The sequence below is a fragment of the Pecten maximus genome, chromosome 11 (assembly GCF_902652985.1).
Source record: "Pecten maximus chromosome 11, xPecMax1.1, whole genome shotgun sequence".
Lineage (NCBI taxonomy): Eukaryota > Metazoa > Mollusca > Bivalvia > Pectinida > Pectinidae > Pecten > Pecten maximus.
This window is the reverse complement of record NC_047025.1, coordinates 43,172,313-43,244,401: the sequence shown is the minus strand read 5'-3', so window position 1 is coordinate 43,244,401 and position 72,089 is coordinate 43,172,313. Positions and strand designations below refer to the sequence as shown.

The 72,089-nt window shown below is 36.9% G+C and overlaps 1 protein-coding gene across 1 annotated transcript; it reads left to right on the top strand.

Annotated features, from left to right (window-relative positions):
- Positions 1 to 38,546: 38,546 nt before the first annotated feature.
- Positions 38,547 to 67,087, top strand: LOC117338225 (fatty acid 2-hydroxylase-like). The gene is made up of 6 exons (XM_033899488.1): positions 38,547 to 38,848; positions 56,657 to 56,755; positions 59,242 to 59,494; positions 63,899 to 64,065; positions 64,432 to 64,681; positions 65,267 to 67,087. Exons 1-6 carry the CDS (start codon positions 38,600 to 38,602, stop codon positions 65,326 to 65,328), a joined length of 1,080 nt encoding a protein of 359 aa, XP_033755379.1. The 5' UTR covers positions 38,547 to 38,599; the 3' UTR covers positions 65,329 to 67,087.
- Positions 67,088 to 72,089: the final 5,002 nt, after the last annotated feature.

Genomic DNA, 72,089 nt, shown 5'->3' with positions numbered 1-72,089 from the left:
TGATACCCACACTAGTTACTTTGTATGATGATACCCACACTAGTTACTTTGTATGATGATACCCACACTAGTTACTTTGTATGATGATACCCACACTAGTTACTTTGTATGATGATACCCACACTAGTTACTTTGTATGATGATACCCACACTAGTTACTTTGTATGATGATACCCACACTAGTTACTTTGTATGATGATACCCACACTAGTTACTTTGTATGATGATACCCACACTAGTTACTTTGTATGATGATACCCACACTAGTTACACTTTGTATGATGATACCCACACTAGTTACTTTGTATGATGATACCCACACTAGGTACTTTGTATGATGATACCCACACTAGTTACTTTGTATGATGATACCCACACTAGTTACTTTGTATGATGATACCCACACTAGTTACTTTGTATGATGATACCCACACTAGTTACTTTGTATGATGATACCCACACTAGTTACACTTTGTATGATGATACCCACACTAGTTACTTTGTATGATGATACCCACACTAGTTACTTTGTATGATGATACCCACACTAGTTACTTTGTATGATGATACCCACACTAGTTACTTTGTATGATGATACCCACACTAGTTACTTGTATGATGATACCCACACTAGTTACTTTGTATGATGATACCCACACTAGTTACTTTGTATGATGATACCCACACTAGTTACTTTGTATGATGATACCCACACTAGTTACTTTGTATGATGATACCACACTAGTTACTTGTATGATGATACCCACACTAGTTACTATGTATGATGATACCCACACTAGTTACACTTTGTATGATGATACCCACACTAGTTACACTTTGTATGATGATACCCACACTAGTTACTTTGTATGATGATACCCACACTAGTTACTTTGTATGATGATACCCACACTAGTTACTTTGTATGATGATACCCACGCTAATTACTTTGTATGATGATACCCACACTAGTTACTATGTATGATGATACCCACACTAGTTACACTTTGTATGATGATACCCACACCAGTTACTTTGTATGATGATACCCACACTAGTTACTTTGTATGATGATACCCACACTAGTTACACTTTGTATGATGATACCCACACTAGTTACTTTGTATGATGATACCCACACTAGTTACTTTGTATGATGATACCCACACTAGTTACACTATGTATGATGATACCCACACTAGTTACTTTGGATGATGATACCCACACTAGTTACACTTTGTATGATGATACCCACACTAGTTACTTTGTATGATGATACCCACACTAGTTACTTTGTATGATGATACCCACACTAGTTACTTTGTATGATGATACCCACACTAGTTACTTTGTATGATGATACCCACACTAGTTACTTTGTATGATGATACCCACACTAGTTACTTTGTATGATGATACCCACACTAGTTACTTTGTATGATGATACCCACACTAGTTACTTTGTATGATGATACCCACACTAGTTACTTTGTATGATGATACCCACACTAGTTACTTTGTATGATGATACCCACACTAGTTACTTTGTATGATGATACCCACACTAGTTACTTTGTATGATGATACCCACACTAGTTACTTTGTATGATGATACCCACACTAGTTACTTTGTATGATGATACCCACACTAGTTACTTTGTATGATGATACCCACACTAGTTACTTTGTATGATGATACCCACACTAGTTACTTTGTATGATGATACCCACACTAGTTACTTTGTATGATGATACCCACACTAGTTACTTTGTATGATGATACCCACACTAGTTACTTTGTATGATGATACCCACACTAGGTACACTTTGTATGATGATACCCACACTAGTTACTTTGTATAATGATACCCACACTAGTTACTTTGTATGATGATACCCACACTAGTTACTTTGTATAATGATACCCACACTAGTTACTTTGTATGATGATACCCACACTAGTTACTTTGTATGATGATACCCACACTAGTTACTTTGTATGATGATACCCACACTAGTTACTTTGTATGATGATACCCACACTAGTTACTTTGTATGATGATACCCACACTAGTTACTTTGTATGATGATACCCACACTAGTTACTTTGTATGATGATACCCACACTAGTTACTTTGTATGATGATACCCACACTAGTTACTTTGTATGATGATACCCACACTAGTTACAATGAATGATGATACCCACACTAGTTACTTTGTATAATGATACCCACACTAGTTACTTTGTATGATGATACCCACACTAGTTACTATGTATGATGATACCCACACTAGTTACTTTGTATGATGATACCCACACTAGTTACACTTTGTATGATGATACCCACACTAGTTACTTTGTATAATGATACCCACACTAGTTACTTTGTATGATGATACCCACACTAGTTACTTTGTATGATGATACCCACACTAGTTACTTTGTATGATGATACCCACACTAGTTACTATGTATGATGATACCCACACTAGTTACTTTGTATGGTGATACCCACACTAGTTACTTTGTATGATGATACCCACACTAGTTACACTTTGTATGGTGATACCCACACTAGTTACTTTGTATGATGATACCCACACTAGTTACTTTGTATGATGATACCCACACTAGTTACTTTGTATGATGATACCCACACTAGTTACTTTGTATGATGATACCCACACTAGTTACTTTGTATGATGATACCCACACTAGTTACACTTTGTATGATACCCACACTAGTTACTTTGTATAATGATACCCACACTAGTTACTTTGTATGATGATACCCACACTAGTTACAATTTGTATGATGATACCCACACTAGTTACTTTGTATGATGATACCCACACTAGTTACTATGTATGATGATACCCACACTAGTTACACTTTGTATGATGATACCCACACTAGTTACAATTTGTATGATGATACCCACACTAGTTACTTTGTATGATGATACCCACACTAGTTACTTTGTATGATGATACCCACACTAGTTACACTGTATGATGATACCCACACTAGTTACTTTGTATGATGATACCCACACTAGTTACTTTGTATGATGATACCCACACTAGTTACTTTGTATGATGATACCCACACTAGTTACTTTGTATGATGATACCCACACTAGTTACTTTGTATGATGATACCCACACTAGTTACTTTGTATGATGATACCCACACTAGTAACTTTGTATGATGATACCCACACTAGTTACTTTGTATGATGATACCCACACTAGTTACTTTGTATGATGATACCCACACTAGTTACTATGTATGATGATACCCACACTAGCTACACTTTGTATGATGATACCCACACTAGTTACACTTTGTATGATGATACCCACACTAGTTACTTTGTATGATGATACCCACACTAGTTACTTTGTATGATGATACCCACACTAGTTACTTTGTATGATGATACCCACGCTAATTACTTTGTATGATGATACCCACACTAGTTACTATGTATGATGATACCCACACTAGTTACACTTTGTATGATGATACCCACACCAGTTACTTTGTATGATGATACCCACACTAGTTACTTTGTATGATGATACCCACACTAGTTACACTTTGTATGATGATACCCACACTAGTTACTTTGTATGATGATACCCACACTAGTTACTTTGTATGATGATACCCACACTAGTTACACTATGTATGATGATACCCACACTAGTTACTTTGTATGATGATACCCACACTAGTTACACTTTGTATGATGATACCCACACTAGTTACTTTGTATGATGATACCCACACTAGTTACTTTGTATGATGATACCCACACTAGTTACTTTGTATGATGATACCCACACTAGTTACTTTGTATGATGATACCCACACTAGTTACTTTGTATGATGATACCCACACTAGTTACTTTGTATGATGATACCCACACTAGTTACTTTGTATAATGATACCCACACTAGTTACACTTTGTATGATGATACCCACACTAGTTACTTTGTATGATGATACCCACACTAGTTACTTTGTATGATGATACCCACACTAGTTACTTTGTATGATGATACCCACACTAGTTACTTTGTATGATGATACCCACACTAGTTACTTTGTATGATGATACCCACACTAGTTACTTTGTATGATGATACCCACACTAGTTACTTTGTATGATGATACCCACACTAGTTACTTTGTATGATGATACCCACACTAGTTACTATTGTATGATGATACCCACACTAGTTACTTTGTATGATGATACCCACACTAGTTACTTTGTATGATGATACCCACACTAGTTACTTTGTATGATGATACCCACACTAGTTACACTTTGTATGATGATACCCACACTAGTTACTTTGTATGATGATACCCACACTAGTTACTTTGTATGATGATACCCACACTAGTTACTTTGTATGATGATACCCACACTAGTTACACTTTGTATGATGATACCCACACTAGTTACTTTGTATGATGATACCCACACTAGTTACTTTGTATGATGATACCCACACTAGTTACTTTGTATGATGATACCCACACTAGTTACTTTGTATGATGATACCCACACTAGCTACACTTTGTATGATGATACCCACACTAGTTACTTTGTATGATGATACCCACACTAGTTACTTTGTATGATGATACCCACACTAGTTACTTTGTATGATGATACCCCCACTAGTTACTATGTATGATGATACCCACACTAGTTACTTTGTATGATGATACCCACACTAGTTACTTTGTATGATGATACCCACACTAGTTACTTTGTATGATACCCACACTAGTTACTTTGTATAATGATACCCACACTAGGTACTTTGTATGATGATACCCACACTAGTTACTTTGTATGATGATACCCACACTAGTTACTTTGTATGATGATACCCACACTAGTTACTTTGTATGATGATACCCACACTAGTTACTTTGTATGAAGATACCCACACTAGTTACTTTGTATGATGATACCCACACTAGTTACTTTGTATGATACCCACACTAGTTACTTTGTATGATGATACCCCCACTAGTTACTATGTATGATGATACCCACACTAGTTACTTTGTATGATGATACCCACACTAGTTACTTTGTATGATGATACCCACACTAGTTACTTTGTATGATACCCACACTAGTTACTTTGTATAATGATACCCACACTAGGTACTTTGTATGATGATACCCACACTAGTTACTTTGTATGATGATACCCACACTAGTTACTTTGTATGATGATACCCACACTAGTTACTTTGTATGATGATACCCACACTAGTTACTTTGTATGAAGATACCCACACTAGTTACTTTGTATGATGATACCCACACTAGTTACTTTGTATGATGATACCCACACTAGTTATTTTGTATGATGATACCCACACTAGTTACTATGTATGATGATACCCACACTAGTTACTTTGTATGATGATACCCACACTAGTTACTTTGTATGATGATACCCACACTAGTTACTTTGTATAATGATACCCACACTAGTTACTTTGTATGATGATACCCACACTAGTTACTATGTATGATGATACCCACACTAGTTACTTTGTATGATGATACCCACACTAGTTACACTTTGTATGATGATACCCACACTAGTTACTTTGTATAATGATACCCACACTAGTTACTTTGTATGATGATACCCACACTAGTTACTTTGTATGATGATACCCACACTAGTTACTTTGTATGATGATACCCACACTAGTTACTATGTATGATGATACCCACACTAGTTACTTTGTATGGTGATACCCACACTAGTTACTTTGTATGATGATACCCACACTAGTTACACTTTGTATGGCGATACCCACACTAGTTACTTTGTATGATGATACCCACACTAGTTACTTTGTATGATGATACCCACACTAGTTACTTTGTATGATGATACCCACACTAGTTACTTTGTATGATGATACCCACACTAGTTACTTTGTATGATGATACCCACACTAGTTACTTTGTATGATGATACCCACACTAGTTACACTTTGTATGATACCCACACTAGTTACTATGTATGATGATACCCACACTAGTTACTTTGTATGATGATACCCACACTAGTTACTTTGTATGATGATACCCACACTAGTTACAATTTGTATGATGATACCCACACTAGTTACTTTGTATGATGATACCCACACTAGTTACTTTGTATGATGATACCCACACTAGTTACTTTGTATGATGATACCCACACTAGGTACTTTGTATGATGATACCCACACTAGTTACTTTGTATGATGATACCCACACTAGTTACTTTGTATGATGATACCCACACTAGTTACTTTGTATGATGATACCCACACTAGTAACTTTGTATGATGATACCCACACTAGTTACTTTGTATGATGATACCCACACTAGTTACTTTGTATGATGATACCCACACTAGTTACTATGTATGATGATACCCACACTAGCTACACTTTGTATGATGATACCCACACTAGTTACACTTTGTATGATGATACCCACACTAGTTACTTTGTATGATGATACCCACACTAGTTACTTTGTATGATGATACCCACACTAGTTACACTTTGTATGATGATACCCACACTAGTTACTTTGTATGATGATACCCACACTAGTTACTTTGTATGATGATATCCACACTAGTTACTTTGTATGATGATACCCACACTAGTTACTTTGTATGATGACACCCACACTAGTTACTTTGTATGATGATACCCACACTAGTTACTTTGTATGATGATACCCACACTAGTTACTTTGTATGATGATACCCACACTAGTTACACTATGTATGATGATACCCACACTAGTTACTTTGTATGATGATACCCACACTAGTTACTTTGTATGATGATACCCACACTAGTTACACTTTGTATGATGATACCCACACTAGTTACTTTGTATGATGATACCCACACTAGTTACTTTGTATGATGATACCCACACTATTTACTTTGTATGATGATACCCACACTAGTTACTTTGTATGATGATACCCACACTAGTTACTTTGTATGATGATACCCACACTAGTTACTTTGTATGATGATACTAACACTAGTTACTTTGTATGATGATACCCACACTAGGTACTTTGTATGATGATACCCCCACTAGTTACTTTGTATGATGATACCCACACTAGTTACTTTGTATGATGATACCCACACTAGTTACTTTGTATGATGATACCCACACTAGTTACTTTGTATGATGATACCCACACTAGTTACTTCGTTTGATCATACCCACAATAGTTACTTTGTATGATGATACCCCCACTAGTTACTTTGTATGATGATACCCACACTAGTTACTTTGCATGATGATACCCACACTAGGTACTTTGTATGATGATACCCCCTCTAGTTACTTTGTATGATGATACCCCCACTAGTTACTTTGTATGATGATACCCACACTAGTTACTTTGTATAATGATACCCACACTAGTTACTTTGTATGATGATACCCACACTAGTTACTTTGTATGATGATACCCACACTAGTTACTATGTATGATGATACCCCCACTAGTTACTTTGTATGATGATACCCACACTAGTTACACTTTGTATGATGATACCCACACTAGTTACTTTGTATGATGATACCCACACTAGTTACTCTGTATGATGATACCCACACTAGTTACTTTGTTACTGTATAATGATACCCACACTAGTTACTTTGTATGATGATACCCACACTAGTTACTTTGTATGATGATACCCACACTAGTTACTTTGTATGATGATACCCACACTAGTTACTTTGTATGATGATACCCACACTAGTTACTTTGTATGATGATACCCACACTAGTTACTTTGTATGATGATACCCACACTAGTTATTTTGTATGATGATACCCACACTAGTTACTTTGTATGATGATACCCACACTAGTTACTATGTATGATGATACCAACACTAGTTACTTTGTATGATGATACCCACACTAGTTACTTTGTATGATGATACCAACACTAGGTACTTTGTATGATGATAGCCACACTAGTTACTTTGTATGATGATACCCACACTAGTTACACTTTGTATGATGATACCCACACTAGTTATACTTTGTATGATGATACCCACACTAGTTACTTTGTATGATGATACCCACACTAGTTACAATTTGTATGATGATACCAACACTAGTTACTTTGTATGATGATACCCACACTAGTTACTATGTATGATGATACCCACACTAGTTACTTTGTATGGTGATACCCACACTAGTTACTTTGTATGATGATACCCACACTAGTTACACTTTGTATGATGATACCCACACTAGTTATACTTTGTATGATGATACCCACACTAGTTACTTTGTATGATGATACCCACACTAGTTACAATTTGTATGATGATACCAACACTAGTTACTTTGTATGATGATACCCACACTAGTTACTATGTATGATGATACCCACACTAGTTACTTTGTATGATGATACCCACACTAGTTATACTTTGTATGATGATACCCACACTAGTTACTTTGTATGATGATACCCACACTAGTTACAATTTGTATGATGATACCAACACTAGTTACTTTGTATGATGATACCCACACTAGTTACTATGTATGATGATACCCACACCAGTTACTTTGTATGGTGATACCCACACTAGTTACTTTGTATGATGATACCCACACTAGTTACTTTGTATGATGATACCCACACTAGTTACTTTGTATGATGATACCCACACTAGTTACTTTGTATGATGATACCCACACTAGTTACTTTGTATGATGATACCCACACTAGTTACTTTGTATGATGATACCCACACTAGTTACTTTATATGATGATACTAACACTAGTTACTTTGTATGATGATACCCACACTAGTTACTTTGTATGATGATACCCACACTAGTTACTTTGTATGATGATACCCACACTAGTTACTTTGTATGATGATACCCACACTAGTTACTTTGTATGATGATACCCACACTAGTTATACTTTGTATGATGATACCCACACTAGTTACTATGTATGATGATACCCACACTAGGTACTTTGTATGATGATACCCACACTAGTTACTTTGTATGATGATACCCACACTGGTTACTTTGTATGATGATACCCACACTAGTTACTTTGTATGATACCCACACTAGTTACTTTGTATGATGATACCCACACTAGTTATACTTTGTATGATGATACCCACACTGGTTACTTTGTATGATGATACCCACACTGGTTACTTTGTATGATGATACCCACACTAGTTACTTTGTATGATGATACCCACACTAGTTACTTTGTATGATGATACCCACACTAGTTACTTTGTATGATGATACCCACACTAGTTACTTTGTATGATGATACCCACACTAGTTACACTTTGTATGATGATACCCACACTAGTTACTTTGTATGATGATACCCACACTAGTTACACTTTGTATGATGATACCCACACTAGTTACTTTGTATGATGATACCCACACTAGTTACTTTGTATGATGATACCCACACTAGTTACTTTGTATGATGATACCCACACTGGTTACTTTGTATGATGATACCCACACTAGTTACTTTGTATGATGATACCCACACTAGTTACTTTGTATGATGATACCCACACTAGTTACTTTGTATGATGATACCCACACTAGTTACTTTGTATGATGATACCCACACTAGTTATACTTTGTATGATGATACCCACACTAGTTACTTTGTATGATGATACCCACACTAGTTACACTTTGTATGATGATACCCACACTAGTTACTTTGTATGATGATACCCACACTAGTTACTTTGTATGATGATACCCACACTAGTTACTTTGTATGATGATACCCACACTAGTTACTTTGTATGATGATACCCACACTAGTTACTTTGTATGATGATACCCACACTAGTTACTTTGTATGATGATACCCACAATAGTTACTTTGTATGATGATACCCACACTAGTTATACTTTGTATGATGATACCCACACTAGTTACTATGTATGATGATACCCACACTAGGTACTTTGTATGATGATACCCACACTAGTTACTTTGTACGATGATACCCACACTAGTTACTTTGTATGATGATACCCACACTAGTTACTATGTATGATGATACCCACACTAGTTACTTTGTATGATGATACCCACACTAGTTACTTTGTATGATGATACCCACACTAGTTACTTTGTATGATGATACCCACACTAGTTACTTTGTATGATGATACCCACACTAGTTACTTTGTATGATGATACCCACACTAGTTACTTTGTATGATGATACCCACACTAGTTACTTTGTATGATGATACCCACACTAGTTACTTTGTATGATGATACCCACACTGGTTACTTTGTATGATGATACCCACACTAGTTACTTTGTATGATGATACCCACACTAGTTACTTTGTATGATGATACCCACACTAGTTACTTTGTATGATGATACCCACACTAGTTACTTTGTGTGATGATACCCACACTAGTTACTTTGTATGATGATACCCACACTAGTTATACTTTGTATGATGATACCCACACTAGTTACTATGTATGATGATACCCACACTAGGTACTTTGTATGATGATACCCACACTAGTTACTTTGTACGATGATACCCACACTAGTTACTTTGTATGATGATACCCACACTAGTTACTTTGTATGATGATACCCACACTAGTTACTTTGTATGATGATACCCACACTAGTTACTTTGTATGATGATACCCACACTAGTTACTTTGTATGATGATACCCACACTAGTTACTTTGTATGATGATACCCACACTAGTTACTTTGTATGATGATACCCACACTAGTTACTTTGCATGATGATACCCACACTAGTTACTTTGTATGATGATACCCACACTAGTTACTTTGTATGATGATACCCACACTAGTTACTTTGTATGATGATACTAACACTAGTTACTTTGTATGATGATACCCACACTAGTTACTTTGTATGATGATACCCACACTAGTTACTTTGTATGATGATACCCACACTAGTTACTTTGTATGATGATACCCACACTAGTTACTTTGTATGATGATACCCACACTAGTTATACTTTGTATGATGATACCCACACTAGTTACTATGTATGATGATACCCACACTAGGTACTTTGTATGATGATACCCACACTAGTTACTTTGTATGATGATACCCACACTGGTTACTTTGTATGATGATACCCACACTAGTTACTTTGTATGATACCCACACTAGTTACTTTGTATGATGATACCCACACTAGTTATACTTTGTATGATGATACCCACACTAGTTACTTTGTATGATGATACCCACACTAGTTACACTTTGTATGATGATACCCACACTAGTTACTTTGTATGATGATACCCACACTAGTTACTTTGTATGATGATACCCACACTAGTTACTTTGTATGATGATACCCACACTAGTTACTTTGTATGATGATACCCACACTAGTTACTTTGTATGATGATACCCACACTAGTTACTTTGTATGATGATACCCACAATAGTTACTTTGTATGATGATACCCACACTAGTTATACTTTGTATGATGATACCCACACTAGTTACTATGTATGATGATACCCACACTAGGTACTTTGTATGATGATACCCACACTAGTTACTTTGTACGATGATACCCACACTAGTTACTTTGTATGATGATACCCACACTAGTTACTATGTATGATGATACCCACACTAGTTACTTTGTATGATGATACCCACACTAGTTACTTTGTATGATGATACCCACACTAGTTACTTTGTATGATGATACCCACACTAGTTACTTTGTATGATGATACCCACACTAGTTACTTTGTATGATGATACCCACACTAGTTACTTTGTATGATGATACCCACACTAGTTACTTTGTATGATGATACCCACACTAGTTACTTTGTATGATGATACCCACACTGGTTACTTTGTATGATGATACCCACACTAGTTACTTTGTATGATGATACCCACACTAGTTACTTTGTATGATGATACCCACACTAGTTACTTTGTATGATGATACCCACACTAGTTACTTTGTGTGATGATACCCACACTAGTTACTTTGTATGATGATACCCACACTAGTTATACTTTGTATGATGATACCCACACTAGTTACTATGTATGATGATACCCACACTAGGTACTTTGTATGATGATACCCACACTAGTTACTTGTACGATGATACCCACACTAGTTACTTTGTATGATGATACCCACACTAGTTACTTTGTATGATGATACCCACACTAGTTACTTTGTATGATGATACCCACACTAGTTACTTTGTATGATGATACCCACACTAGTTACTTTGTATGATGATACCCACACTAGTTACTTTGTATGATGATACCCACACTAGTTACTTTGTATGATGATACCCACACTAGTTACTTTGCATGATGATACCCACACTAGTTACTTTGTATGATGATACCCACACTAGTTACTTTGTATGATGATACCCACACTAGTTACTTTGTATGATGATACTAACACTAGTTACTTTGTATGATGATACCCACACTAGTTACTTTGTATGATGATACCCACACTAGTTACTTTGTATGATGATACCCACACTAGTTACTTTGTATGATGATACCCACACTAGTTACTTTGTATGATGATACCCACACTAGTTATACTTTGTATGATGATACCCACACTAGTTACTATGTATGATGATACCCACACTAGGTACTTTGTATGATGATACCCACACTAGTTACTTTGTATGATGATACCCACACTGGTTACTTTGTATGATGATACCCACACTAGTTACTTTGTATGATACCCACACTAGTTACTTTGTATGATGATACCCACACTAGTTATACTTTGTATGATGATACCCACACTGGTTACTTTGTATGATGATACCCACACTGGTTACTTTGTATGATACCCACACTAGTTACTTTGTATGATGATACCAACACTAGTTACTATGTATGATGATACCCACACTAGTTACTTTGTATGATGATACCCACACTAGTTATACTTTGTATGATGATACCCACACTAGTTACTATGTATGATGATACCCACACTAGGTACTTTGTATGATGATACCCACACTAGTTACTTTGTATGATGATACCCACACTAGTTACTTTGTATGATGATACCCACACTAGTTATACTTTGTATGATGATACCCACACTAGTTACTATGTATGATGATACCCACACTAGGTACTTTGTATGATGATACCCACACTAGTTACACTTTGTATGATGATACCCACACTAGTTACTTTGTATGATGATACCCACACTAGTTACTTTGTATGATGATACCCACACTAGTTACTTTGTATGATGATACCCACACTAGTTACTTTGTATGATGATACCCACACTAGTTACTTTGTATGATGATACCCACACTAGTTACTTTGTATGATGATACCCACACTAGTTACTTTGTATGATGATACCCACACTAGTTACACTTTGTATGATGATACCCACACTAGTTACTTTGTATGATGATACCCACACTAGTTACTTTGTATGATGATACCCACACTAGTTACTTTGTATGATGATACCCACACTAGTTACACTTTGTATGATGATACCCACACTAGTTACTTTGTATGATGATACCCACACTAGTTACTTTGTATGATGATACCCACACTAGTTACTTTGTATGATGATACCCACACTAGTTACTTTGTATAATGATACCCCCACTAGTTACTTTGTATGATGATACCCACACTAGTTACTTTGTATGATGATACCCACACTAGTTACACTTTGTATGATGATACCCACACTAGTTACTATGTATGATGATACCCACACTAGTTACTTTGTATGATGATACCCACACTAGTTACTTTGTATGATGATACCCACACTAGTTACTTTGTATGATGATACCCACACTAGTTACTTTGTATGATGATACCCACACTAGTTACTTTGTATGATGATACCCACACTAGTTACTTTGTATGATGATACTAACACTAGTTACTTTGTATGATGATACCCGCGCTAGTTACTTTGTATGATGATACTAACACTAGTTACTTTGTATGATGATACCCACACTAGTTACTTTGTATGATGATACCCACACTAGTTACTTTGTATGATGATACCCACACTAGTTACTTTGTATGATGATACCCACACTAGTTACTTTGTATGATGATACCCACACTAGTTACTTGGTATGATGATACCCACACTAGTTACTATGTATGATGATACCCACACTAGTTACTTTGTATGATGATACCCACACTAGTTACTTTGTATGATACCCACACTAGTTACTTTGTATGATGATACCCACACTAGTTACACTTTGTATGATGATACCCACACTAGTTACTTTGTATGATACCCACACTAGTTACTATGTATGATGATACCCACACTAGTTACTTTGTATGATGACACCCACACTAGTTACTTTGTATGATGATACCCACACTAGTTACCTTGTATGATGATACACACACTAGTTACTTTGTATGATACCCACACTAGTTACACTTTGTATGATGATACCCACACTAGTTACTTTGTATGATGACACCCACACTAGTTACTTTGTATGATGATACCCACACTAGTTACTCTGTATGATGATACCCACACTAGTTACACTTTCTATGATGATACCCACACTAGTTACTTTGTATGATGACACCCACACTAGTTACTTTGTATGATGATACCCACACTAGTTACTTTGTATGATGATACCCACACTAGTTACTTTGTATGATGATACCCACACTAGTTACTTTGTATGATGACACCCACACTAGTTACTTTGTATGATGATACCCACACTAGTTACTTTGTATGATGATACCCACACTAGTTACTTTGTATGATGATACCCACACTAGTTACTTTGTATGATGATACCCACACTAGGTACTTTGTATGATGATACCCACACTAGTTACTTTGTATGATGATACCCACACTAGTTACTTTGTATGATGATACCCACACTAGTTACTATGTATGATGATACCCACACTAGTTACTTTGTATGATGATACCCACACTAGTTACTTTGTATGATGATACCCACACTAGTTACTTTGTATGATGATACCCACACTAGTTACTTTATATGATGATACCCACACTAGTTACTTTGTATGATGATACCCACACTAGTTACTTTGTATGATGATACCCCCACTAGTTACTTTGTATGATGATACCCACACTAGTTACTTTGTATGATGATACTAACACTAGTTACTTTGTATGATGATACCCACACTAGTTACTTTGTATGATGATACCCACACTAGTTACTTTGTATGATGATACCCACACTAGTTACTTTGTATGATGATACCCACACTAGTTACTTTGTATGATGATACCCACACTAGTTACTTTGTATGATGATACCCACACTAGTTACTTTGTATGATGATACCCACACTAGTTACTATGTATGATGATACCCACACTAGTTACACTTTGTATGATGATACCCACACTAGTTACACTTTGTATGATGATACCCACACTAGTTACTTTGTATGATGATACCCACACTAGTTACACTTTGTATGATGATACCCACACTAGTTACTTTGTATGATGATACCCACACTAGTTACTTTGTATGATGATACCCACACTAGTTACTATGTATGATGATACCCACACTAGTTACTTTGTATGATGATACCCACACTAGATACTTTGTATGATGATACCCACACTAGTTACTTTGTATGATACCCACACTAGTTACTTTGTATGATGATACCCACACTAGTTACTATGTATGATGATACCCACACTAGTTACTTTGTATGTTGATACCCACACTAGTTACTTTGTATGATGATACCCACACTAGTTACTTTGTATGATGATACCCACACTAGTTACTTTGTATGATGATACCCACACTAGTTACTATGTATGATGATACCCACATTAGTTACACTTTGTATGATGATACCCACACTAGTTACACTTTCTATGATGATACCCACACTAGTTACTTTGTATGATGATACCCACACTAGTTACTTTGTATGATGATACCCACACTAGTTACACTTTGTATGATGATACCCACACTAGTTACTTTGTATGATGATACCCACACTAGTTACTTTCTATGATGATACCCACACTAGTTACACTTTGTATGGTGATACCCACACTAGTTACACTGTTAAGATTCCTCCTTTCTTTACTGCACGCGCTTTCTATGCTGACATCAGCTTTATGGTTTAAACAAAAATAATTCCCGTGCAAATGTTTGTATCGATCTATTGGATAATCGCGTCTCTCAGAGAAAATGACTGACGGGTTATTTGGCGGTTCGCCTCTTAAATGGAAACAGCAGTTTTAGTTTCGCCTTCACGTTTTAGCATACTCCTATACAATGTCAAGGTCAGTTTGTAGCTTTACGACGCCTCCTGCTATTAGGAACGTGTCATCAGCTAACAATACGCAGTGGAGCTTTTGAAAAATCGGTAATATCTATTTCGCGTCATCCTGAGCGCTTGTGACATCGTTTATCATTACAATGAATAGCCAGGCTGATAGAGGTCTCCCTTGACCAACCCTTTGCTTTACCGGGTAATTTTACACTATTCTCGAAACTTTTCCATTAAAGTCGACCTTGCAGACCTTATGTAATAATTCGTCTGTCCATATTGCCCAGCACTGTTCAATGCTTTAGCATTATCTCAGAAAGCAGCGAATTATCTTGACCAATTTTCGATATATTTGTTGTGAACTAGGAAATAGACAAGTTTTATATGTTATGTGTTCAAAGTTACCTAGAGTAGTTAAAGCTATACGCTATAGTCAGCCAAATCTATTCGAGTTGCTTCCCTTAGATCAGTATTTACACCCTTCATTCTATATCAAGGTAAAATATAACCAAACGGTAGAACCTGAAAGTCAGTCGTTATTAGGTAGCACACGGTCCGTGGGACCAGTGGTCAGTGCCTAGGGCTATATTTGGAAATGACGAGATAGGGGTTTAGATACGCCCATATTTCGGGTTAAAGGTCAGGATTGGTCAATTGACCACATCGTCAATTCATACATATTAATTAACTCTCAGGGGATATAAAAAGACTTGCGCGTTTTGCATAAGGCTCTGTGTCCTAGGCTCGGTTATAACCGGAACAAGGACGTTAAGCCCCATCAATCAATCAATCAAGCATAAGGTTCTCCAGCAGCTTTCAGTCTAAACGGACTTAGTGCCGTTTGGATGTACATATTTAGGATGTGAGGACTTAGTTTTGCTTAAATGTGTGTGAACTGTTAAGTGTGAATGCGCCGGCGATAGTGTGGAAGATGGATGAAACTTCATTGGATTGTATTGTACCTTCGGGATTTTCCTGTGGATTAATAAATATAAGTAAACTTTATATCCAGTGTTGAATTATGTTTATCATACCACAACCATCCCAAAAAGAACTTTCACGTCCCGTGTTCATGGAGAGCGGACGTTACAATTGGTGGCAGCGGTGGGATGGTTTTAAAATGTGGTTGTGATAAACTGGAACTAACACTATGGATGTTTGAATTCTACGAAAAACTGTGATGTCTTTCGTTCGACGGAGTTTGGTACGATTGGATTCATACAACTCGTCAAATCCTATAGTGCTATCGAGAGCACGAAAACTGTGTGTTTAAGTCCGTTACTCTTAGTTTACAAAGGAACGGCATATATTCGGAAACTTTGTTCGGAAATGGATTTTAACCCTGGAAGTGCTTGCCTCGAGCTTGTGGATTTATCTCCGCTACCCACATCATATAGTTGTGTGTTTCACAAAGAAATGTTGAGTAATGGAACGCTTTGACTGTGTGTTTAGCAGTTGTGTTCTCTATTATATTGAAGTTGTAATGAGAAATCTATTTACTCGGGATATGATGCAGGACATAGGTCTGGGATTTTCGGAGGATATTTACCATCGGGAAGCTGAGGATTTTTCTAGTGGTTTCCGAGTTACTATGGAAGTTAACTCATTGTGTTTTCTCGCGTTGATAGTGCCTAACGGAGAAGTATTTAGGAAATTAAAAGTGAATATTTTCGCTACTTGGAAGTTAAAATCCGACAATTTTCCGGGATTATATACAGGATATATACAGGACATGTATAGGAAATTTTATCCAATGAACCGTGAGTACATTAAAAAATCATCGAAATATTGTCGAATAACGGTTATAAAAGCTGTGACGGTGTCAAAGAACTTTTGAATTGCTAAATAAAATAATTAAGCATTTTAGACACATGTTTTTGACCTTTTAGGAAACTATGATCGTTCATAGATTGTGACAACTCTCAGACTAAGTAGTAAAATGAGCAGGAACTTGATCAGTGTATCGTGTGTCAGTCCTAGATTCGGGAAGGCTCAATTCAGGGAATAACCAAAGTCAAGTATCGCCAATTTCTGGACCTAAAACAGTAAGGTTGATGGGGTCGACCATACGGGGAAAGCGAACGGTGGTGCTAAAACAGACATTGGGAGAAAGTGGAAAAGTTTAAAATCTTCCGCGCAAAGTCGCAGACAGGAAGATGTGAAAGCTAAATTCGTGATGTTCAAAGCAACGCGGATAGGAAGTTGATAGCAAAATAGCCGTTAACTTAATTGGAAATTAGACTCTGGGGCCAGGAGTAATTCCATGATGGAAACATCTTTTGGCGTATCATCGAATAGAATGTAACACCAGAAGAACGCCCTGTGTTAGTACCGTTTCGCACGCGATTTGAAACTACTTATGTCATGGAGAAATGTGCATTATTCAGAAATTGTGAAAATGTGGAATTGAAGAGACAAGTTTTAGCTCGTGGTTTCGGTAAAGAAAATGAAGAATTCCTGGAGAATATGTGTTAACATAGCAGATGATGTGTATCCTACACGTATTTGGTCGTATAGATGATATTTGGTCGCATTCAGTGGAGCTGTGGTTTAATTCGCTTGTATTTGTTAATTTGACTCTTTTCATCGATGTCAGATTGAGCCAAGTCCGCGTTCGTTACGTCTCAGCTAGTGAGGATGATATTTGTACATGTAGATGGTTTTGGACTTTGAATAGTGCCAATCATGTGTCCAGGATGGAGTAGGCGCTAAGTGGAACGCTAGTGCATATAATACTATATATATGGTGCTTCATCTGGACAATAATTGTGTACGCGAAGGATTTTAAACAGTTATGGTATAGTTTGACCGCTGTTTGGTAGCCTTGATATCGCGCGAAATTTAAGGCGAATAATGCAACTTCTTGTACAATGAAGTTTAGATCCTAGGACAGGTGGTTTCTCAGGATAGCATTGGAAATCCTTCGAAAATCGCGGCAGTTGAAGCGATGTTGCTCCAGTTTTGTATATTACCGAGTTACAGCTATAGAGCGTTAGATCTCGGAATTGCGTCAAATTATCGGAAATTCATGTTCGGTTTCGCACTAATAGCGAAATGTCTGCGTGACCTCGCCAGGAAAAGGTGTTTAAGTGGTCAAATTATGGACTAAGGAATGCTCAGTGTATGTTCGCATTCAACGAACTGGAATAACGACATATCTGCTCCGATTCTCGGATATCCAAGCTAGGAAAGTGGAATTTATATTCTTTACACGGATGCTAGTAACTTTGTCACATTTAATTGTAAACTCTGGATTTACATTAAGATAAGTGAAAATTAATGTTTTTCAAAGGACATATACTGGAAACAAAATTCAATTCGAACTCAGTAATAATTCGAATTAACTCGGTAAACGTGTTCACAAAGTTTACCAATCATTCAGTACGGCACGGAAAACGGTAGCTATATTCATGACCAAAATGTGTTATGATATTGGAGATAAAATACGCAGATTCCAACATTAAATAATAGTGGGAACTAAGGCTAAGTTAGCCCGTGATTGGACCGGACCGTGGACAGTAGTCGCACGTGTTATTTAGAATTCGTTACTCCGAAAGATCAGAGCCAGTTGTAATACACAGCCTTACGGAGGTACACGTACTGGGGACAGCGCGACCGACCCCAGCACAGCGGGAGCTTAATTCCACCCCTACCAATAATTTACCTAAGCGTTTGGACTCGCCAGGTCCAACGTCTGACCAGAAGTGGACACCTCTCGTTGTCAGGACAACGCGAACTGGGCGAGCCATCGAAACTTAAGAGACCTCAGTTTTAAACTTCAAAGGACTTACGAAGATCATCGACTATTGCCCTTTATGGACGCATGCCAAATGGGGATGAAGATTGGATTACGTAGTTATCATCGACATAATTATTGCCCTATATGGACGCAGGCCCCTGGGGGGATGAAGAATGGATTTTGTTTTGAATCGGTAAAGATTTCAACTTTGTGAAGTGACTCACTGACTGAACTTATCTAATTCAAAAAGTGATGTTCGTTGAATTCATATTTTGGATCATTACCAGAGAAAGAATAAAGTTTTGTGAATCGCGAACATTCAGGACTTTTAAAGGATTATTAACTTTTTAATAGGAACGGTGCAAAATGATCAAGGGATTTAAACGTTGATACTTTGATCTGATGTTTGAACTGTGATATTAATTCAAACTTTCGACTTGGATTAGAACATTTAGTGAAATACGGAAATTCGTTACTTGTGGATTTGTAACTTTGAAATGGACTGAACTGTGCAGAATTACAAAAGGATTATTACGTGCGTGGATACTTTACAGTGACATTATATAACTGAACTTTGTGATATCAAAAAGTGACTTAGTAATTTCCGATGGATATATTATTTAGGACAAACACACTAACTGTGATTATTCGTTATTGTTTCCGTGGATCACATTTATACATGTGATTTTTTGGAATTTATTTCACTGTGTCAAAGGTAATGTACGAATAGCATGTTCATTAATATTATAGTTGTGAGTATTGCCTCCAATGTTAGATTTCTATCTTAGATGTAACTCAAATTAAGGGTTATGGGTGGAGTTTATCTCAATATTGTAGTATATCGTATTAGTGGATACGTATACTTGGGGGTTTGGACGTTACAACTAAACCATACATATATTTGTTATTTCATATCAGAAATATACTTGAAAAATGATATTCGATTGTGTCCGTGTAGCCAAATAGGTAGGATATCGATGTAAAATCGAGAATGTATATACAGTCTGATGACGTTTTATGTGTGCAGGGGTATAACGTGTGATAGAGATGTACGAAGAGTACGAGTTGTTGTATGTTTTGTAGACTTGGTACATTTTTGAAAACATTACGGTAAACCAGTAAAATGTATGTTAATATTTTGGTAGACATTAATTTTACGATGTTTGTTTGAACTTTGCGGATATATAGCCGCCAGGAGCTCGTAAGCGATCGATGTTAGCTATAGGCTTGTAAACATTATTTTTATTACGCAAAGAAGTACGTAATATTTGGTGCGTTTAATGTTTTAGTGCCAAAACGTTTTAAAATAGTGTAGAATGTCAGGAAATAATATTTGACATTGAAGTTTAGACTTGTACATGTCGTAAGAAAAGTTTTGTTAATACAAACGCAAAATGGTATTTTAATATGTTTTATGTTTTCACGTTAGAAAAGATAGATTGCTTTTGTTACGAAAACTATTAACTATGTATGACGTTTGTGGGGACACAAACTCTTCGAAAGAAGGGGGTTGTGTAGTGAACTAGGAAATAGGCAAGTTTTATATGTTATGTGTTCAAAGTTACCTAGAGTAGTTAAAGCTATACGCTATAGTCAGCCAAATCTATTCGAGTTGCTTCCCTTAGATCAGTGTTAATTAACCCGTTTTAGGTTTACACCCTTCATTCTATATCAAGGTAAAATATAACCAAACGGTAGAACCTGAAAGTCAGTCGTTATTAGGTAGCACACGGTCCGTGGGACCAGTGGTCAGTGCCTAGGGCTATATTTGGAAATGACGAGATAGGGGTTTAGATACGCCCATATTTCGGGTTAAAGGTCAGGATTGGTCAATTGACCACATCGTCAATTCATACATATTAATTAACTCTCAGGGGATATAAAAAGACTTGCAGCAGCTTTCAGTCTAAACGGACTTAGTGCCGTTTGGATGTACATATTTAGGATGTGAGGACTTAGTTTTGTTTAAATGTGTGTGAACTGTTAAGTGTGAATGCGCCGGCGATAGTGTGGAAGATGGATGAAACTTCATTGGATTGTATTGTACCTTCGGGATTTTCCTGTGGATTAATAAATATAAGTAAACTTTATATCCAGTGTTGAATTATGTTTATCATACCACAACCATCCCAAAAAGAACTTTCACGTCCCGTGTTCATGGAGAGCGGACGTTACATACTGACATATCAATGCCTTGACATCTAACACTGACCATGATGCTGGCCTACAATCAGAAATAAATACATACATGTATTAGTTAAATGAACATATACATTGCAGGTATACTCTATTATAATGCGTGTTATGAAGGTATGTATGAATAATGACTTAATATAGTTATCATAGGCACATTACCTTATATCCGTGTCAAATCTCCGAATGAAGGATCCCGGAGCGAGGGATTGGGGTGTGTGAGGAGGTGTGACTGCGCATGCGCATACGAGATTACTCAACATGCATGCACAGTCAAAGTTGCTCGATTTCAAAACATTTCACTCTCAATCAGGTGACATAAACACGAAGACGTGGACAGGCTTAATATCTAGATGTTAAACTAATCCAGTTTTGAAACCGCTACGCTCAATAAACAGTTGGACTTGACTACACAATACCATTCTTACAAATGATAGGTTATAAACACCCTGAGGGAATGGAGTTAAATTGGACATCCTTACCAATATCTATTGAAACTGCATATTATGAGGTGATTTTGCCTATGTGTTCACATATACAATGCTCATCCCGATATCTACAAAACTGTTGATCAGTTTGTGATTCAAGGGAGGCAATCCATGAAAGTTGTGAAACTAATATCAGCCTTGTACAGAACCACTGTATCAATAAGGTTTGACATACTATACAATTTAATGTTTAAAATGCGCAAAAGTCAATTTCTTGATCTAATGGTGGGATATCCCTACCCATCTCCTTACACAAATTTAAGAACCAACACAATTTAAAAAAAAATAAATTAACTTAAAAACATAGCAATGATATTTACACAAAAGAAATTATTCGAGATGATATTTGTTACACGGATACATCATTACTAATTCTCACACACAGCCTGTAATGGAAAGATCCCGTTTACACGGCGATCAGGGGGCTTACAAGCATGAATCGAACGCCTAACCTCTGGGGGAACTGACTTTTTACTGCTCTCCTTGCAGTTTTGCAGTTCGGAGGGGTCTTTCAGAGATTATGTTGAATGGGAGGATTATATTTTTGTGCAGGGTCCTTCGAGTCCCTTACCAGATTCCAGTTTTACCTCGTACACAGGAAATCTCACTATTTGGTATATTGGAAACCAAATAGGGTTCCCGATCCCGTCGACATGGAGCTTTGTGTTTCCCTTTGAGGATAACCTTCATATTTACATCCTCAGAGCTACATTTAGACTTATCCACACCAAGGTAGCAAATTCCATTGGCCTGGAGATCACTGTAGGGACTAACTCAGTCACCGGTTTTGCTTGTGTCCCTCGACTTTTGACATTCTTCCCTAGACCTGGCTAATAGAATCGCTGCCGTGTAAACCGGAGTGAAGTTTTGGCTAAGTAATGGGCTAATGCGGCTACCCAAAGATGACTGGTTGCGTCCAGCTTTCCCCTACCCTACACTTACCTTAGAGGATTATTGTCAGCTTGAAATGTGTTACCATAGAGGTATTCATGGAATGTGCACGGGGCTGCTCATTTAAGTCCTAAAACCAAAACCAAGGGCGCAATCATCTGTATGGACAATAAATGATTTCGCGAAATCAACATAAGGCAGAAAAGGAGGATTTACCAGTTTCTCTTAAACAGTATCAAAAGCAGTCTGTCGTTGTTAATTCCACACCCACTCAGCACCATTATTATTAGGCTTTGATTGACCTTAGACTTAGCCTTAAATTAAATGTCCTAGTCAAGTCTTAGACGTGCCTGGCTCTTTATTTTTCTGCACGCAGCGATGCCGAGAGTTTATGCCTGAGCATATCATTGATTCCTGCTGAAGAGACCCATTGTCAATATCAGTCTGTAACATGGTTTCTGATCTAAAACCGAAATCAATCACCGACTCATGCTGTCGTTTGGACGAGTTAAGCAACTTAACATAACATACCATAGGTGGATATATCTCCGAATGATGTTGCTAATTTGCGGATTATATTGGTAATGGTGGGCCTCTCTCCCAGAGAAATAAGTAGTCTTCTGGCAGTTTCTATTAATGAGCGATGTATTTCTTTTAGCAAAATACCCGGAAAAACTTCATCATCTCAACGCAAGCAACAGATCTCATAACGCCTTTCCTGGTAGGTTACAACCCCTTTAGCTGGAGGATCATTTCCAGAAACCAAGAATATTTTGGAGAAATTATTGGACATTCGACCCGAAATGGTTTCAACTAGACCAGTGTAAAACCAGAACTGACCCTGCCTTTCGATAACAAAGGTTTACTAGCTATATAGAGGAAGGTTTAGCTTAGGGAGCTTTGTCATTCATGAATTTATCTCCTCGATCTCCCGTATTAGCAGGTCATTACTCCAAGTTTCAGTATGTTGACTGCGATAGAGTGCTACTAGTACTCCCTTTTATAAATGGATTAGGAAAATCCTTTTCACAGTTTACTGCATCGTTGGAATTCCGATTTCCTCTTTTCGGTCACTATTATGTCCATGACACATCGACATCGGTGACCAACCTGGGCGAGATGCCGTCCTATTTTTATTCGATTGGGAGGAAAACATTCCGTCTCATTCAAAGGATCGCTTTACTTGGTCTTTTTTTTTTCATGGCGTCCGAATCATTACGGTTACAGACCTACACGTATGTTGCTGACTGTCGACTTGGCCTCTATAACTATCCACTGTTGCTTTCCCAGGGGGGTCATGGTTAGCTGTGCAGGGTGAAGAACTACCAGCCGAAATATGGTCGTCATCAATGTCTGTCTATCCTCTAAAGAAAGTCTGAAAAATAGAGGCGATATTATAAAACTTGCTTTCGTGTCGACAGTACAGTTAATGGTAATCTAACAAATGTCCTCTCAAATATTGCAATTAAAGGGAAGTAACTCGTATATACTATGCCCTGTAATTTGTTGTCAGGAAAGACCAAGTCTAGTTTTGGTTATGATTATAAAAAGAAATATTTGGACTGGCCACCAGCCAGGCTCGTGACAAGTTATCATTGCCTTTATCTACACCACTTAAGCGTGCGGTTGCCAGTTATGCCAGTTAAGAAATAACGCTAGTAATACAAACTATGATCGTTATAAAGGTGAATTCATTACCCAGTATACGAGACAACCGCTTTCGAAACTACTTCGCATTATTTTGAATGCAATATTTATAACAATATTTGTCAGACCCTCCAACAGAATAGGAATCATGACATCATTACAGACATGATAAGCTGTGTATCCTGGTACGTGGTGGTAATAGTTGTTATGCTATATAAAGTTATCTTATTTATCAGACTTATAGATATAATATCTGACCATTGTTGTTTTATAATCATATTGTTGTACGTTTATCTATTGAGCTAAGCGTCCTTGTGGACTACAATGACATTTACATACTTACTATAACAATGTATGGCATTGTTTAGATACGTGTACGTGTACTTAATACCGCCTTTGTCATTTACTTAGCTAACCGTTATATGATTAGTTTTCTGTTTGTTTTGTTTCCATGTGGATAATATGACGTAATGCATTCAGATGAATTGAGGGATTATCAATCTTACAGCCACATCTATCTGCTGAAATAGTATTTTCACTCTGAAGAGTGTATGGTTGTGGTGCGTATAAGGACTGTATGACCTGTATCTGTTGGGGATTAATCCAATATCACCAAATATTTATTATCCAGTATACCTAAAATAAACATCATCAGTTCGTTGTTCAATATTTGAAATAATTCACTTAGAATAATGGTGTTAATAAATATCGCCTCTAAATACCATGATGATGAAGAGTTACTTATCTTTATACAAGGAGCTAATTTCTATTAACTCAAGTATTACAAATGAATCTTAACGCATTCTGTTCAAATATGTCAAAAGGTTTTTCGTCATTACAACTTCTGAAATGTTTAGATGAACTGACGGAGTATTTAGACAACGGTCTTTCGATCGATTGTTTCTGTATAGATTTTTAAGTAAAGTGGCATCATACTGAATTGGTGAGTTTATAATTGAACAACTAGCTTCATTTTAAACGGGAAATGAAGAGTTACGCTTAAAGGTCATCATTCTGAATGGAATTGTCATTAAAGGTTCCCAAGTGATATATACAAGGAATATTATCGACATGCGTTAAGTAATATCAATAGTGTTTATCTTTGTAGGGGCCAATAACACATCCTATATCCCTGGTACCTTTAGGGAATTTAATTCCTTTGCTTTAAATTTTGATCTATCTAATGTTCATTCTATTACGCAATTCAAAACACTTCTTTCTCAAATTAAAACAATAGAATCTGGTGCAACACAAGCTTTTATGAATAACGGATTGCGAATTATGAATATTATTTTGTGCCAGCTCAGAAATTCTGCTAGCAATCTAAATTCTGACCTCTTTTGTGATCATCTACGAGATTCTCCAGTATGTTCTTGCAACCTCGGTAGTGAAACAGCTGAACATTATTTATTTATATGTCCATTATTTAATGAACCAAGAGCAACACTCATAATACAAGTGAGTAATCCTATTATTCCCCATTCACATTTTAACGTTAAAACCCTATTGCATGGTTGTCATGATTGTAACGAAGAAACAAACTTATATCTGTTGAAATGTATATCAGAATACGTAACTAAAACTGGGAGATTTGCCTAGATTCTTTCTACTATGTGTGATGGGTTGGGGAGATACACTAATATAATATGTTGTTTACTGTTTATATGTTTTGTTACCATTGTACCATACCGGATTTGTTTGGAGATGGCTAAAATAGGCTTTGCCTGATGCCAAATCCTTTTGCTTTTTGCAATAAAATTTGTTGAAATTGAAACACATCCTATACCGGTACTTCTTCGTCACGTATCCTCACGTGTGTATGTGTAACCTTGGTAAATACAAGCCGATATATCGCTCAACTAGAGAGATCTTCTCTTTAGCTCGATCGGTTGAGCGTAAGACTAGTAAACTAGGGTGATGACTGGGGTCAGTCTTACCTAGGGTGCGATGATTTGGGATAAGGCTGTCAGCATGACCTAGGGTGTAATGAGTGGGGGTCAACATGGCCTAAGGTGTGATGCCTGTGGTCAAACTGTCAGCATGACCTAGTGTGTAATGAATGGGGATCAACATGACCTAGTGTGTAATGACTTGGGGTCAACATGACCTAAGGTGTGATGACTGGGGTCAGTATTAACTAGAGAGTAATGACTTGGGGTAAGGCTGTCAGCATGCCTTGTGTATAATGACTTGGGGTCAGCATGACCTAGTGTGTAATGACTTGGGGTCAACATGACCTAAGGTGTGATGACTGGGGTCAGTCTTACCTAGGGTGCGATGATTTGGGGTAAAGCTGTCAGCATGACCTAGGGTGTAATGAGTGGGGGTCAGCATGACCTAGTGTGTAATGACTGGGGGTCAACATGACCTAAGGTGTGATGACTGGGGATCAACATGACCTAGTGTGTAATGACTTGGGGTCAACATGACCTAAGGTGTGATGACTGGGGTCAGTATTAACTAGGGAGTAATGACTTGGGGTAAGGCTGTCAGCATGCCTTGTGTATAATGACTTGGGGTCAGCATGACCTAGTGTGTAATGACTTGGGGTCAACATGACCTAAGGTGTGATGACTGGGGTCAGTATTAACTAGGGAGTAATGACTTGGGGTAAGGCTGTCAGCATGACCTAGTGTATAATGACTTGGGGTCAGCATGACCTAGTGTGTAATGACTTGGGCCAACATGACCTAAGGTGTGATGACTGGGGTCAGTATTAACTAGAGAGTTATGACTTGGGGTAAGGCTGTCAGCATGACCTAGTGTGTAATGACTGGGGTCAGTATTAACTAGGGAGTAATGACTTGGGGTAAGGCTGTCAGTATGCCTTGTGTATAATGACTGGAGTCAAGCTATCAGTATGACGAGGATGTGATGATTGGGGGTCAGCATTACCTATGGTGTAATGACTGGAGGTAAGGCTGTCAGTATGATATATGAAGTGATGACTTTGTCCAATGATATATATAACACTGAAATGACAAGCTGGTTCATCACAGAATCTTCCTGTCGTAAGTATCGGTATAGCACTCTGCTTTTCAGCTTCAAGGCTGTCCTAGAATCTGATGATAGTCGCCGACTCTGCCTGCTTGGGAGACGCCTTCTCGCTTGGTCGTTCGTTACGACGAATGAGAGGTAGAATCTGACCAATGAAGGGATACTTGGACTGAAACTACATCCATGTGGGCGACATCCACATCCAACACGCCTGTAGAATCAGCCGACATAGACAAACTTCCCAACAATGGATCATCAGTGAGACCAATCCTTTTACACACATCCTGCATACTGTCTAAGAAAATATGTGTGTGATTGGGAAGCTGATCATCGGTGCCGTTGTCCGTCGAAGCCGGCAGACTGGATAAGGCGCCCGCATTCAAGTTCCGTCTACCAGTCCGGTATTTGATGTCGAAGGATAAGTTGACAAAGCTAACAAATATCTGAGACCACCTGTCGCATCGAGCTTTGCCTTAGGATGTATGTCAGTGGTTGTTGTCGGTGTACACAGTGAATTAAGGTTCTCCTATACAGATAGTCATGACACTTCTCTGTAAAGTTCCAATGGCGTAGAGAATGAGTCGAAGCTGGCCGTACTGAGGTCTGTAAAGCACAGCCCTCAGTCCACTTAATGAAACACCACATGAAGTTCAAATGGCAGACTGTAATATAGACAGCCCAATACAAGTGCTGTACAGAATATCCTTCAGCCGCTGAAAAGCCTCATCATAGTCTGCGCTCCATATCCACTCTACTGCATTGGACGATGGCAGCTTCTTTGACTGTTTCTGTATCAGATCTAGTGAAAGGTTTCCCTGTTGAAGGTTTGGGTTGAAAATGTGAGTTATTGCTAGTTCAGTAGAACACTTCTTCGAGATTGAGTTAGGTAGACCATCTGGGCCGCTGGCTTTCCCAGTTTGTGTGTTGTTAAATAGTTTGTCTGCCCTAACGTATATGTTAGCTGGATCCAGCATACATGTGTACCACTTTTGATTTCCATGCGAAACATTTGAAAGTCTCAGCTGAAAGGCAGAAAAACCACTATGACCAAGGGTTAAAACCACGTAAATATGATTATGTTTGTAGATGGTATCCACCTGCTCTCTCATGGAAATTGGGGGAAAGGATGGACAGGCCCATATATAGTAGTAGGAGTGAAATTCTCATTGACCTATCTGATATAGATCAAACCCAGTGGTCGTTCTACAACTGTGCACGTGGACCAATTAAAATCGTATGAAGGGGGTCCATTCCAGTGGCTTGGAGAGAAGGTAGTGCAGAAGATGACCTTGATAACAACCCTGGCAATGACCATGACCTTGACTGTGACAGTGACCTTGGCAGAATGGATTTGTCTCCCCCTCCTACTCCTCCAGTTGTAACCAGCCATAGAAGATTTGGTAGGAGAATCCGGTCCAAAGTTCAATTCAGTCCCCTCTCTGTAGATTACTGATACCGTCTGTTGTATTTGTCTTGTCTTTAGGTATTTTGTACCTGGAAATGTAAAATTATTTTTGTCGAGTAATAAATGATTTGTACATAGTATTTTAATTGAGCAACAAGCTACATTGCTAGTTGGGAAAGCCGAGAATCCAGTTATAAAGTCACATATTTTTGCATAATATATAATTAAACGCAATGGATAAGAATGCGTGTGTCTGTAAAGAAAACATAACCTGGTAAGGGTTATATTAATGCCATATAGTGATAAAACTGAAAGGAAGGTTATATTCCTGATCCACTTAAAAAAATGTCCATTGTAGCCAGATGGACATATTAGATCTGCTAGTACATGAGGGTGAGTTGGATGGTATCCAGCAGGATAGCAGGACAGCAGGTCGGTGTGGAAGGACGGACAGAACTTCATGCTCGGACTATCCAGAGGGTCCGGCGTCCCCGGTGTATTTTTTTTCTTATATACGGAAGAACCAGGTGGTGCGCCATGCCGGGTATGTATACAAAATTGAGCCGGTAGAAGCCGCAAGACTGATGCAAACTGGTGATAGAGTCCCAAACAACAAATATGTTTCGCCAGGGAGGATTAGACTACCTAAAATGTGCTCGAACCCCTGCTATAGATCATGGTAACCTGGAGATCCCAGCCGGAGATGACATTGACATATTAGCCGATGTGGATGACACCTGGCACTAGCGCCGTACACACAACCAAACCAAATCTGTGATGTGACATTATATCTTTTGCTGCTACATATTGTTGATAACATTGTTGAAGACCCATTTGACTTGTTGCATATATATATATGTAGTTCAGCTTGATGGTGACATTGTGTATCGCTTAAATATGTAAACATAAATGACACAACAAGACAATTCCGGTTGAATATCGCTAACGTTTTCAAGCCGTGTATCGGCTATCTTCAGGCGATTACTTTTTAATGCTTAGTAACAACATTATGACGTAATACAATCCATAACATAATGGGGAGGTAATAATTACGTTACTGTATTTTAAGGTGTGACGACACCAATTTTTAACCATTGAGTGCCGGTTTGAAAAGTTTAACAAACATTTCTTCCTTGCATATTCGCTTTGTAGCATTACACTCGGGCATCTTGTGAAATGGATAAACACGGAATAATCCTTTTCCACAAATATCCAGATGTTCACTTAGCGGAATTTTACGTGTTTCGGGCGTACGTATTTGTTGTCTGTGAACGCGGATTCTTTCCGACAGAGCATTTCCCGTTTGTCCGATATAATATTCGCGGCAAGTACCACAGACAATACAGTAAATTAAATTCTTGCTTTTACAAGTTAAGTCACTGTTTGGTTTTATTGTTTTTCCCGTTCTTTAAGAGTAAACTTTGCCCCTGATGAATATATGCACATGTTCCACATCATGAATCCCCGCATGCAGACACCATAAATTCCCGATATAATATATCAAATATATTAAGTACTGAAGAGAGATATGTTGAAAAAAAAAATTAAAAAAAAATGGGGAGACTTGCACGAATGTAGTGATAGAAAGAGGTAGGTGGTAGAGAAAGTACAAATGTAAAATCAAAGTCTATTTGTATCGTGAATATATTGCTGAGTGTGCAGAAATATTTTTTCGTTGTCTGCTTTGGATAATTCATGACTGCCATGTAGAATAAGCTGTAGGTCCAGTGGGATGAAATCATTTAACTCACGGTACCACTTTATTCTCTGATCTATGTACTTGTTGCAAATAAAAAAGAACTGAAATGCATTTTCAATAGAATGTCCACAATGACAAATTTGAAAATCAATTAAGTTAGCATGAAATAAGTCGTCGTTTAGAGTACTTGAATTAGTTCTTAATCTAGCATGCAAAATATTAGATTTTCTGTCACCAAACAAATAATAAGAGGGGATATTTATGTCATTAAACTTACAAAGAGAGTTTTTAAAAGCTGGGGCTGACCTACTCTGTCTTATGCCAGGGTCTAAATTATTCCAAAGTCGAATAGTAGAGGGGGAAAAAGAACTATTAGAAAGTTGAAGTCTGAAGTTAGGTAAGGAGTAATGGTTTGCATTACGGAGGTTATATTCTACATTTTGTGACACTAAAGGAGGTAGCAAAGCTGAAAGATAATTCGGCGTGAGGTTAGCTTGAATTTTGAAAAAAAAGTTGTAGTTTTCTGTTCTTTCTTCTATTTACTAGTGGTTCGAGTCCACTTTCTGAATATAATGAAACCCTACTTGCATAAGATGGTAAACCTGTTATAATACGGGTAGACTCTAACTGTAGTTTTTCTAGATTGTCTGCGTCACCGAGGGTACATCCGTCCCAAACTTCACAACAATATTCTAGTAAAGGAAGAATATATGCTCTGTAAATTTTGCCTAAAGTTCGTCTATTTAACAAATACTTCAGTTTTCGTAAAACACTTTCCTGTTTTGACACATTTTTACAAATATTTTCTATATGTTTACTCCATTTACAATTTTCACTTAATACTACTCCAAGGTGCTTATGATTTTCTACAAAGTCTACATTTACATTATTAAACTTAATTTCAATTGCATATTCAAGTTCAAAGTTGGAAACAAGTAATGCCTCTGTTTTAGAAGGGTTATAATTTACTAACCACTTACTAGCCCAGTGTTTAATTTTATCTAAATCGTTATTTATTTTTCTTTCAATAGTTTGAGGAGATGTATCAAAGTATAATAAGGAGGTATCATCTGCGAATAATTTACAAAGACTTTCCAGGTTATCAGCTATGTCATTAATTTATAGAATGAATAAAAGAGGGCCTAATACAGAACCTTGCATCTTCGCTAGCCAAGGCTTCTGATTACGTTACACTCCACGAACCCTTGGCAGATATAGGCGTCAGTTCTGGCCCTCTAGCGGAGATTCGAAATTACCACCCTTTACACATGAAATTTTCGACCAATCAAAACGAACGTTACCGATTTACTTCATCGGTGATGTTTACAAACGCACATGGAGGCTTGTATCATTTTGATGAGATATGTGATCAATGACTTCTATTAATTGATCAAACACTGTGAATGTTTCCCAATGATTGTACGTCTCTGTTTTTAGGTAAAATGTCAAGACAAAGTCGACAATATAGCTATGTACTGGGCGCCGCAATTTTTGTTTACTGTGAAACCAAGCCTGGATGTAAAACGCGATTTGATTGGATGCCCTGGGATTCCAGGGCACGACGGTTTGAACACGACTATATCTGCCAAGGGTTCGTGTAGTGTAACGCAATCATGAAGCCTTGGCTAGCGAAGATGAGAATCTTGAGGAACTCCGGCATTGGTAGATTTAACCAAAGACTTCGTATTTCCCACAAAGACTTGTTGTTGTCTATCACTAATATAATTTTTGAACCACGCTAACAATTTTCCGGAAATGCCATAATTTGCCACGATCGAACGCCTTTGAAATATCACAAAAAACTATACATGAAGGACGTTTTTTTTCTAAGTTTTCGCATAAAGTGTGATATAATTCAATAATTTGATGTACTGTCGAATGACCTGGCTGGAAACCAGACTGAAATTTATATATTAATGAATGATCTAATAAATAATTGTGTAAATATTTCACTACCAATCTTTCAAAAACTTTACCAAACAGTGCTTAATAGTGAAATAGGTCTATAATTTGAAACTTCCTGTTTATCCCCCTTTTTGAATATAGGCATTACTAATGCTTTTTTCCATTGTTTGGGAAAGATACCAGTTTCTAAAGAAGATCTTAAGATAAGAGAAAGAGGAAGAGCTACTGATAGTGCTGTGCTTTTTAACATATGATGACTTATGGTATTAATATCTACAGCTTTACTAATATTTAACGATTTAAGGATGTCGATGATGTCGTTCAAATTGAAAGGTATGTCAGATAGAGTAGCGTCCGTCCTAAGTTGTACAACAGGCACGTCGGTATTGGAATCGTCGATAGTAGAAATGGAAGCAAAGTAATCATTTAAAGTGTTAGCTTTACCGTCTTCTGTAATTTCGATTTGACCAAATTCATTTCTGAGAGGAGGTATAATGTTGGCAGTATCAGTTGTTTTAATTAGCCTGCGGACAATTTTCCAAAAATGTTTAGGGTTCGAAACAGAGTATTGATCAAGAATGCCATTTATGTCCGCATAAAACCTTTCTTTAGTGCTTTTCTTAAGATTATTCACATGATTACGTTGTTTCTGAAAGTTAGTGAGGTTAGCGGAGGTTCGATTTGATTTGAAAAATTTTAAAAGTCCCTCTCTTTTTCTAATTTCACGTCTTAAGTTAGCGTTAAACCAAGGTTTGTCATTTGGTCGTACTGTCACTATTTTTGTCGGTATACATTCCCCAGCTATATCTAAAAATCTAGATGTAAAAATATCACACATGTCATCTGGGGAGTGTGTCCTTGAAAAAAGATCTTGCCAGTCAGTTTCGTCTAATCTATCACTAAAAAGTCCGTAATTTGCGTCACTATAACATATCACTTTTCTCTTGTAAATCTTAACAATAGCAGTGTCAACAGTCAATTCTACACACGTGGCTTGGTGGTCAGAGATGTCGTTATCAATGTCGATTACGTCGGCTAAACTGAAGGTACACGTGTCGGAAAGCAGTATAGGGTCAATGAGTGTAGAGCATGTTATTGATTGTATTACGTCATAATGTTGTTACTAAGCATTAAAAAGTAATCGCCTGAAGATAGCCGATACACGGCTTGAAAACGTTAGCGATATTCAACCGGAATTGTCTTGTTGTGTCATTTATGTTTACATACATATATATATAGGTCAAAGAAGTAATATAAACAGTATAATCCAGATAACACTGGATCCTCACATAAATGTATGGAGGATACGAATTACTTGTAATGATTATAGGCAAAGAAGTAATTCAATTTGAATTACTTCTTTGCCCTATATATATTACTTATATTTATATATATATATATATAAATATATATATATATACATAGTTAGAGCCTTAACATGGTTAATATTATTATAGGGAGGCAGATTTCATTTTTGATAAAACTTTAAGAAAAAAATAAATATTTTTCGCATGGTGATTAATTCAGTTCCTGTTATAAAACTGGAATGAGATCTTTAAGCGATTAATTATAATTCTTTCAATAGTCATAGTGAGCGAGGAAGTATGTGTCTATATGGGGGATGTAAGGCAGATGTAAGGTAGATAAAACGTAGTTATCGTGGTCATGTAGAAAAATAGCTATTTTCCTAAGATGAAAGGGAAGTGTGTGGAAGTGTACGATATACTTGCCTATATTCTATAAAGTGCGTCTGAGTGAAATAAATAAATTGAAAATTGTATTGATAGATGTATGAGAGCGAATACTCAATGTGTTTAGACCGGCGAGCCAGTGTCCTTTATATCCGTTCATTGGTGCCGCTGGGACTTGTTTAACTGTCGATCGTGTCGTCCATGTTTGTTTATAGGTGTACATGTAAACAGAGTTCAACCCAGGTTCTAAATCATTTGTTTATTATACCAGGATATGAGACATTCCGCCACCAAGTTGTTAATACAGGTACAGCTTCAGCATTTCACAATGCTAAATATAATAGTACGAAAAATGTTCAAACGGAGACATCAGTAGAGACGTCCGTTCATAAAGTTATTGGAGCACTCTCTCCCCAAGCTAAGTCTAATGGCGCTCTCCAGCATATCTAATCGTGCTCTCTCCGCGCTCTCTCCGCGCTCTCTCTCTGATGTTGATGTTGCTGGTTTAAAGTCTCGATTTAGGTTACAGCCTCTACTCGCGACTCTAGGTTAGAACATTAGTTCGGGGTGACTGTTAGATGTTGTCAATTTGTGATTTCCTCCTCCTTTCTCAACGCGGGCTTGGGACCGGCTACGGCGGAGTTCCTCTCTTAAGTTTGGGCTTAACGTCCTTGTTCCGGTTATAACCGAGCCTAGGACACCCTCTCTTAAGTCGAGATGGGCCCTGTTTATATAGGAACCGTGACGTAGATGGGCCCTGTTTATATAGGAACCGTGACGTAGATGGGCCCTGTTTATATAGGAACCGTGACGAGATGGGCCCTGTTTATATAGGAACCGTGACGTAGATGGGCCCTGTTTATATAGGAACCGTGACGTAGATGGGCCCTGTTTATATAGGAACCGTGACGTAGATGGGCCCTGTTTATATAGGAACCGTGACGTAGATGGGCCCTGTTTATATAGGAACCGTGACGTAGATGCCACGACAGCGCCACGTCTCCCCATCACCTGACCAAAAGTTAACCACGTAAGCTGGTCATCTGACCCGCGGTCGGCTTCGGTCACCTCAACATGATAATTACTTAAAATGGGATATACGACCTACTAATGACATTCTTCAATAGTTAATAAAAGGTCGTGCCAATCGATCAATCAATCAATATTCTTTTATTCCTCTTTTAAAGAGAGTACAAATACAATGTATAATAAATACTATTTACAAAGACGTTTGTAGATCAATGTTCATTATTCATTTCCGTTTATAACAGACATTTTCTTTCATTATTGGAAATATATTTTCGAAGCCATGTACAAGAATGACGCGCAATCATTCTGAAATGAGTTACAATGCTCATCATTATCAAATACACAGTCTTTGATTTTGCCTTTGAACATAATCTGTACAAGAATTTCTTTTTCCATGTTACTAACAGCTAGATATGGAGGTATACCATATTCATTTAAAATTTTGTCTTTGAACACATCTCTCAGGGCGTAGGTAACCTTACAGGAAGTCAGGTAATGTCTGATTATATCCGATCGGAGTTCACCACATTTATCACAATGTTCTGAAGCTGTTGTGTGTAAGGGAACACATGTTAACATTTTACGTATACATTTTCACATTCGGTTTAATTTTAGAATTGTCTAGAAGTGGATACGGTCTGTACGACGTTCATTCTCTGTCGTAGTAATTTTTCTTCTTTCACGTCTGTAGCGTTTTTAACTATACGTTTCCATGTCCATTTGTTAGGAAAATGGTGTTTGTCTATATACTCGGTCAAGTACTGTGTTAATCCATATGTATCAAGTATGTTAAGGATATCGGGTATGAACCCGCCTTGTATTCTTTCTTGATCAAAATTACGGAATAGTCTCCGGATGAATATTTCTTTTGATATTGTATTCGGATTAGAGCTGGCCAGGAATTGCAGGAAATACAGTTTACGTTTATCAATTTCTGATGTGATTCTTCGTAGGCCTAACATAGATTCACACATGTCCGATCTTGTTGACGGTCGAAGATTTAGAATCAGTTTCACAGCGTAGTACTGGAACACTAATAGCTTCTGTATATCACCTTTTGACATGTTTGTCCATGTCTCACATCCATAGAGTACAGCCGGTAGTACCACTGTTCGGTATAATTTCACTATGTTTAATGGGTTGCTATATATGTAGGCAATCCGTGCCCATTCTTGTAATCGCGTTAATCATGTTACGTTAACTATCAGAACTCAATTAGTACCAATTATAAACCCCCATCATTTCTGTCCAACTATACTGAACATGACTTTGACCAGCAATATTTAACAAACCGAACATGTTTATACGTCTTTTAAACGTCATTTTGTACGTGAAGATATGACTTGCGACACACGAATGGAAAGCAAAACCACAAGGATCTCGATCACTTCACGATAATGACACAATTTATAACAAAATAAATAGAATTTGAAAAAATCATACACGAAAATCATTGCGAGTTTATAAAGTTTTCGTATTAATTATGATTAGTCACGATGAACTAAATAGTATGTTTTTTATCATAAAAAACGGAGCTAAAATGATGGTATTAATAAGTACCTATGCTATGTACTGTACAGAAAGTATCAATTATATTATAATTGTTGCGAATCACTTTTATATAATTTCACTGACAACGATCGTATATAAATTATATCTTTCTCAAGCTTAATCCATGAGACCATGACATGTAAAATAAGGGATAAAATCTGTATATGTAGAAGTTTGTTGTAGACTTCAACACTGGTATTCATACGGGAGAGATTTAGTCTATTGTAGATCATGATGATTATAATATATTACTTTCTGAATTAAGTGTCCGCCATGACTAGAAGAGGGTTTTGTATAGTATAAAACGCATACATTTACTGTACGTGTGTTCGTCTTTTCTCACAAACCAGAGTATCCAGAACTGTACGTTGTATTGTTGGTACATTATTTTATTTTAAGATGTTGATGCTGTGCTCCTTTCTTTAGTAATGAGTAAGAAATGGTAAATACATAACTGATATACTGTACATCTATTGGTGATTGACCGATTATTACACCAGTCGGTGTTAACCAAGCGGTCATTTTCAGAGTCAATTTCATATTTTTTTTTTTTTTTTAAAGCTCAAACTTTTATTGTTGGATTCCGACTTCTTGTCAGGACATCATCCCCTCACCATATTACTGTAAATAGCGTGACCCATTTACTTCACTATCTATTTCGGTCAGGCTGCTGTTAGCCATCGTACACTTTGTGGTGTAAGGGAGGTAATTCATGTTGATTTCTCGATGGATCCAATCGAATGCACCTGACATTTTTTTTTAATCGCAACCTTCACCTTGGGGAGTGGTCGTGTGTAAGCGAGCGACTCGTTAGATGAAGTCCGACGTTAAGAGAGAATGCGGTGTTTCAGTGATTTAGAGGTTAAAGAACTTGTGAAACAGGGACAAGTTGTTGTAATTAGTGATGCTAAAGTGTACGATGTAAGTGATTTCGTCGAGAGACACCCCGGTGGGAAACATTACCTGTTGGATCATGTGGGTGAGGATGTGACGAACCTCATGTCGGGGGAGTCGCCCCATCAACATACATCGGCCGCTACGGCCATTCTAAAAAAATACTGTATCGGACACTACAAACATCACCAGGTAAGGTTCGGACCCCTGTACTGGAAACACAATGCCCATGTAAACAAACGGATGTCCCAATATGCACTTGTCGTCAGTTTCTGGTTTATGTAATTGGCGATTTATGCGTAGGCCCTCAACAGGGTTGTTTCCTTGGTAACATAAAACGGCGGCGTACTACACGCCTATCGTTTCCTGTATAATCGGTAAATTGGCAACGTTCTATATTTTAACCTTTAATATCCTAAAATACAGATACAGTCACGTTGATAGTGCAAAAAGCCAAAAACAGTTACGAAATATCACCTTACATATCCCCATGTGACCATGTGTTCACTGTTGATATCAGTAAGACTCGAAATGAAGTGGTTGATATTTTTTAGTTGTTTTTTAAACTAATTTGCATATAGTTATTATGTAAATGTGGGTGTGTTTTTGGTTGTGTGCCTGATTAAAGTGATTTACATATACAATGTATAGTTAAAATGTAAACAATGGTGTCTTTATAGGTATTTCTGGCTAATGATTTTTAATATTTTTTGAGAGATGTCCCTGTGTTTAGAATGTAAATGAAGGCATGTTGTTGATTCTTAGACTGATAAAGATTTAATTAGAATGAAAATGCAGGTGTCATTTATTCATTTTGGTTATAAACTGATTGAGATATAGTTAGAACAGAACAAATTCAATATCTTTCCAAAAAAGTGACATTTCCAGCAAATTTTTAAAACTTCTTTTTGTATTATATCACGCCTGACTCATTCTCATTTATATGTACTCTATATGTTATTATTTTATAAAACGAGTCAGGCACCTGTGGTTATATTTGGTATTTAATGACAGTCATTTATATGTACATTTTTCAAAAATAAGGTGGAGAAGATAATACCTTTAGTCCTTTCTCTTTAGTTTATACTTGAAATTCTGAATCTAGCATTAATATTGTTGGGTGCCAGACGTTTCGCCCCAATGTCACAATGTCCCATGCCACAATGTCCCAATTTTTTTCTTAATGTCCCAAATTTCTATCACAATGTCCCAAGGAGGGTGTCACAATGTCCCAAATTATTTGGGACATTTTGCCTGTCATTTTTACAATGTTCCAAAATACCTTGCCACAATGTCCAAATGTTACTACAATGTCCCAAAATATTTCTCATGTTTTAAATAGATGGAAAATTGTGAGGGTGAAATATCATCATATGCATTGGAGCTACTTACCACATATTACAGGATTTGTACACGTTTTATACCATTTATTCATCGTACAGTGTGGTGTAAATGTGGCTTAAAGTGTTCCCAGAACGAAAAATTATATTTAAATATGTTATTAGTATTGATTAATAAACAAGAATGCAGAAAACCGCATCAAAATCGGCCGACCCATTACCGAGTAATTGCGATTTTTCTCGAAAACACACCTGAAGCCAAAAGCCGAATACTTCGTTTTGGGGACCTCTGACCTGTGACGTCACAGGTTAAACACGATCGGAGCCGCCATATAGGAAATATATAGAAACAAACGTGAACACGTGCCTGTAATTAATGCGAATAAGACAACAAAAAAGAAAGTGCTGAATAAACTCTCTGAGTTAGATTTGTGAATCAGTTAATAACAAGTGCTATCGAAACCAGGGACATATAATTTTCCTTTGAAACGGTGCCATATATAACATGTAGCATCTCACTAATATTTTCTCTCATAACGAGCCATATACAACATGTAACATCTTACTAATTTTCTATTATAACGGGCCAAATACAACGTGTATCATCTTATTTATTTTCTATTATAACAGGTCATATATAACATGTATATTTATTTTATTTATTTTTTTAGCGGTATAATAACCCATAAATTCAAACTTGAGAATTTCGGGACATTGTGGCAAGGTATTTTGGGACATTGTGGTAATGACAGGCACAATGTCCCCAAATAATTTGGGACATTGTGACACCCCCAATGGGACATGGTGACAGAAATTTGGGACATCAGGAAAAAAATTTGGGACATTGTGGCATGGGACATTGTGACATTGGGGCGAAACGTCTGTAATTCATATTGTTGCGTTGATAACATACTGTCTTTTTATGTTCATATGGTTTTGCTCTCTGTATTAGCTATTGCGTAGCAACAAATAAGTGCGGATTTCGTTCTACTGTTATAGATCTAGATTTAATATAAATTTTCTTTCCAAAATGAGACAAAAAGGCCTCCTTCCCAAACCAGTGAGAAAAAACCCTGGTTTGTCTATGTGTTCTGATGTTTACTATGATTTTCTCACCAGGACTGCCCGAAAAAAATCCACACTTTAAACTGTACAGAGCGCATAAGTGTTCCCCTTTTTCACTTCTGTGTACAAAATCATGAATATTTTTTATCCAATCATTTCTGAATGAAGATTTGTTTCTATTCATTTCTTCAGGAGTCGTTAACATGATGTTATAATTATTTGATCATTAAGTTGTATGTGTTCTTGGTCGATGTCAATATGGTGCTGAGATAAGTATTTAAGTGTAAAACGTTCTTGTGATTAAGATTTGCTAAAATATATTTCTTCACAGTCGATAAATATGCTCTTATATTATCTTTATCCACTTCACGTTGGAAGATTTTATGAACAGCTTCATCGAAAGATTTCCGTTGAGAACGAAATCATTGTCAACAAATATGGCTTCCCCCAAGCAAAACTACTGTATTATGGTAGAAATATCAATAATGTGGAAGATTTTGACGATAAAGGGGTAGGCGGATGATCAGTCTAAAAAATGGTAATGTATACTACCACTTGAATAAGTAACGTTAACTTGTCTGAAATGTAAACCTGGGTGTGTTGTTGGTTCTCGAATGATTTTGATCTTAAGTTAGAATGTCAACGTGGATGGTTGGGTTTTTTTTTGACTGATTTAGTCTTATAATTAGGTACTGTGAGGTGACCAGGTCTGGTGATTGACCACTGTGAGGTGGCCAGGTCTGGTGATTGACCACTGTGAAGTAACCAGGTCTGGTGAATGACCACTGTACTATGTGAGGTGACCAGGTCTGGTGATTGACCACTGTGAGGTGATCAGGCAGGGGTTAATCTAGGATTTGGGGAATACCACCACCCATTATGAAATTTAGGGTAAATGAATGGCCGCAGTGTCTTGAATTATTTTTTACATTTTAACATTTTACATCTATTCTTTGCTATCATTCTTACATATTTCATTAAAATTTGGGGGATTTTCCCTGTTTTGGAGAATTTTTCCACTGTTTTATGTGATTTTTCAGTGATGGGGAATTTGTTTTTGTTCAAAGAAAAAAACTCCATCAGTGGGGAATACTACCTAATTTCTGTAGTAAAATCGGTCTAGATTATCCTCTGTCAGGTCTGGTGATTGACCACTGTGAAGTGACCAGGTCTGGTGAATGACCACTGTGAGGTGACCGGGTCTGGTGATTGACCACTGTGAAGTGACCAGGTCTGGTGATTGACCACTGTGAGGTGACCAGGTCTGGTGAATGACCACTGTGAGGTGACCAGGTCTGGTGATTGACCACTGTGAAGTAACCAGGTCTGGTGATTGACCACTGTGAAGTAACCAGGTCTGGTGAATGACCACTGTGAGGTGACCAGGTCTGGTGATTGACCACTGTGTGCGTTACTAGGTCTGGTGATTGACCACTGTTAGATGACCAGGTCTGGTGATTGACCACTGTGAGGTGACAAGGTCTAGTGATTGACCACTGTGAGGTGACCAGGTGTAGTGTTGACCACTGAGGTTACCATGCAGGTGTGGGGATTGACCACAGGGTTGGACCAGCTCTGATGAATTTGAAGTGACAAGTTTAGATAATTTCTGAAAACCCATGAGCGTTAATTTGTCATCTGAAATCAGTCTCCTTATAGGAAGTAAAATAAACCTAAAATAAAGATAGAAATTTATCATGTTCTTTTAAATATTGCATGCCATATAAATTATAATACTAAAGGTGAGCCATTGAAGTGATAAACAATTGTATTCTATTTCTGACACAACACCATATAATGATAGCTTATAACTCTCCTATGACCACAGACAAATTTCTCTTCCCAACATTTTTTATGACGGACACCACTATGTTATCATACATTGATGATGTCAAATAAGTGTTTATCATTATAGATATATTATAATCTACATTGATGTAAAGAACATATATCCGGGACAGTGCCTAAGTAAGAGGCTGTTATCACTAATACACTGACAGTACAATGCTGTTGTGAGTGTAGTCATGCCCGAGCTTCAGTCCTCTCCCCTAGAACCTGGGTTGGAGACACACATGGTGACACTGGGGATGATGTCTATAGTTGGGTTACTTCCCCACCGATGACAGTGGTTTCCCTCGTGGGTTTCCCTCCAAAACAATACTGGTTCCCTTGGCGGTGTCGTAATAATAGCTTTACCAAACTTATGTTAATTGTTGACTTTGTAAATGACCTTACATAAAGGTTAATTTCTATTCATTATTTAATTACAAATCTTATAATAATATATAACCAGTTATACCTATAATATACCTGATTTTAACCAAATACAGGTTTAACTACTACCGTATTTGACCTAATAAGGGCGCCCCTACCTTTTTTCAAGGAAATAAATCTTTGACTGCATAAGTGTCAAAATGGTGTTCAAAAGTAATAATTCATGTGAAATGTTTTGCTACTTTATGTGTTCAATTTTCTTCAGCAAATTAAGTAACTGGAACACAAGTTTTCACCACATTTTATCTATTCCTACAGATGACATGTCAGTGCAAAGAGCACCTGAAACTAAACACACATACAAATAATAACTTAATTACCATCTTTGTTTGAAGATAAAGTAAAAGACTTCATTCTTGTTGATAAATAAATTTTGTTCGGAACAGAAAGCTAATAAAAGACATTGTAAATCAATTATTAGGTAAAAGAAAACGATGTCTGATATGATCTGGGAAATCACCTCTGTCTATAAATAGAACACAAAAGAGTTCCATTTTTCTGGTCTAAAGATCAGCTGGCATGGTTTACAAGTTTACAGGAATATTCAAGTGATGTTTAAGCTTAATATATGATAATGAATAGATATCTTGATCTGAAATATTTTTATGACTGCATATTTTACGGTTTCCACAGCCTTGGGTATTCTGCTATAAGGTATAGTCTGTTTCATAAAACTTCAGAATAACTAATCATAATAAGAGCGCCCCCACTGTCAATTACCCGCGCCCTGCGCCCTTATTAGGTCAAATACGGTAATTATAAATTATAAAATGTATTTTATCGCATTGACATTCCAAAGGTTTTTGTTATATATCGAGGCTAAAGATTACAGTGGGCTTTTCTAAACTCTGAACTACTCATGCAAACATTGACTTGTACTTGGTTCAGGTCTAGTGGTCTGAATTTGGTTTTGTCAAAGTGGAGGGATAACCTATATATATAGGGCAACTTCTATCTGGGTATAGACCAAGGATTACCTAGAGGTTTACTACTTTTTTTCTGGCATGTTAGTGGAACCAGATGTATTAAAATTACTGTTAGGCCTCACCTCACAATAACACCTTGTGCTTAACATTCTCTTTCCAATTCTATCACATCCATCTGACATTAACTCCTTTATTTCTTTCACAATGTCTAATTATATTTATAAATCATTATGTCATGTATTATATACATGATTGTACAATCTTAGACCTAGATCTGCTAAAAGATAATTGCCTCTCATTGATTGAAAATATCTGTCATATGACAATATGCTAACATTATTGTAAATTTATCAACTACTGCATGAAATAATATCAAACCCTTAAATAACTATTAGTTTATTTACTTATGAATATATTGTATGTAAATTGTTACATTTTAGAAATGAATTAGAGAAATACAAGTACTTAAGTTCAAGTACAGTATGTATGTGTACATGTACCTCAGTTAAAACATATACAGTACACAAACCTTTTGATACAAGCAGTAATTACTTAAGGAAGTTATTTTTATTATTATGAAATATATATACATTAGAACAGCTATGCACATGTACCTAGCAGAGTGTTCCACAGATTTGGATTAGAATCTATATGTCGGTGTATATTTCATCATTCAATTTTTGACCCTAGCTAAGCTAAAATTGGGTCGGTAGTACTTGGTTGTTTTCAGATTTTTTTCAAACTTTGAATTACAGATACAAATTTTATGATATAAGCCAAGACTGAAACTGCTGATAAGAGAGACAATCTATGTTCTGCTCGGCTGGTTTGGTTGATGTGTGTACATACACACGTAGTGTACAAATAGTGGCTATAAATATTACAGCATTGGTGTGAGTAATAAGGCTGATTGTTCTTGTGTAAGGATATATTAAAGGAAGATCAGACCCTGTCTACACAACATGTATACTAATGTCAGACCCTGTCTACACGACATGTATACTAATGTCAGACCCTGTCTACACGACATGTATACTAATGTCAGACCCTGTCCACACGACATGTATACTAATGTCCGACCCTGTCTACACAACATGTATAGTCAGACCCTGTCTACACGACATGTATACTAATGTCAGACCCTGTCTACACGACATGTATACTAATGTCAGACCCTACCTACACGACATGTATACTAATGTCAGACCCTGTCTACACGACATGTATAGTCAGACCCTGTCTACACGACATGTATACTAATGTCAGACCCTGTCTACACGACATGTATACTAATGTCAGACCCTGTCTACACGACATGTATAGTCAGACCCTGTCTACACGACATGTATAGTCAGACCCTACCTACACGACATGTATAGTCAGACCCTGTCTACACGACATGTATACTAATGTCCGACCCTACCTACACGACATGTAAAGTCAGACCCTGTCTACATGACATGTATACTAATGTCAGACCCTGTCTACACGACATGTATACTAATGTCCGACCCTGTCCACACAACATGTATACTAATGTCAGACCCTGTCTACACGACATGTATAGTCAGACCCTGTCTACACGACATGTATACTAATGTCAGACCCTGTCTACACGACATGTATACTAATGTCAGACCCTGTCTACACGACATGTATACTAATGTCAGACCCTACCTACACGACATGTATACTAATGTCAGACCCTGTCTACACGACATGTATACTAATGTCAGACCCTGTCTACACGACATGTATACTAATGTCAGACCCTGTCTACACGACATGTATAGTCAGACCCTGTCTACACGACATGTATACTAATGTCAGACCCTGTCTACACGACATGTATACTAATGTCAGACCCTGTCTACACGACATGTATACTAATGTCAGACCCTGTCTACACGACATGTATACTAATGTCAGACCCTGTCTACATGACATGTATACTAATGTCCGACCCTGTCTACACGACATGTATACTAATGTCAGACCCTGTCTACATGACATGTATACTAATGTCAGACCCTGTCTACACGACATGTATACTAATGTCAGACCCTGTCTACACGACATGTATAGTCAGACCCTGTCTACACGACATGTATACTAATGTCGGACCCTGTCTACACGACATGTATATATACTAATGTCGGACCCTGTCTACACGACATGTATACTAATGTCCGACCCTGTCTACACGACATGTATACTAATGTCCGACCCTGTCTACACGACATGTATACTAATGTCCGACCCTGTCTACACGACATGTATACTAATGTCAGACCCTGTCTACACGACATGTATACTAATGTCAGACCCTGTCTACACGACATGTATACTAATGTCAGACCCTACCTACACGACATGTATACTAATGTCAGACCTTGTCTACACGACATGTATACTAATGTCAGACCCTGTCTACACGACATGTATACTAATGTCAGACCCTACCTACACGACATGTATACTAATGTCCGACCCTGTCTACACGACATGTATAGTCAGACCCTACCTACACGACATGTATACTAATGTCAGACCCTGTCTACACAACATGTATACTAATGTCAGACCCTGTCTACACGACATGTCTACTAATGTCAGACCCTGTCTACACGACATGTATACTAATGTCCGACCCTGTCTACATGACATGTATAGTCAGACCCTACCTACATGACATGTATACTAATGTCAGACCCTGTCTACACGACATGTATACTAATGTCAGACCCTGTCTACACGACATGTATACTAATGTCAGACCCTGTCTACACGACATGTATACTAATGTCAGACCCTGTCTACACGACATGTATACTAATGTCAGACCCTACCTACACGACATGTATACTAATGTCAGACCCTACCTACACAACATGTATACTAATGTCAGACCCTGTCTACACGACATGTATACTAATGTCAGACCCTGTCTACACGACATGTATACTAATGTCAGACCCTACCTACACGACATGTATACTAATGTCAGACCCTGTCTACACGACATGTATACTAATGTCAGACCCTGTCTACACGACATGTATACTAATGTCAGACCCTGTCTACACGACATGTATACTAATGTCAGACCCTGTCTACACGACATGTATACTAATGTCAGACCCTGTCTACACGACATGTATACTAATGTCAGACCCTGTCTACACGACATGTATACTAATGTCAGACCCTGCCTACACGACATGTATACTAATGTCAGACCCTGTCTACACGACATGTATACTAATGTCAGACCCTGTCTACACGACATGTATACTAATGTCAGACCCTGTCTACACGACATGTATACTAATGTCAGACCCTGTCTACACGACATGTATACTAATGTCAGACCCTACCTACACGACATGTATACTAATGTCAGACCCTGTCTACACGACATGTATACTAATGTCAGACTCTGCCTACACGACATGTATACTAATGTCAGACCCTACCTACACGACATGTATACTAATGTCAGACCCTGTCTACACGACATGTATACTAATGTCAGACCCTACCTACACGACATGTATACTAATGTCAGACCCTGTCCTACACGACATGTATACTAATGTCAGACCCTGTCTACACGACATGTATACTAATGTCAGACCCTGTCTACACGACATGTATACTAATGTCAGACCCTGTCTACACGACATGTATACTAATGTCAGACCCTGTCTACACAACATGTATAGTCAGACCCTGTCTACACGACATGTATACTAATGTCAGACCCTGTCTACACGACATGTATACTAATGTCAGACCCTACCTACACGACATGAATACTAATGTCAGACCCTGTCTACACGACATGTATAGTCAACCCTGTCTACACGACGTATACTATGTCAGACCCTGTCTACACGACATGTATACTAATGTCGGACCCTGTCTACACGACATGTATACTAATGTCGGACCCTGTCTACACGACATGTATACTAATGTCAGACCCTGTCTACACGACATGTATACTAATGTCAGACCCTGTCTACACGACATGTATACTAATGTCAGACCCTGTCTACACGACATGTATACTAATGTCAGACCCTGTCTACACGACATGTATACTAATGTCAGACCCTGTCTACACGACATGTATACTTATGTCAGACCCTGTCTACACGACATGTATACTAATGTCAGACCCTGTCTACACGACATGTATACTAATGTCAGACCCTGTCTACACGACATGTATACTAATGTCAGACTCTACCTACACGACATGTATACTAATGTCAGACACTACCTACACGACATGTATACTAATGTCAGACCCTGTCTACACGACATGTATACTAATGTCAGACCCTGTCTACACGACATGTATACTAATGTCAGACCCTGTCTACACGACATGTATACTAATGTCAGACCCTGTCTACACGACATGTATACTAATGTCAGACCCTGTCTACACGACATGTATACTAATGTCAGACCCTGTCTACACGACATGTATACTAATGTCAGACCCTACCTACACGACATGTATACTAATGTCAGACCCTGTCTACACGACATGTATAGTCAGACCCTGTCTACACGACATGTAACTAAATATGTCAGACCTCTCCCCCATTAATTTGAAGATAAGTGACCTCACACTTGTTAATTTGTTGACAAGTGCTTGGGCCTTTTCCCCATTAATTTGTAGTTAAGTGTCACCTCTCCCCCTTCATTTTGTAGACAAATGACCTCTCACCCATTAATTTGTAGACAAGTATCCTCTCACCCATAAAATTTGTAGACAAATGACCCTTCACCCATTAATTTGTAGACAAATGACCCCTCACCCATTAATTTGTAGACAAGTGTCCTCTCTCCCATTAATTTGTAGACAAATGACCCCTCACCCATTAATTTGTAGACAAGTGTCCTCTCTCCCATTAATTTGTAGACAAATGACCCCTCACCCATTAATTTGTAGACAAGTGTCCTCTCACCCATAAAATTTGTAGACAAATGACCCTTCACCCATTAATTTGTAGACAAGTGTCCTCTCACCCATAAAATTTGTAGACAAATGACCCCTCACACATTAATTTGTCGACAAGTGTCCTCACCCATTAATTTGTAGACAAATGACCCCTCACCCATTAATTTGTAGACAAATGACCCCTCACCCATTAATTTGTAGACAATTGTCCTCTCACCCATTAATTTGTAGACAAGTGTCCTCTCACCCATTAATTTGTAGACAAATGACCCCCCACCCATTAATTTGTAGACAAGTGTCCTCTCACCCATTAATTTGTAGACAAGTGACCCCTCACCCATTAATTTGTAGACAAATGTCCTCTCACCCATTAATTTGTAGACAAATTACCCCTCACCCATTAATTTGTAGACAAGTGTCCTCTCACCCATTAATTTGTAGACAAATGACCCCTCACCCATTAATTTGTAGACAAATGACCCCTCACCCTTTAATTTGTAGACAAATGACCCCTCACCCATTAGTTTGTAGACAAATGACCCCTCACCCTTTAATTTGTAGACAAATGACCCCTCACCCATTAATTTGTAGACAATTAAAAGTGACCTCATCCCTGTTAATTTGTAGGTAAGTGACAGTCTCCCCTGTCACATATTAATTGTGATATATTTTCAGTTTACCTGTAATCAATCAGAGCTGGATGATATCATCTATAACATCATTCAAACTGATAAACAAGTAATACTTGTCGTGTCTCACAAAATGAGGAAGAATTTTGCTATCCTTTTAAACGTTGTATTGATGTTGATGTACATGTGATGAGTGTTCGATAGTACCTATCTACTCAGGACTAGAGTGAGGCACATCTAGGATACTAACATTTATTATTCATTTCTTCTGACTTTATTGTGCTAGAAGGAGATACTGCACTTATGATTACAACTTTGGAATCTTTCCACATGACAGAAATCAATGGTATTCACTGATACATGACAAAAGAACATTTTAATGCACTTACTCAAACACTTGTTGCTAATCCTTGCTTCTGACAATGTGGTGCTTGTTATCTGGTTATGGGTAAGATCTGATACTGCATTACTATGTACAGGGAAGTGGACTATAGCAATGTATATAGGGAAAATAAACCATCCATTTGAACAAAACAAAAAGATTTTTTTTTTCATTTTTTATTTTTATTAAATGTATTTTTAGGTCATCAAGATGACCTATAGCCATCATGCTTCGTCCGTCATCGTGCACCGTCCGTAAACTTTTCACATTTTAAACTTCTTCTCAAGTTCCACCAGTGCTATTGAGCTGAAACTTGCCTGAAATGATCCTGAGATGATCCCGACCAAGTGTTGTTATTTTTCGGGTCCGTCCGAAATCCAAGATGGCCGCCACAGCCGCCATCTTGAAAAACAAATTCTAAACTTCTTCTCAAGTTCCACCAGTGCTATTGAGCTGAAACTTGCCTGAAATGATCCTGAGCTAATCCCTACCAAGTGTTGTTATTTTACGGGCCAATCCGAAATCCAAGATGGCCGCCATAATCGCCATCTTGAAAAACACATTTTAAACTTCTTCTCAAGTTCTAACAGTGCTATTGAGCTGAAACTTGCCTGAAATGATCCCGAGATGATCCTGACCAAGTGTTGTTATTTTACGGGCCAATCCGAGATCCAAGATGGCCGCCATAATCGCCATCTTGAAAAACACATTTTAAACTTCTTCTCAAGTTCTAACAGTGCTATTGAGCTGAAACTTGCCTGAAATGATCCCGAGATGATCCTGACCAAGTGTTGTTATTTTTCGAGTCGATCTGAAATCCAAAATGGCCGCCATCTTGAAAAACACATTTTCAACTTCTTTTCAAGTTCCACTGGTGCCATTGAGTTGGAAATTGGTGAGGATGTTTAGGGAGGGGAGTCAACAAAGTGTTGTTATTTTTCTGCCTCGTAAAAACTTTGACATTGCAGCCACGGTGGCCATTTTGCAGCATGATTTCAAACTTGTTCCTAAATTCCACCTGTGGGATTCAGCTATAACTTACCAGAAATGATCCTGAGATGGTTCTGACCAAGTGTTGCTATTTATTGGGTCGGTCAGAAATCCAAGATGGCCGCCATGGCAGCCATCTTGAAAAACACATTTTAAACTTCTTTTCCAGTTTCACTGCTGGTGCCATATTGATAAGAAATGAGAGTCAACAAAGTGCTGTTATTTTTCGGCCTCGTAATAACTTTGACATGGCAGCCACGGCGGCCATTTTGTAACATGCATGTGCATTCATGGTTTTCCTGAACAACACCTATTTCAAACTTCTTCTCAAATTCCACCAGTGGGATTCAGCTCTTACTTACCAGAAATGATCCTGAGATAGTCATGATCAAGTGTTGTTATTTTTAGGGTTGATCCAAATTCCAAGATGGCCACCATGGCCAACTGTGCCACTTTACTCGCTACAGAGAATGCATACTACAATAGTATAAGGGTCTTTAATTTAGAGTCAGATGACCGTTAAGGCCCATGGGCCTCTTGTTTGTAAATCTTATGCATAGCAAAACACATCAATTTCACATTAGAAATAAATTTTATTGGTTTAATAGATTATTTTCCAATACCTATATACATATATACATATATCTTTCTTTAATCCCTGAAATTTTGGTCCGGACATCTGCCCCGATTATTAGTCACATTACTGCATTTCCTATTTGATAAACGGCGACTTTTTCACTGGCAAATATCTGTTTAAATGTCTCAAAAAGATAGCTAATCACAGCTAATCACGGTTTAACTGTAAGTTGAGTGTTTCTGCATTTCTTGATTATTACATGTATATATCTCATTAATTATGTAGTTTATGAGTCCAAACGTCTGAAAATCGTCAAAATTCCAGAACTCTTCGCCTCCTCTCCTGTCCTTATTCACGAAAAGTGAAACTACTTGGGTGTTATCAAGGCGAAAATGGTAATGAAAGGCATTTTGGAGACTTCTGGTTGCTTATTAGAGAGTTATTGTTATCACAGGAATGAAAATTTGCGGTCGCTGGTCGCGTAAACAGAGGGTCGTTTAATAGAGTTAAAATATATAGTGAAAACGCACGGAAGGAATTGAAATGGTCGCTTAGAATAGAGAGTCGCTTATATAATTAATAGAGATGGTCGTTTGGACAGATTTGACTGTACCTGATACCATTTTATAGCCAGAGTCTTGTTGCCTTGAAACCTGTCATACCTGACATACATATTTGTAGCGGAACTGGACTGGGTCAATCATCGCCGACCAGGTAGCTCAAGTGGCAGCGCATCCGGCTAATGTTCGGAGGTCCCGATTCGAACCCTGGTCTGGCCATGCATTTTTTCTCTCCTATTACATATATATATAAATGTATAGCATCCAACAAATACACGTGATAACACAGCTTAGCCCAGTGTCAAAATACGCTGGTTCTGTAAAGTCACATACATATATAGGAAGTTAGAATACTCTATACAGGAAGTCAGAATACTCTATACAGGAAGTTAGAATACTCTATACAGGAAGTCAGAATACTCTATACAGGAAGTTAGAATACTCTATACAGGAAGTTAGAATACTCTATACAGGAAATCAGAATACATGTACTCTGAAGTGCAGGAAGTTAGAATACTCAGAACAGATTCATTGACAGGATTTATTCAATAATATATATATACCAATGAAAAAGTTAATTGTTTTGTATAATAAAAATTATGTAGTACATTGTTTAGAACATCATTGCATTGTCACTACTAAGTTCAGTATTCAATCGCTCAAAGCCTATATGTATAAGTTTGGTCATTAAGACATTATTTCATGGCTGCATTTCTGATAAGCAAATTACCAGTTTTTTAATTGATTATAAACCTGTTGTTATTCAGCATTAAACATTAAAGATCATTGCATGAAATATAGCAAATTCAAAATTCTGATTTGATTTTGATGAAACATGTGTAACCATTTATACATTGCAGGTCAAGGGTTGACCATGCTACTTTAGGACGTAACATTGTCACTCTAATTGACTGTCACTCTAATTGACTGTCACTCGATCTAATTGACTGTCACTCTAATTGACTTTATAAAAGTACCAATTAAGCTGGGATGAAATCAAATTTTCTCATGATCAGAGAATTAGAACTGAATTTCAGAACTGAGGTCCACTCTTTATATACATACCTCTGTGTGACTTATATGCAATAAATCTATAGCTTCATCTGTAGTCTAACAGTCTTATACATATCTGTTATAGCTAGCATTCCTCTTTCAGGATAAGTTTTCTGTTTGTCATGCATACTTGTTTTAAAATTATAATGGAAAATACAGTATGCTGACATCAACCTTATTAAACATATGTCTGTACTGGAGTCTGTATACTGACATTGTGACCCGGTGTATCTGTACTGGAGTCTGTATACTGACATTGTGACCCAGTGTGTCTGTACTGGAGTCTGTATACTGACATTGTGACCCAGTGTGTCTGTACTGGAGTCTGACATTGTGACCCAGTGTGTCTGTACTGGAGTCTGTATACTGACATTGTGACCCAGTGTGTCTGTACTGGAGTCTGACATTGTGACCCAGTGTGTCTGTACTGGAGTCTGACATTGTGACCCAGTGTGTCTGTACTGGAGTCTGACATTGTGACCCAGTATGTCTATACTGGAGTCTGACATTGTGACCCAGTGTGTCTGTACTGTAGTCTGACATTGTGACCCAGTGTGTCTGTACTGGAGTCTGTATAATGACATTGTGACCCAGTGTGTCTGTACTGGAGTCTGTATACTGACATTGTGACCCAGTGTGTCTGTACTGGAGTCTATATACTGACATTGTGACCCAGTGTGTCTGTACTGGAGTCTGTATACTGACATTGTGACCCAGTGTGTCTGTACTGGAGTCTGACATTGTGACCCAGTGTGTCTGTACTGGAGTCTGTATACTGACATTGTGACCCAGTGTGTCTGTACTGGAGTCTGTATGCTGACATTGTGACCCAGTGTGTCTGTACTGGAGTCTGTATACTGACATTGTGACCCAGTGTGTCTGTACTGGAGTCTGTATAATGACATTGTGACCCAGTGTGTCTGTACTGGAGTCTGTATACTGACATTGTGACCCAGTGTGTCTGTACTGGAGTCTGACATTGTGACCCAGTGTGTCTGTACTGAAGTCTGTATACTGACATTGTGACCCAGTGTGTCTGTACTGGAGTCTGACATTGTGACCCAGTGTGTCTGTACTGAAGTCTGTATACTGACATTGTGACCCAGTATGTCTGTACTGGAGTCTGTATACTGACATTGTGACCCAGTGTGTCTGTACTGGAGTCTGTATATACTGACATTGTGACCCAGTGTGTCTGTACTTGAGTCTGTATAATGACATTGTGACCCAGTGTATCTGTACTGGAGTCTGTATACTGACATTGTGACCCAGTGTGTCTGTACTGGAGTCTGACATTGTGACCCAGTGTGTCTGTACTGGAGTCTGTATACTGACATTGTGACCCAGTGTGTCTGTACTGGAGTCTGTATACTGACATTGTGACCCAGTGTGTCTTTACTGGAGTCTGACATTGTGACCCAGTGTGTCTGTACTGGAGTCTGTATACTGACATTGTGACCCAGTGTGTCTGTACTGGAGTCTGACATTGTGACCCAGTGTGTCTGTACTGTAGTCTGACATTGTGACCCAGTGTGTCTGTACTGGAGTCTGTATACTGACATTGTGACCCAGTGTGTCTGTACTGGAGTCTGTATAATGACATTGTGACCCAGTGTGTCTGTACTGGAGTCTGACATTGTGACCCAGTGTGTCTGTACTGGAGTCTGTATACTGACATTGTGACCCAGTGTGTCTGTACTGGAGTCTGTATACTGACATTGTGACCCAGTGTGTCTGTACTGGAGTCTGTATACTGACCCAGTGTGTCTGTACTGGAGTCTGACATTGGACCCAGTGTGTCTGTACTGGAGTCTGTATACTGACATTGTGACCCAGTGTGTCTGTACTGGAGTCTGTATACTGACATTGTGACCCAGTGTGTCTGTACTGGAGTCTGTATACTGACATTGTGACCCAGTGTGTCTGTACTGGAGTCTGTATAATGACATTGTGACCCAGTGTGTCTGTACTGGAGTCTGTATAATGACATTGTGACCCAGTGTGTCTGTACTGGAGTCTGTATACTGACATTGTGACCCAGTATGTCTATACTGGAGTCTGACATTGTGACCCAGTGTGTCTGTACTGGAGTCTGTATACTGACATTGTGACCCAGTGTGTCTGTACTGGAGTCTGACATTGTGACCCAGTGTGTCTGTACTGGAGTCTGTATAATGACATTGTGACCCAGTGTGTCTGTACTTGAGTCTGTATAATGACATTGTGACCCAGTGTGTCTGTACTGGAGTCTGTATACTGACATTGTGACCCAGTGTGTCTGTACTGGAGTCTGACATTGTGACCCAGTGTGTCAGTACTGGAGTCTGTATACTGACATTGTGACCCAGTGTGTCTGTACTGGTGTCTGTATACTGACATTGTGACCCAGTGTGTCTGTACTGGAGTCTGACATTGTGACCCAGTGTGTCTGTACTGGAGTCTGACATTGGACCCAGTGTGTCTGTACTGGAGTCTGTATACTGACATTGTGACCCAGTGTGTCTGTACTGGAGTCTGACATTGTGACCCAGTGTGTCTGTACTGGAGTCTGTATAATGACATTGTGACCCAGTGTGTCTGTACTGGAGTCTGTATACTGACATTGTGACCCAGTGTGTCTGTACTGGAGTCTGTATACTGACATTGTGACCCAGTGTGTCTGTACTGGAGTCTGACATTGTGACCCAGTATGTCTGTACTGGAGTCTGTATACTGACATTGTGACCCAGTGTGTCTGTACTGGAGTCTGAAGGATGAATTCATGTTATTCTCATTATGAATAAAGAGGTTTACCAATAATGGGTATAAAGGTTATCCTCCTCCTCCTCCTGATGATGACGATATTGATGACGACGTTGACGATGTTGCAAGCTGGCCTAGGACATGTATTTACTATTATGACTATTAGGAAGTAGCTATTATAAAGGCCGGACTATTGGGAATTAGGCTAGACTTTTGGGAAGTAGGACTATTTTGGGGAATTTTCACTATTGTGTTTCTATGTTATGCAATTGTCACCTGGAGGTAAAATGCACACTGAGAATAAATCTGCATTGATTATGGCACTTGACATCTTTTCCAAGGTTGATGTCTTGCTGGTTTCTGCTGTTTGTTTAACATGTATTCAGTCTGTATGTAATTAAAACTTCAGATATTTTAACATGAATTTTCCATTATGACTATATTATATAATTTGTAAATATGTATAAATTTTTTATCATTTCAGGGTAAAAATGGCCTGAGACATAGAGAAATAAATGGCAATGTAAAAAATGGAAACCTGAAAAATGACGAACCTGAAATACCGATGGACCACTATACGGATGTAAGTTTGTACATGTGACATGTTTGTCTGAAGTTTGTACGTGTGACATGTTTGTCTGAGGTTTGTACATGTGACATGTTTGTCTGAGGAGGTAATATAGGGATGTAAGTTTGTACATGTGACATGTTTGTCTGAAGTTTGTACGTGTGACATGTTTGTCTGAAGTTTGTACGTGTGACATGTTTGTCTGAAGTTTGTACATTTGACATGTTTGTCTGAGGAGGTAATATACGGATGTAAGTTTGTACATGTGACATGTTTGTCTGAAGTTTGTACGTGTGACATGTTTGTCTGAGGTTTGTACATGTGACATGTTTGTCTGAAGTTTGTACATGTGACATGTTTGTCTGAAGTTTGTACATGTGACATGTTTGTCTGAGGAGGTAATATAGGGATGTAAGTTTGTACATGTGACATGTTTGTCTGAAGTTTGTACATGTGACATGTTTGTCTGAGGAGGTAATATAGGGATGTAAGTTTGTACATGTGACATGTTTGTCTGAAGTTTGTACATGTGACATGTTTGTCTGAAGTTTGTACGTGTGACATGTTTGTCTGAGGAGGTAATATACGGATGTAAGTTTGTACATGTGACATGTTTGTCTGAAGTTTGTACATGTGACATGTTTGTCTGAAGTTTGTACATGTGACATGTTTGTCTGAAGTTTGTACATGTGACATGTTTGTCTGAGGTTTGTACATGTGACATGTTTGTCTGAAGTTTGTACATGTGACATGTTTGTCCGAGGAGGTAATATACGGATGTAAGTTTGTACATGTGACATGTTTGTCTGAGGTTTGTACATGTGACATGTTTGTCTGAAGTTTGTACATGTGACATGTTTGTCTGAGGAGGTAATATACGGATGTAAGTTTGTACATGTGACATGTTTGTCTGAGGTTTGTACATGTGACATGTTTGTCTGAAGTTTGTACATGTGACATGTTTGTCTGAAGTTTGTACATGTGACATGTTTGTCTGAGGTTTGTACATGTGACATGTTTGTCTGAAGTTTGTACATGTGACATGTTTGTCTGAAGTTTGTACATGTGACATGTTTGTCTGAGGAGGTAATATAAGGATGTAAGTTTGTACATGTGACATGTTTGTCTGAAGTTTGTACATGTGACATGGTTGTCTGAAGTTTGTACATGTGACATGTTTGTCTGAGGAGGTAATATAAGGATGTAAGTTTGTACATGTGACATGTTTGTCTGAAGTTTGTACATGTGACATGTTTGTCTGAGGAGGTAATATAAGGATGTAAGTTTGTACATGTGACATGTTTGTCTGAAGTTTGTACATGTGACATGTTTATCTGAGGAGGTAATATACGGATGTAAGTTTGTACATGTGACATGTTTGTCTGAAGTTTGTACATGTGACATGTTTGTCTGAGGAGGTAATAATAAAAAGGATTTGTGTCAGACACAGCACTGCATTAATGTACTTTTCACTATAATATCCAACCTAATTAGAGTAATGATTTTTTTTACTGGGACAATTTGAGTAATATTTTTTCTTTTCTAAGACAAGTAGAGAAATGGTTTTTCTTGGGTGTGTGATGATATTGACGGGGGATATGTGATGATATTGGCCGGGGATATGTGATGATATTGGCCAGGGTTATGTGATGATATTGGTCAGGGATATGTGATGATATTGGCCAGGGATATGTGATGATATTGGCCAGGGATATGTGATGATATTGAGTCAGGGATATGTGATGATATTGAGTCAGGGATATGTGTTGATATTGAGTCAGGGATATGTGATGATATTGAGTCAGGGATATGTGATGATATTGGCCGGGGATATGTGATGATATTGGCCGGGGATATGTGATGATATTGAGTCAGGGATATGTGATGATATTGGCCGGGGATATGTGATGATATTGAGTCAGGGATATGTGGTGATATTGGCCGGGGATATGTGATGATATTGGCCGGGGATATGTGGTGATATTGGCCGGGGATATGTGATGATATTGGCCAGGGATATGTGGTGATATTGAGTCAGGGATATGTGATGATATTGAGTCAGGGATATGTGATGATATTGGCCGGGGATATGTGATGATATTGAGTCAGGGATATGTGATGATATTGGCCGGAGTATGATGGATTGAATGACTACAATGCTTGCTGAAATAAATGCATTTAGCTCATTCATAAAATAAAGAGTTTGTACTCTAAAATTTAATTTGTAGCAAGTGATCATGAGTGACATATACAGGCCCATTGGGTCTCTTATTTATTTTGATATCCTAACAAATTATCTATTATCCTCAATCTCAATCAAAAAATACATTTGAAGCCAATTTTTAAACAAAAGCATTAATAATTTGCTTTTAATGGATTTGCTCGAATATCTCTTGTAGGCATTTAGAAAAAAATAATCTAGTCGCTCAATTTACAGATAAATAAATTATAAATTTTATATTGTGTTTGGTTACTATTTTTGTGTGACAATGTTTTGACAGTTGGAGAAGCTAGTTGACTGGGACAAGCCGATGCTGGGCCAGGTTGGTGATCTGGGTGATCGTTATTTTGAGTGGGTCCATTACCCAGAGGACAAGCACATCCGCCTTTTCCATTCAGATTTCTGCGAGTATTTCTCTCAATGTCCTTGGTATGTGGTGCCAATATACTGGGTGCCATGGTTATTTATATTCCTCTACAAGTCCTACAGTTTTATGGTGGAGTCCCCTTGCATATTCCCGGACTCTCAGTATGGTTAGTAAACATTTGTTTTGTTAGACCGCTGTAAAGATTTGTTTTGTTAGACCGCTGTAAAGATTTGTTTTGTTAGACCGCTGTAAAGATTTGTGTTGTTAGACCACTTTTAAGATTTGTTAGACCGCTGTAAAGATTTGATTTGTTAGTCCGCTGTAAAGATTTGTTTTGTTAGACCGCTGTAAAGATTTGTTTTGTTAGACGGCTGTAAAGATTTGTTTTGTTAGACGGCTGTAAATATTTGTTTTGTAAGACCACTCTTAAGATTTGTTTTGTTCGACGGCTGTAAAGATTTGTGTTGTTAGACCGCTGTAAATATTTGTGTTGTTAGACCACTGTAAAGATTTTTGTTATTAGACCGCTGTAAAGATTTGTGTTGTTAGACCACTGTAAAGATTTGTGTTGTTAGACCACTGTAAAGATTTGTTTTGTTAGACCACTGTAAAGATTTGTTTTGTTAGACCACTGTAAAGATTTGTGTTGTTAGACCGCTGTAAATATTTGTTTTGTTCGACCACTTTTAAGATTTGTTTTGTTGGACCACTTTTAAGATTTGTTTTGTTCGACCGCTGTAAAGATTTGTTTTGTTCGACCACTTTTAAGATTTGTTTTGTTAGACTACTGTAAAGATTTGTGTTGTTCGACCGCTGTAAATATTTGTTTTGTTAGACCGCTGTAAATATTTTTTTTGTTAGACCGCTGTAAAGATTTGTTTTGTTAGACCGCTGTAAAGATTTATGTTGTTAGACCACTGTAAAGATTTGTTTTGTTAGACCACTGTAAAGATTTGTTTTGTAAGACCACTTTTAAGATTTGTTTTGTTAGACCGCTGTAAAGATATGTTTTGTTAGACCGCTGTAAAGATTTGTTTTGTTAGACCACTGTAAAGATTTGTTTTGTTCGAAAGCTGTAAAGATTTGTTTTGTTCGACCACTGTAAAGATTTGTTTTGTTAGACCACTGTAAAGATTTGTTTTGTTTGACCGCTGTAAAGACACTGTAAAGATTTGTTTTGTTTGACCGCTGTAAAGATTTGTTTTGTTAGACCGCTGTAAAGATTTGTTTTGTTAGACCGCTGTAAAGATTTGTTTTGTTAGACCGCTGTAAATATTTGTTTTGTTTGACCGCTGTAAAGATTTGTTTTGTAAGACCACTTTTAAGATTTGTGTTAATTTTTTTTTGTTAGACCGCTGTAAAGATTTGTTTTGTAAGACCACTGTAAATATTTGTTTTGTTCGACCGCTGTAAAGATTTGTTTTGTAAGACCACTTTTAAGATTTGTTTTGTTCGACCGCTGTGAAGATTTGTTTTGTAAGACCACTTTTAAGATTTGTTTTGTTAGACCCCTTTAAAGATTTGTTTTGTTCGACCGCTGTAAATATTTGTTTTGTTAGACCGCTGTAAAGATTTGTTTTGTTAGACCGCTGTAAAGATTTGTTTTGTTCGACCGCTGTAAAGATTTGTTTTGTTAGACCGCTGTAAAGATTTGTTTTGTTAGACCACTTTTAAGATTTGTTTTGTTAGACCGCTGTAAAGATTTGTTTTGTAGCTATAGACCGCTGTAAAGATTTGTTTTGTTAGACCACTGTAAAGATTTGTTTTGTTAGACCGCTGTAAAGATTTGTTTTGTTAGACCGCTGTAAAGATTTGTGTTGTTAGACCACTTTTAAGATTTGTTAGACCGCTGTAAAGATTTGATTTGTTAGTCCGCTGTAAAGATTTGTTTTGTTAGACCGCTGTAAAGATTTGTTTTGTTAGACGGCTGTAAAGATTTGTTTTGTTAGACGGCTGTAAATATTTGTTTTGTAAGACCACTCTTAAGATTTGTTTTGTTCGACCGCTGTAAAGATTTGTGTTGTTAGACCGCTGTAAATATTTGTGTTGTTAGACCACTGTAAAGATTTTTGTTATTAGACCGCTGTAAAGATTTGTGTTGTTAGACCACTGTAAAGATTTGTGTTGTTAGACCACTGTAAAGATTTGTTTTGTTAGACCACTGTAAAGATTTGTTTTGTTAGACCACTGTAAAGATTTGTGTTGTTAGACCGCTGTAAATATTTGTTTTGTTCGACCACTTTTAAGATTTGTTTTGTTGGACCACTTTTAAGATTTGTTTTGTTCGACCGCTGTAAAGATTTGTTTTGTTCGACCACTTTTAAGATTTGTTTTGTTAGACTACTGTAAAGATTTGTGTTGTTCGACCGCTGTAAATATTTGTTTTGTTAGACCGCTGTAAATATTTTTTTTGTTAGACCGCTGTAAAGATTTGTTTTGTTAGACCGCTGTAAAGATTTATGTTGTTAGACCACTGTAAAGATTTGTTTTGTTAGACCACTGTAAAGATTTGTTTTGTAAGACCACTTTTAAGATTTGTTTTGTTAGACCGCTGTAAAGATATGTTTTGTTAGACCGCTGTAAAGATTTGTTTTGTTAGACCACTGTAAAGATTTGTTTTGTTCGAAAGCTGTAAAGATTTGTTTTGTTCGACCACTGTAAAGATTTGTTTTGTTAGACCACTGTAAAGATTTGTTTTGTTTGACCGCTGTAAAGACACTGTAAAGATTTGTTTTGTTTGACCGCTGTAAAGATTTGTTTTGTTAGACCGCTGTAAAGATTTGTTTTGTTAGACCGCTGTAAAGATTTGTTTTGTTAGACCGCTGTAAATATTTGTTTTGTTTGACCGCTGTAAAGATTTGTTTTGTAAGACCACTTTTAAGATTTGTGTTAATTTTTTTTTGTTAGACCGCTGTAAAGATTTGTTTTGTAAGACCACTGTAAATATTTGTTTTGTTCGACCGCTGTAAAGATTTGTTTTGTAAGACCACTTTTAAGATTTGTTTTGTTCGACCGCTGTGAAGATTTGTTTTGTAAGACCACTTTTAAGATTTGTTTTGTTAGACCCCTTTAAAGATTTGTTTTGTTCGACCGCTGTAAATATTTGTTTTGTTAGACCGCTGTAAAGATTTGTTTTGTTAGACCGCTGTAAAGATTTGTTTTGTTCGACCGCTGTAAAGATTTGTTTTGTTAGACCGCTGTAAAGATTTGTTTTGTTAGACCACTTTTAAGATTTGTTTTGTTAGACCGCTGTAAAGATTTGTTTTGTAGCTATAGACCGCTGTAAAGATTTGTTTTGTTAGACCACTGTAAAGATTTGTTTTGTTTGACCGCTGTAAAGATTTGTTTCATACCGTTAAAATTTGAACAACTTAACAAACATTTTGAAGCAAAAAGAAAACATGTTTTTTCTCAAAAAAACCCAAACTTACAAAGCTTCCTCTATGGATTCATTGTTTTTATATAAATTTTAAATTAGCAAAATTCCAGTCAATGATACTCGTCTCGTCTATATAAAATAAAATTTGATCATGAGTGTATTGACATTTAAAGTAAAGATCAATATCTACAATAGACTAACACTTTTTTGGTATTATAATCGTATTTATTGTTTTGTAGGTATTATTTTGTTACTATAATCATATTTATAGTTTTGTAGGTATTATTTTGTTACTATAATCGTATTTATTGTTTTGTAGGTATTATTTTGGCATTATAATCGTATTTATTGTTTTGTAGGTATTATTTTGGCATTATAATCGTATTTATTGTTTTGTAGGTATTATTTTGTTACTATAATCGTATTTATTGTTTTGTAGGTATTATTTTGTTACTATAATCGTATTTATAGTTTTGTAGGTATTATTTTGTTACTATAATCGTATTTATTGTTTTGTAGGTATTATTTTGGCATTATAATTGTATTTATTGTTTTGTAGGTATTATTTTGGCATTATAATCGTGTTTATTGTTTTGTAGGTATTATTTTGTTACTATAATCGTGTTTATTGTTTGAATTGGTATTATTTTGTTACTATAATCGTGTTTATTGTTTGGTGGTATTATTTTGTTACTATAATCGTGTTTATTGTTTTGTAGGTATTATTTTGTTACTATAATCGTGTTTATTGTTTGTTGGTATTATTTTGTTACTATAATCGTATTTATTGTTTTGTTGGTATTATTTTGTTACTATAATCGTGTTTATTGTTTGGTGGTATTATTTTGTTACTATAATCGTGTTTATTGTTTTGTAGGTATTATTTTGTTACTATAATCGTATTTATTGTTTTGTAGGTATTATTTTGTTACTATAATCATATTTATTGTTTTGTAGGTATTATTTTGTTACTATAATCGTGTTTATTGTTTGTTGGTATTATTTTGTTACTATAATCGTATTTATTGTTTGTTGGTATTATTTTGTTACTATAATCGTGTTTATTGTTTGTTGGTATTATTTTGTTACTATAATCGTGTTTATTGTTTGTTGGTATTATTTTGTTACTATAATCGTGTTTATGTTTTGTAGGTATTATTTTGTTACTATAATCGTGTTTATTTTTTGTAGGAATAGAGATAACACCAAAGTACATGCCACTTATATTTCTGATCGGACTGATCAGTTGGACGTTGGACGAGTATGTGATTCATCGCTGGATGTTCCATCTCCGTCCACCCAGCAATTCCCGCGTTTTAGTCACGTTACATTTCTTACTACATGGTCAGCATCATAAGGTCAGTACTGGTCAGCATCATAAGGTCAGTACTGGTCAGTACTGGTCAGCATCATCAGGTCCGTACTGGTCAGCATGATCACCAGGAAGTCACAGCAGATGTTCTAATTATAGCTCTTTTCTATATTGACAGGAGTTTTCTCTAGGAGAACATTAATTTTAATGGTTAATATTTGAAAGGCTAGATAACAATGTGTGTGATGATAGATTACTTTCCCTATCAGAAATGTCAGAGCTATTTTGGTGCTGAGATGTTTGTATACATATAATGAATAGTTTGGTTTGATGAAAGGGAAATCATTTGAAAATATAATTTACCTTAATTAATATCCTTGTTAAAAGCCAGTGTGATGACTGTATATTACAGACCCCTCTAGACAAGAAACGCCTGGTGTTTCCTCCGGTGCCAGCTACTATACTGGGAATCACGCTGTACACAATCTATGCAACAGTTATCCCACACGCCATCACGCTGTCGCTAGCAGCAGGCACAGTGACAGGCTACATCATCTACGATCTGACTCACTATTTCCTCCACCACGGGCGACCGACACTGCCTTATTTCAAATCTCTTAAGAAATACCATGTTAAACACCATTTTGAAAATCAACAATTAGGTAAGTATTTTGTTTAAAACAAAAGTTATATTAGATATGAAACAGTTTAGTAGATAAACAACCAACAATATTGTTACATTTGTGTTCATGATCCTGTCGGTCGATAATTCATTAGCGGAAGGCCTAGTGTATATTAATTATTAAAACTTCTTATATGGTGTATATAAGGTGGTATATATCATAATGATAAGAATGTATAAACTTAGCCTGTTGTCCAATCCTTTTTTAGCTCACCTGGACCAAAGGTCCGGTGAGCTTATGCCATGGTGCGTCGTCTGTCTGTCGTCCGTCCGTCTGTCATCCGTCAACATTTGCTTCAAATCACTACTAGTCAAAAAGTTCTTATTGGATTTTGACCAAATTTGGTCAGAAATCGTGCGTGCGCACATCGCACATCGTGGAACGTTGTGCGATCACATAACTGTATTATGTGACGTACAATTTCAAAATGACATGTTTATATACATACATAAAGAATGAATACATAGTTTGATTGCTGCCGCCAGTAAGCTTTCGCAATCATTGATTGCACTTGTTTAATTATGTGATAACTATCCATGTAATTATTGATTTCTGTATTTACAGGGTTTGGAATATCATCAAAGTTATGGGACTATCCGTTCGGCACCTTAATTCCAGATTGTTAGGACAATGTTGACTCATGTAGGCGCCTTTGGCTTTAGAATTACCTCCTTATGTCTGGGCTGGCACTTGGTGACACACCTTGAGCCATGGAGCCATTGTTTCATCCTGGTGAGGTTGGTGATAAACCTGGAGCCATTATCTCTCCCTGGTGGGGTTGGTGATACATCTGAAGCCATTAATGCCTCACCCTGGTTGGGTTGGCAATACATCTGGAGCCTTGCCCCTCCCTGGGGGAGATAGACCGTTTGGAGCCTTGCCCCACCCTGGGGGAGATAAACCGTCTGGATGACCAGACTAAACTTTCTGCTGATACAGATTGATGTGCCACATCACTCTCGCATGGTGTAGCTCCTCTGACGTGCCTACCACCCTTCCACTTAGGGAAGGTGCATAATGTGCTTATGTTGTGCAGATTTTTCTTTTCCTTGCATACAGATGGGAAATGTTATATGAATTCAGGAGAGGTGAAAAGGCTATCTTTTGCTATAGATTTATATTTTTGTTTCATGAAAATAACATATATTCTGGCTAGAAATTTTTCTACTTTCATGTATCTGGAAAGTTACCTGGCCCTTGAAAGTAATGTGTGACCTTAACCTTATGACCTTGACCTGATAAAGTTAATGCATTGCCTTTGTTCTACTAGTATAAGGCTTCCCTTGAAAGTTACCTAGCTGTTCTTTGACGTCGGAAGTTGAAAATTCTGAAAAGTTGTCCTTAAGAAGACCCTTCTCATTATCATTATTATATTAATTATCATGTGTTAGAAAAAAAAGAGATAATTGCCAAATATAATGTATAGACAATTATTTATGACGAGGAATCCTTTAGACTTTCTAGATTTCTGATTATTTTTTTATTGTGTTCAGATGTGTGCATGGTAACTGTATGTCAGTAATATGATTTCGTGTGAACATTACGTCAATTAAATACCCAAAATTACATTAAGGTATATGCACCATTTAATTGCATAAATGCAAATGTAATTATTCATTTTTTAATCAGTAAATCATATTTTTTTCATGTTCTTTCAGCTTTAAAACCAACTCGCAAACAAATCATTACTTCCTTTGAATCCATCTATTCTTTTTTTTCCAGAATTTCTTTCCATGCTGACCATGGTTTTAAGTGTAGTTAGGTTTACACTGTTTGGATAATATAAGATATTGTTTCACAAAATTCAGTTTTCTCATTCTTCCTTGGATATATGCACTGACATCCAGCAATAAGTTTTTTTCCAATAGGAAACCTAATTTGATCGATTTCCTAAATGTTCCTGAAACTCTGGCCAGGTACTTAAAGGTAGTGACATCACAGTCAAGGTCAAACTGTCTTATCACAGGTGTTGTAAAGGTCAGCGCTATAAACAGGCAACAACAATAAACTTAATTATTGTTTGTTAAACAATTTTTATAGCCATTATTCCTGCATTATTGGAATGTGATGTAAATGTTAATAGTGACACCCAAGGTGTCAGGGGAGGTAATCGGGTGTCAGTGGAGGTAATCGGGTTCAGGGGAGGTAATCGGGTGTCAGGGGAGGTAATCAGGGTTCTTACTTTTTATTATTAAGATCTGACTATTGGATGTAATGTTGTTTAAAAACCTGTTATGAGTAGTATATTTAGAGGGCTCATACTCTAGTCACTGTTACCAATCCGACTTACACATACAACACAAAACAATACTACCTACAGGTATACATGAACAACAAATAAAACAATACTACCTACAGGTATACATGAACAACAAATAAAACAATACTACCTACAGGTATACATGAACAACAAATAAAACAATACTACCTACAGGTATACATGAACAACAAATAAAACAATACTACCTACAGGTATACATGAACAACAAATAAAACAATACTACCTACAGGTATACATGAACAACAAATAAAACAATACTACCTACAGGTATACATGAACAACAAATAAAACAATACTACCTACAGGTATACATGAACAACAAATAAAACAATACTACCTACAGGTATACATGAACAACAAATAAAACAATACTACCTACAGGTATACATGTACAACAAATAAAACAATACTACCTACAGGTATACATGTACAACAAATAAAACAATACTACCTACAGGTATACATGAACAACAAATAAAACAATACTACCTACAGGTATACATGAACAACAAATAAACAATACTACCTACAGGTATACATTAACAACAAATAAAACAATACTACCTACAGGTATACATGTACAATACAAAACAATACTACCTACAGGTATACATGAACAACAAATAAAACAATACTACCTACAGGTATACATGAACAACAAATAAAACAATACTACCTACAGGTATACATGAACAACAAATAAAACAATACTACCTACAGGTATACATGAACAACAATAACAACATACTACCTACAGGTATACATGTACAACAAAAAAACAATACTACCTACAGGTATACATGTACAACAAATAAAACAATACTACCTACAGGTATACATGAACAACAAATAAAACAATACTACCTACAGGTATACATGAACAACACATCAAACAATACTACCTACAGGTATACATGTACAACACATCAAACAATACTACCTACAGGTATACATGAACAACAAATCAAAACAATACTACCTACAGGTATACATGAACAACAAACAAAACAATACTACCTACAGGTATACATGAACAACAAATAAAACAATACTACCTACAGGTATACATGAACAACAAATAAAACAATACTACCTACAGGTATACATGTACAACACATCAAACAATACTACCTACAGGTATACATGTACAACACATCAAACAATACTACCTACAGGTATACATGTACAACACATCAAACAATACTACCTACAGGTATACATGTACAACACATCAAACAATACTACCTACTAGGTATACATGAACAACAAATAAAACAATACTACCTACAGGTATACATGAACAACAAATAAAACAATACTACCTACAGGTATACATGTACAACAAATAAAACAATACTACCTACAGGTATACATGTACAACACATCAAACAATACTACCTACAGGTATACATGAACAACAAATAAAACAATACTACCTACAGGTATACATGAACAACAAATAAAACAATACTACCTACAGGTATACATGTACAACACAAAACAATACTACCTACAGGTACTACATGTAACAATAAACATACTACCTACAGGTTTACATCAACACATAATAATACATCTACAAAACTAAGGTATAATGTACAATACAAACATACTACCTACAGGTATACATGTAACAACAATAAACAACACTACTACAGTATACAGTTAACACATCAAAATACTACCTAAGTATACATGAAACAAAAAAATACTACCTACAGGTTATCATGAACAACAATAAACATCTACTACAGGTATCATTAAACAATCAAACATACTACCTACAGTATACATGTACACAATAAACAATATACCTACAGTTACATGACACCATCAAACAATACTCCTACGGTATACATGTACAACACAAAACAATACTACCTACAGGTATACACCTACAACAAATAAAACAATACTACCTACAGGTATACATGTACAACACATCAAACAATACTACCTACAGGTATACATGTACAACACATCAAACAATACTACCTACAGGTATACATGTACAACACATCAAACAATACTACCTACAGGTATACATGAACAACACATTTCCTATCATAGCTTTAGCCTCAAAGAGTTAAATCACTGCTGACAAAGGCATGTTTAGTCAATGATCAGAAGTCTAACATGTAGCAAGCTTTAATATTTATATCAACACTATCATGACAGTGCGAAGGGTTTGTCCAATCAAATGTCTATGTGACAAAAACTATTAATCAGCTTAATATGTTATATTTTACAGATATTTTGGGAGTGGTGTTATAAAAATTGTATACTAATTTTATTTTTTCTATGAAGCCAATTGTAGCAAGTTTCAGCCATAAACCAATTTATATTGAATAAGCTGAAGGTACGTTTTTCTTATGGATTCTCTTTAATTGGTACACTTTGTGAATGTTCAGGACATGTATCCTCCTGAAACTAATACAAGATTTGTTATATTTTACATAAAACTGCAATTGCAATGGTTGGTGTTACATTAGAATGTATATACAATCCAGAGCTGAAGTACATGTACGAGTTGTTAACACAATAACAGTTTGTGTATAACACTTTGAACAGTTAAATGGATCTGCTAAATTTAAATCTCACCTGTTATATTTGATACCTGTGACTACTGTAGTGTTTTATCTGGTATCATTATAAATGTATGGATCATGTTATAATGATGATGTTGAAGGGTTCAGAGTTTGTGACTTTGTAACCAAATAATGATGCATAATAGATGTAAATATAGAGTACTGATGTTCTGTACATACAACTACATACAATAACTACATACAGATTAGTACAAAACTACATACAGGTGTGTACACAACTACATACAGGTGTGTATACAACTACATACAGGTGTGTATATGACTACATACAGGTGTGTATATGACTACATACAGGTGTGTATATGACTACATACAACTGTACATACAGGTGTGTATACAACTACACACAGGTGTACATACAGGTGTGTATACAGCTACATACAGGTGTACATACAGGTGTGTGTATACAACTACATACAGGTTTGTACAGATTACATGCAGGCATTTTAGTCGTACATGTATATACGAATATGTTTGTTTGGTGATAATGGCCATAGCTATAGATTCACTATAATACATTAATGAATATAATATTACTTAATTGTGTATGAATTAATTTCTGAGCACATGCCATAGAAATGTTTCTACGTACAGATCACAAGTTTACACTGTACATATAATATGAAGGTTTACAGGGAATATATAGTTTTATGATGCTTAGATCATAACAATAATGTTGTATTTACAAGGGCATGTATATAGCTGAGGATGTCTACAGACGTAGAATTACTGTAGTTCACCAAATAAACTAACTAGACCTACATCTGGGGTCTCGTTTATAATGACCTGTTAGTATTGACACGTTGTATACCCTATATTGTTCATTCCATATCCCTACAGTGCTGGAGTTGTTACATTGTTGTTGATGTCGGTTATTAATTGACTTTCTTTCTCATTGTTGTTCATATCAGCATTTTATCATGTTATATTTATGTGCATGTAATTTTCGCATTTAAGTTAAACTAATAATGATGTTTATGGGTGTGTGAATTTTTGTTAAACTCTTGGAATATATCCCCACTCAGAATGTCTTTATAGTACACCTGTTGTTGGTGTTAAAGTGTAATGTTTTAGTTATCTACACAGTGTTAAATGTGGTCACATTGTTTAATCTCTGTAAAACCTCCTATGTAGTCCCGTATTTTTATTTTAAACTTCTACCGTTCCTCTTCAACTATTCTGGTTTAGTTTAATTTGGAGAAAGTGTTCAATCGTTTAGATTTTAGATATGCACCTTAATACAATAAGTCACGATTATCCTGTTTATTTAGATTTTTTTGTTATTGTTTTTTTTTTCTTTTATTATTATAATTATTTTGTTTGTTTTTTTTTTGTTCTTAATTCTTCCATTGCTTCCTCATCTGTTGTTTAATTACTCATTTAAGATCACATTAACAATATTGACCTACAAATTGTGACAACATTCATGTTTCATTTTTTGTTCACCCCTACATACATGAGACTGGAGTCATTATAGCTACTCTCATATTTAAACTACATACAGCTTTTCAAAGTAACCAACAAACATTTTCCTCTTTTTCCTTTTTAATTCACCCATCAGTTTTGCTCTTATATTTCTGCGTACTACTTGAGAATCCAATATCATATCTTTTTGATCTGTGAGATATTAAAAAGTAGACTGTTATTAGCAGCCGTTGATCATTTTTGTACCTTTTTCTTCCAAATTCACTCTCACACCATGGAGTTTGTTTTAATGCCAAAGAAAGAATTACATTATGATTTCAAAGTAAAAAGAATGACTTATAACCTCACCTATGTCATACTGTGGCGTCTGTACATCAACAATTTCTTCTTAACCATATGTACTGATTGGAATGAACCTTAATTTGACTTGAAGCATCCCTAAAGATGGAGAGGATTCAAAATTGTACAAATGGTGTGGCTGCATGACCTCTATGTGACTGTGGCGCGGTGCCAGAGGGAAAAGAAATGGCTATACTTCTGCTATAAACCGCTTCTCTAAAACTATGTACTAGATATCATTCATATTTGATTACGTAGTAAGGGTTCAAAATTGTATAGGGCAGGGCGGGGCAGGGAGGGCGGGGAAAAGACAACCCTAAAAACTTTGGAACCAGAAAGCAAAATGTTACTTTAAGGAAAGTGTTGGCTGCGGTGCGTGGTTCTGAGTGTCGGATCCCAGACAGGGAGAGGTGTAATATACATGTAACTTAAATGAGAATGTTTTGCCACAATCACTGACCTATCCAGGTGAGCAATACAGACCCTTGTAAAGACAAGGTGTATTGTTTTTGTTTTGTAAATTTATAAACAATAGCATAGTTAAAAAAAAATCAGTGTATGACTCTCTGACTTTATTTAGGATTTAAATCATCAAATGTTCTTAATCTGTGACCATGCAGAGTTTAATAGTATAATGTAGAAATGTCAGACATGCTGCGGTACTACAGACCCAGACTACTGTATAGGAGTATTAAAAACTTTAGAACATAAAAATGCTGTATAAGTTGCTGCA

Bases quoted from the DNA above. Each gene is read 5' to 3' on its own strand.
- LOC117338225 (XM_033899488.1), top strand. From the start codon at position 38,600: ATGCGGTGTTTCAGTGATTTAGAGGTTAAAGAACTTGTGAAACAGGGA. The intron at 64,066-64,431 runs GTCAGTACTGGT...TGTATATTACAG, and splicing joins TACATGGTCAGCATCATAAG to ACCCCTCTAGACAAGAAACG. The intron at 64,682-65,266 runs GTAAGTATTTTG...CTGTATTTACAG, and splicing joins TTTTGAAAATCAACAATTAG to GGTTTGGAATATCATCAAAG.